This window comes from Anolis sagrei, chromosome 4 (assembly GCF_037176765.1).
Source record: "Anolis sagrei isolate rAnoSag1 chromosome 4, rAnoSag1.mat, whole genome shotgun sequence".
Taxonomy (NCBI): domain Eukaryota; kingdom Metazoa; phylum Chordata; class Lepidosauria; order Squamata; family Dactyloidae; genus Anolis; species Anolis sagrei.
This window is the reverse complement of record NC_090024.1, coordinates 42104028-42176116: the sequence shown is the minus strand read 5'-3', so window position 1 is coordinate 42176116 and position 72089 is coordinate 42104028. Positions and strand designations below refer to the sequence as shown.

The 72089-nt window shown below is 39.1% G+C and overlaps 1 protein-coding gene across 2 annotated transcripts; it reads left to right on the top strand.

The window, feature by feature from the left end:
• The first annotated feature begins 21304 nt into the window (after positions 1-21304).
• PI15 (peptidase inhibitor 15) lies at positions 21305-45113 on the top strand. 2 transcript variants are annotated; one of them, XM_060775500.2, is made up of 6 exons: positions 21305-21555; positions 22074-22354; positions 39256-39374; positions 40180-40312; positions 40430-40545; positions 42793-45113. In XM_060775500.2, exons 2-6 carry the CDS (start codon positions 22082-22084, stop codon positions 42926-42928), a joined length of 777 nt encoding a protein of 258 aa, XP_060631483.1. In that variant the 5' UTR covers positions 21305-21555; positions 22074-22081; the 3' UTR covers positions 42929-45113. The 2 variants fall into 2 exon arrangements, with proteins under 2 accessions (XP_060631483.1, XP_060631482.1); XM_060775499.2 differs by having other exon boundaries at positions 21306-21555; positions 22028-22354.
• The last annotated feature ends 26976 nt before the right edge of the window (positions 45114-72089 follow it).

Below are 72089 nucleotides of genomic sequence, written 5' to 3'. Positions count from 1 at the left end.
AAATAGACAGTCAGGCATCAATTTTTGCTGTCAGTTTCCTCCCTGTTCCTTTGACTACTGGAGAAGTGGGTCCAAGCTCCAAGATTTGGAAATATCTGGAGTCTTCCTGGCACATAGAAATGATGCACTGGGCATGTGTGTGTGAGGAGGATGCCCCCCCCCCTCTGGGTGCATCATTTCTACACACCAGGAGGACTCCAGAAGTACTTTAATGGCAGCTGGGTAAGTCGTTTTAATTTTGAAAGGCATATTTTGGGGGACTGCTGGGTGTCTGGGTGCTCTCCCAGAAGGAACTAGGAGCATCTAAACACCCACCCACCCCCGCCAGAAAAGCATGGGTTTTGTGCCGAGATGAGGGGACTTAAACATGCACCAAAGTGGATTTCTTAAACCTGCTTCGGCGCACGTTTATAAGTGAAATCTGGAAATGTCCTGGGAAGGCTGTGTGAAGTTTATAATATCTATGTGTCATGCAAGTAGGAAACATGGGTTCTCTTAAACAGCTGTTTATAAGATGGAATGGTAAAGATAACTGTCATCCTAGTGAACATTCAGAGTCTACTATCTGGATGTCTTAAAAATGTCTAACATTACTGATGAAACCAGCAAAAACAAGAAATGAGATCTCCTGAAAATTTTACTTGTCTCCATCAACTTTATGAAATATTTATCCATTTGGGGTGAGAGTGACCTGCCTTTGACATGAAAAGGATACTACATGGGTTGAGGAAGAAACAAAATTAATAGAATTAAGAGTATTTCAGAAACCCCCCAAATATCCATTTAGGAAACGTGTAATGCTTAGTTATTGCCACTAACTAAAATGAGAAAGCTACAACTTGGGTAAACAAAACCACATTTTTAGTTCCTTTTTTCCTGTTCTGGCCTCACTGTTTATATGAAGGCTCAGTCAACTTGGCTGACTTTGAAAAAAAGATTTTGTAATTTCTGGGACTCTTTTAAAAAAGTTTCTCTTTGTGTAGTTCCAGGATTTTGATAACAAGGTTGGATACAGTTACAGTGGAAACTGTTAATAGTATAGTATCGTCAGTCTGTGTTGTCTCAGATCCATCTGATGACTTGTTCAGGTTTCTGGATTTATTATGTAGTTAAGAGATTATATTTCACCATTTTGCATGACTGATTCGCAAGACAGTATGAGAATAACTTAGAACATATACATGATAATATGCATGTGATAAAATACATTAATGCTTTTAAACATAGTGAGGAGTTCTGAATGTTTGGAGTGAGAGACTGATAAATTTAGGCCTCCCCCATACTACTTTGTTATAGTGCTATTAGTAAGAGGCAAAGGTTTCCCTTTGACATTAAGTCTAATCGTGTCTGACTCTGCTCATCTCAATTTCTAAGCTGAAGAGCCAGCATTGTCTGTAGATGCCTCCAAGATCATGTGGCTAGCATGACTGCATGGAGTGCCGTTACTTTCTTGCCAAAGGGGTACCTATTGATCTACTCATATTTGCATGTTTTCGAACTGCTGGGTTGGCAGAAGCTGAGACTAACAGTGGGAGCTCACCTCACTCCATGGATTCGAACCACCAAACTTTGGGTCAGCAAGTTCAGCAGCAAGTTTAACCCGCTATGCCACCATGGGCTCCATAGTGCTATTATTCCACTTTAATTGCCATGGCAACATTCTGTGGAATTCAGGGTTGTTGTTGTTCATTCGTTCAGTCGTCTCCGACTCTTCGTGACCTCATGGACCAGCCCACGCCAGAGCTCCCTGTCAGCCGTTACCACCCCCAGCTCCCTCAAGGTCAGTCCAGTCACTTCAAGGATGCCATCCATCCATCTTGCCCTTGGTCGGCCCCTCTTCCTTTTGCCTTCCACTTTCCCCAGCATAATTGTCTTCTCTAGGCTTTCCTGTCTCCTCATGATGTGGCCAAAGTACTTCAACTTTGTCTCTAGTATCTTTCCCTCCAGTGAGCAGTCGGGCTTTATTTCCTGGAGGATGGACTGGTTGGATCTTCTTGCAGTCCAAGGCACTCTCAGCACTTTCCTCCAACACCACAGCTCAAAAGCATCGATCTTCCTTCGCTCAGCCTTCCCTAAGGTCCAGCTCTCACATCCGTAGGTGACTACAGGGAATACCATGGCTTTGACTAGGCGGATCTTTGTTGTCAGTCTGATGTCTCTGCTCTTTACTATTTTATCGAGACTGGACATTGCTCTTCTCCCAAGAAGTAAGTGTCTTCTGATTTCCTGGCTACAGTCTGCATCTGCAGTAATCTTTGCCCCTAGAAATACAAAGTCTGTCACGGCCTCCACGGTTTCTCCCTCTATTTTCCAGTTGTCAATCATTCTTGTTGCCATAATCTTGGTTTTTTTGATGTTTAGCTGCAACCCGGCTTTTGCGCTTTCTTCTTTCACCTTGATTAGAAGGCTCCTCAGCTCCTCCTCGCTTTCGGCCATCAGGGTGGTGTCATCTGCATATCTGAGGTTGTTAATGTTTCTTCCAGCAATTTTCACCCCAGCCTTGCATTCATCAAGCCCTGCACATCGCATGATGTGTTCTGCATACAAGTTAAAAAGGTTGGGTGAGAGTATGCAGCCTTGCCGTACGCCTTTCCCAATCTTGAACCAGTCTGTTGTTCCGTGGTCAGTTCTGACTGTTGCTACTTGGTCCTTGTACAGATTCCTCAGGAGAGAGACAAGGTGGCTTGGGATGCCCATCCCACTAAGAACTTGCCACAATTTATTATGATCCACACAGTCAAAGGCTTTAGAATAGTCAATGAAGCAGAATTCAGGGATTTATGGTTTATTGAGGCTCAGATGCTCATTGCCCCATCCTAAATGGCAAATGTGATTCCATGTGATGTTCCCATGTGGGATAATACAATATAACAGTGTATTGTGATAGGGCCACTAGACACTGTAAGTCAGGGTTCCTCCAACTTTTTAAACTGAGTGCTGTTTTGCACTCCCACAGATTGTTGGGGTGCCGGATTATAGTGTAAAAAAATGAACAAATTCCTATTCACATTGTACATATCTTATTTGTATTGCAAAAAAACATGAAAGAATACAATATTTAAAATGAAGAACAATTTTATCCAACATAAACTTACCAGTATTTCAATGGGAAGTGTGGACCTGCTTTTGGCTGATGAGATAGTACCCTGTGGGGAGATGGTGTTATTATTATTATTATTATTATTATTATTGTCAAGTTAATTTGGATTGTTGTTATTGTGTGCCTTCAAGTCATTTCAGACTACCACAGAGTTTTTTTTTTACAAGATTTATATTTATCTAAGGCTAAAAGAATGTGATGGCTAAAATCACTCCCTCCCTCCCTTCCTTCCTTCCTTCCTTCCTTCCTTCCTTCCTTCCTTCCTTCCTTCCTTCCTTCCTTCCTTCCTTCCATCCTTCCTTCTTTCCTGTACATTAAGATATTTGCATGTGTGCATATGAGGTCCAGCACACTGCGGAGAGAATTCTTTTTTAAAAAAACTTCCACCAGATGCTCCTTGTCCACGCTCCATCTTTATCCACTTCAAAGAAAGATGTGAGGACAGCAGGAGAGCATTTCCTGGAGCTGACAGGTCTGTGTGTAGACCTGCTATCAGGTCCCAGGGTTTTCCTGGTTTGTGTTTCTCTGGGATGTCATCTGGACAGCCCTCTCTTAATTGCCGGAACTCCCGCATTAAAGGGGCTGCCTGGAAGTGCCTGAGAAATCTAAATTGCCTTGCATGAATACTAGTGAATATCTACCATTAAGGAAAATACTGACTTAAGCGAGTTTTTAACTCTTCTCAGGAAGGTCATGCCTTTCCAAAAAGGTTATGATTATTCCAAATAGTGTGAATTAATCTCCAAAAAGTGTCACACTTCCAAATGGATTTGGAGATGCTGGTTGTCCAAAAGGTTATGGTCTCTAAAAGATTATACTTTCCAAAAAGTCCATTTCCTTTTCAACTTGAGGGAGGAAATTTCAAAGGAAAATTTCGGTTTCCAAAATGAGGCTTGACATCTTCCAAAATGACCAAGGAGCCAGGATATCATTCTCTACACTGCCTCTACATTCTCTACACTGCCTCAGACTACTGGCAAGAGCAGTGCTTGCAAATCATATTTATTGAGCATAACTTATACAAAGTTCGATTTGATCTTGAACCCATTTAATTGTCTTTTTGGTAGTCCCTAACATTCATCTCTGGTACTCTTCTCAAGTGCCACATCTGGAATGCATTTATACTCTTCCTATTAGCTTTCTTCACTGTCCAGGTTTCAAAACTATATTTAAAGATCAGTAACACAATGGCATGAATGATTCTGACTTTGGTATTTAATGTCTTTACTTGCGAGGATTTTATCTACATGCCTACTATATTTCCAAGTCTTGGGCCCCTTCTATACTGCCATATAAAATCCAGATTGTCTGCTTTGAACTGGATTATATGGCAGTGTAGACTCAGATAAACTAGTTTAAAGCAGATAATGGGGATTATCTGCTTTGATAATCTGGGTTACATGGCAGTGTAGAAGAGGCCTTATTATTCTGATTTCTTAACTATACTTTCCATTCTGAATTATGATTGAACTAAGGTATGGAAAAATTGTATTCAATGTCTGTTTTAGAATTATATAAATCACTAGTGGTCATTACATTTGATTTTTTTAAAAACCTCCCCTGCATTTTAACCCTGATCCCACTTTTGAACTTTCTATTAGATAGCTGTTCCTACGTGAAGCTGTTCCTATGTAATTGTGAAGCCAACAGGAAATTGAAAATTACAAGGGAAGGCCAAGAGCTTGAACACTGTAACCACTCTAAATATCTCAGTGTCACCTTAGATTGAACACTAGCATTTAGGAAACTGTACGAACACCAAGCATAAAGTCGCTGCACACAATTTTTTTTTATCTGGGTTTGTTCCCAGGTTTTAGATGCTTGTTCCTGATTGGTCACTTCCTAAAAAGAAGGTGACACTTCAGTATAAGGCAAAAATGTTGTGTGCCGGAAGCTTTATGAAATGTGTGTAGGACACATTTTCTCTGGCCAGGACAAAGTTGTGGCTTCCTAGTCAATGTTGTACATCTTTTTACAAGAAGAGCAACCAGGAACAGCCATGTATACACCAGGAACAGCACCCTGTTGTTTGATGCCACAAGTACACAACCAAATCTGTCTGGAACAGATGGCCATGTAGTCAAACTCTTAAAAAAGCAGGTAATGACAAAGTTCTGTTCCTGGCTTAGAAGTGTGTGTTCTTGTTTCATTGTGTAGTACTGACTTGAACAGAAGTAGTCCTATCCTGTAAACTTTGTTTGTGTGCCAGCAACTTTATGAAATGTGTGGAAGGAACAGTTTCCTCTGGTCTGCACATAGTACTGAACTTTTGCAGTGATCCACATAACCAAATCTCAACATATCCACATCTCGTGAGATTTTTTTTAAAAAAACTGCCGGTTTCTGGCAGAAGTCCCACAGCAGCCTCTTAAGGGCCCTTCCACACAACCCTATATCTCAGAATATGAAGGCAGAAAATCCTACAATATCTGCTTTGAACTGGGTTATCTGAGTCCACACTCAGATAATGTGGGATTTCCTGCCTTGATATTCTGGGATATATGGCTTTGTGGAAGGGCCCTAGATTGCCATATAATCCAGTTTAAAGCAGATAATCTCGATTTTATATGGCAGTGTAGAAGCGACCTTAGATTCAAACTTATATAAAAGCAGAGAACTTAATGTTGGGGTTGGTTGAGTATTAGCTGTAGATGCATCTCTATAAATAACTTGGCAAGATGCATTGTGTGGTCTGTCAGAAAAAAATATTATTTAGGCTAGCCTAGAATAGAAAGATATGTGAAGAATTCCTGAGCAACCTAATAATAACTGTTGAATACTGGGTAGGGGAAAATGAAGTGTACTGTGTGGAAACCCGGGGGGACATGAAAACCCTTTAATTGAAGACAAAACTGACTCAAAAATACTGAACATTAAAAGAGATTTTAACATAAACATATTCTAGCAGAAGTAGCTAAACATTAAATATTTCGGGCCAGGTAAGTTTGTAATCTGTTGAAATAGTACATTTTGGACTGGCCATAAGTTTTACAGCTCCAAAAAGCTGCCATGGTGGCCTCTCACTTGGAGGCAACCTTTGTCAGGACCGCAGCATGAGTAAAAGAGATTCATTCCTCTGCATGCTGTGGTCTTTAACCTAATTCTGCCACTGTTATTTAAAAGAATGAAACCAGAAATGCTAAATTTAATTACATGTCTTAAATTGTCTGTTTTGGCCTACTGTTTAAAGGGCAACAGAATGGAACTGATTTTGCTAACAGGGAGAGTAATTATTACATTTGTTCTTAATGGTCAAGGTTATTATGTGTTATATTATAAACTTACTAACAAGAATCTCAAGTTTTGCAAGCTTGGGAAAGGTCTTACTTTGATAAGCTACAAGTAATTTACATGGCTGTTAATAAATTCTATAGTTTCTGTGAGGAGTAGCCATATTAGTCATATATAAAACCTCCAAATCCATAAGCGGTGATACCTTTATTGGGCCAATTCCAAAGCATAAATGCATTATGTAAGTTTCAAGGCTTCACTGCCGTTATAATCAGACAAAGATATAAAAGAACATACAGGAGGGGGGGGGGGAGGTGATATTAGGGTAATAAATCTCAGATGTTACTGTCTTGTGAGTTAAAATGATGTTAAGGGATTTCAGTGTAGGCAGTAGGCTTGGCAAAATTTCAGATCATAATCGTATATCAGATTAAATTCGTAAAATTTGTGCATATGAAGAGATTTCCAAGAAACGCAGGAAAGGTGTGTGTGTATGGGAGGTGGGGGAATTTAGAAATTGAAACACCATTTTTTTTTGTAAATGTTCAGTAATGTTCAGATGTCTCCCAAGGTCAGTTCAATTTTCAGTATAGCCATTAAACAACTTTGGCAAAGTCAAGAGAACATAAAGCGTTTTAAAAACCAATTCTTTTACTTTGGAGTTTTATCCTATCATCACCATAAGGAAAACAGGATGACATTTAATGGGTGGGAAAGGCAAAGCCCCTGGTCACAGAGAATGCAAAGGCCCTGCTGTAAACTACAGGCTGCAGCAGTCGCCATTTAGAATTAGTCTAATCGTAATATATAAAATTACTGAATCTGCAAATAAAGTAAGTAACATTAAGCAACTTTGGCAAAGCCAAGAGAGCATAAAGTGCTTAAAACCCAATTCTTTTACTTTGGCCCATTGCCATAAGAAAGGCACTGTGAGGGGCTGCCAGCTAGCCATCTAGAGTTAGTCTCACAATAAATATAATTATTGAATCTGCAAAGATGACTAAAGGAAGTAAGTAATGGTATAAATCTGTGTTGAGTTGAAGTTGTGTGGTTGTGTGTCATAACGACAGATTCAAGGGGGTTGCTGTTATCACATTTTGGGGGATAAATTGTTTTGGTCTAAATTTTTAAAAATCCTCAAAAATCTGTATATGTGTGATTTTTTCTGAAACTTCTGGAGATTGGTGCCCTGGTTATCTTGTGCATTGTATATAAAATTCAAGTAAAAAATGTTTTATTAAAAAATTCCCCAAAAATCAATGGATAAGTCAAACATTCTGAAATTTGGTGAGCTAACAGTAGTAAATGTGTCCTGTCACTGTAGCAAGTTTCATCATGAGAGCTCAAAAATGAGGGAAAGAGAATCCCCTGAAGTTTCCCCACTGACAATAATGTTTTCCTTAATGCACAAGTGAGGCTGGTGGGGACGAGAAGCAGAGCCTTCTCAGTGGTGGCCCCCCACCTGTGGAATTCACTCCCGGGGGAAATCAGAACAGCACCAACCCTCCTCTCCTTCAGGAGGAGGGTGAAGACATGGCTGTGGAACCAGGCCTTTGGGCAACCAGGCAATTAGACAATGACAACCAAATAAGACAATCAGATGTGTAAGATCGGCAGGATTGTCGAAATGGAACCAAAACAGATCTTTGAGTTAATTGTACACTGATGGATAGGAGGAAGATCCAGGTTTGTATTGTTTTTACTGATTTTATCATTTTACTGATTTTATTGGATAATGTTGAATTGTGGGAATTTGTACTGTTATATTTTTTGTGATGATTGTTTGTGTAGCAGGCGTCTAAGTGCGCCTTGCAGCTGTAAGCCGCCCTGGGTCCCCTTCGGGGTGAGAAGGGCGGGGTACAAGAACCCCAAATAAATAAATAAATAATAAATATGCACAGTCACCATTAATGAAATAGTAACGAAATCTCATTAATCTTGTTAGAGTGCTGAAATTTTCACCACCTAAACTTTAGAAACACTTTAGAAATGAAGCACCAGCACCCCCAGTTTTGTAAGCACTTTAGAACCGTTTTTTAAATGGATCACACGTGCCTAGAAGGCAGAAAACATTTCACTGTCTTGGCTTTGTAAGGACTAGGGGCAAAGAGCAATAGAAGACAGATAAGACAATTTTGATCCCATTTTCTTAATCTACTATTAGTAATTTTTAAAATCTCAATGTGTGCCTCAGTTTGCATCTACAAATAGACACATTTCTTATTTAAAATGGCTCAAAATGTGCAGTTTTCAAAGCCATTCTTCTTAGCACAATACACTTTTGCTTGTTACTTTTACAAATACATGTGTTTGGAGTTAATCAGACTATTAATCCATTATGAAACCATCATACATGCCAGAAATATTTCTGAGAAATCATACTATATACATATAGTTGGCACTCTAAGTAAAAATACACCTACAAGTTCCACTATAATATCAGAAAGATCTAAGATATTTATTCCAAATACCAGCTAATGTTTTTCAGTCAATCTGCTCTATGGTAAAACCCTATATTGTTTTCAGATATATGAGAATAATGGATCATGTGAGAAAAAATGTTTAGCAAAGAAAAATGACTTTAAAGTATGTACATTTTTCAAAGTCACTTGAATGAAAGGAAAAAAAAGTTATAGAACAGATTTAAAGAAAATATACATATTGTACCTCCAAAGAAAATATTGCTAAAGAGGTACTAGGAAAAAGGTCAGTAGTGGTTAGCCTGATTTTTGGAGTCCACTAGAAGGACATTTGACAGAAAATGGGCATGACTTTTAAGAAATTTTTGTTTTGGCAGAAATAGTTGCAGAGAGATGCAAGAAAATCTTTCTGCCCACCTTATGCTGCCATGGATAAAATACTGCAACTAATACATTATGCACAAAATGCAACATTTTGGCCCCAATTTTCTTGTTTTTGCTCAGGAATATTGGGGATGGAGGATTTGGTGGAGGAAAATATATAAAATAGATTACAGTATTTTCTGAATGCATGAAATTTTCACAACAAATCCTGCAATGCAAAAGATTAAATAATTAAAAAACCAGAAATAAACAAAGGTTTACTAGCAACCACAGCAATCTTAACCTTGTTTTTAATTCATAGAATTCCTTACTTTCTGCTTTCTTTTCACTGCATATTCTGCTCTTACTTAATAATACTTAGGCCCCTTCTACACTGCCAGTTATCCAGATTATCAAATCAGCTAATCCACATTATCTGCTTTGAACTGGATTATATGAGGGCCCTTCCAAACAGGCCCCAAAATGTGGGGTCTATCATGCTTTTATCTGGGGCGTCCAAAGCAAATTAATTTGAGACAAAGCAGGTAATCCCTGCTTTCTCCCAAATTAATTAGATACCTCATTAGATCCAAGCCTTCCTGAAAGGACCGTGTCTAATGGGACATTGGGCCTGTGGGTACTCACTACCAGGTATTCCTGGGACTGCCTGGGGATGAGTTCGCACAGCCATCTTGCTCCTTCAGGCTTCCAAAAGCCTGGAGGAGTGAGATGGCACCCACACTCCCAGGCCCCCAAAACAGCCCCCAAAATTGCCCTAAAAACTTATTAAACTTACTGGGTCACTCTTATGGTGGTCCTGGAGTCCTCCTGGCACATAGAAATGATGAGCCAGGAGATGGGGGAAGAGTGATTGTTCTCCTCAAGCCCCCCCCCCCCCCGGTCTCCTAGAGCATCATTTCTATGTGCTAGGAGGACTCCAGAACCACCATAATGGCAGCCCAGTAAGTTTTTACAAGTTTTTAGGGAAGTTTTCGGGGTTTGGGAATGGTTCAGTGTAGTCACGTACCCCCCAGGAAAGCTTGAGTTATTTTTGAATTGGGGGTGGGTGGAGACTTAAACACCCCCCCCCCCCATGTGTTGAAGTGGATTTTTAAAACACACTTCAGCGTTCATTTAACTGCAGTCTGGAAGCACTCTAAATTTACATTGCGAGTTCAAAGCAGATAATCTGGATTTTATATAATATAATATAATAATAAACTTTATTTATACCCCGCCACCATCTCCCCAGTGGGGACTCGGAGCGACTTACAAGAGGCCAAGCCTGAACAACAAATTACAATAAAAATAAAACCAAAACACAACCGAAAACACAAACAGTCAACAGAAACATCATAATAAAATAAAACATGTAAATACATAACAATATAAAGTGACAATAGATGCAATCACAATGACAATGGATGGGCTGCATGTAAAGAGAGACTAATTAAAACTAATTTAAAACTCGGGTGAGATAAAAAGAGACAGATTATTTGTGTAGGAGAGCTCATTATAGCGGGGGTTGTGGAATCAAGTTTTCCCACAGAGGGGGGACGACATATACTCCAATGACAGAACGTTGAGGCTAAGAAGTAGGATGGGATTGTATACCTACTCTTCAAAGGCGCAGCAGAAGAGCCAGGCTTTAAGATCCTTTTTAAAGGTTTCTAGGGTAGGGGATCTGCAATATTTAAAGATTGCTTCAAAACAGAATTATCCAATGAATGATCTCCCCTTTCCCTTCAAAAAGGCTACTTCTGGTCAAATGTTTAAAAGACATATGAGCAGTATTAGAGAATAGCAGACTGCTGGGGTATTCAGAACGTTACTAAATAAACTTATGGAGTCCAATATACACAAAGAAGAGGGGTTTTTTTAAACTGTATGAGTACCAGTTTTAAAATACAAATATATGCTGGGTATGGAGTCTTCCTGAAAAATGCTACTACAGGGTGAGGCAGCATAACTTCCTTTCTAAAATGCGCACCATTCAGTTGGTTGAAGACGTAGCGGAGCGCTAGTGGTCTCGTTTGAGAGGCGGGAGTATAAAGTTTTGTCCTGACACAGTTCAGTCACCATCATGCGTTGGAACAGTGAGGAGTGTGCTTTTGCTGTTGAGGCCTACTTTTTGAGCGGATTTGGAGTGGCCGGCTCGCTCTCCAGGTTTGGCCCCTTGTGATTTTTTTTGGGGAAAATCTGTGTTTATGTGAACCGTCCAAGGACCCTACAAGATTTGAAGACCAACATCCAGGAAGAAATTGCCAACATAACGCCTGCTATGCTGGCAAGAGTCATGACAAATGCCAGAAATTGGTTTACTCGGTGTATGGAGAATGGAGAATGGGGGACGTCACCTACCTAATTTGATCTTCAAAACTATGTAAAACAAAACTTTAGGAATTCTGATTCATACAATAGGTTTTATTAAGTTTTGAAAAAGGAAGTTATGCTGCCTCACTCTGTACAAAGAGCAGATGCTTAGAAAATAAGCTATTCCTTTATAAGAAAGACAATTATTTATCTTTATTAGAGAGAACTGGTTCCAGCCAGTCTTGGTTCTGATAGAGAAAGATATCTTGTACAAAGGACAAAACTGGGTTTAATTTGAAGGTTTCTTTTAGTATAAACAGATTGTGAAGGAAAACATAGCATCTCCAACTGCTTCTAAAGTCAGTTCTATCTTTCAGTGTGACATGTGTTCTTTTTTGGAATTGTATCATCTAAAGTTCCTGGAAACCGATGCCATCCATCTTCTAGCACTAGCTACTAGAACTGAGTGGCCACTGGCTTTGGTCCAGAACTGTTGTTATCGTTTCTACTGTAAAAAAGTTCCCAAGATTTGTGCAGCTTTCAAAAAATCTTCCTCTTCCTGTCCTATATTGCTATATTGATGACTGAGGCAATTGCCTCATAATAAGGACATTCCTAGCTGGAACAAATAGCCAACTCTTATAAGATTTTCAGATGGTAAATCCAAATCACCTGGTGCTGCAACACATGTGAAGATTTTCCCAGAAGTCCTTTCACTATCGGGCAGAAGTTTCAGTACCATGGAAGATGGAACATGGTCCTGCCTGCCTTGATGTAATGAGTTAAGAGGATGGGAACATGGAAAATATAATAATATATGGTACCTTTGAATTATCTGTAACTGTTTCTGCAATGGCCCCAGGCAAATTAAAATTGTAAACTTTTCATTACAGTAGAATCTCGCTTATCCGATAGAAACAGGCCGGCAGAATGTCAGATAAATGAAAATATCGGATAATACGGAGTCTCCTACTGTTGCCCATCTGACATGGCACTAGACACCTAGAATACTAACAACAGGAACTCAAAGGGTTAAGGGAAGGCAACACCTCGGGGCTAGAGTGGGCCAGCAGGAAGTGCCTGGATGCAGAAGAGGAGTGTGAAAATCACAGAGGGAAGGAGGGAAGACACTTCCGCTTCTGGTCCTGCCTCTTTTCCCCTTTCCTTCCTCGTCCTCCTCCTTGTCTTGCCTTTTTCACTTATTGGGAATGGAGAGGGAGTTGGAGAGCACTCAATTAATTGAAGGGGAAATGCTGGAGGAAAAGGGAGGTGCTGGATAAGTGTGCCAGATAAGATGAAATGTTGGATAAGCAAAGGTTGGATAAGCGAGACTCTACTGTACATTAAAGTGCTGATAATATTAAGTCAGTTTCATCCAATTAAAGACCACAGTCAACTTGCTAGTCAGAAAGAGTATGATTTCTTAGGTCATCTGTCTGAGAAGTTTCCTGTAAACAATGAGGTTCTCCATAACAATACTGTAATATTTTCAGTGAAATTCTAAATTTTCTCAATCAGTTCTTCCTTGTATATCCCTGATGTAATTTCCGAATTGCAATTTTACCTATCATAAATTCTTGTAAGAAATGCTTTGCTTTTCATTTCTCTTTATGACTGTTATGTTTCCAATCATTTGTAAGTCTCCATCTGTTTCTGTTAACTACCCTACTTGCTAAGAAATAAATAACAGAGTATTGAGAAATCCTGGAAATTAGATGCTAGTAGCTAGAGGGCTGTCTGTTCAGGAAAAACCCATAAATTCACCACGCTTAGGAATCATAGTCACCAAATGACTCCTTGAATTTGTGCTCTTTTAAAATGCTGCAATATACTATTGTTCAATTTGGATATCTAGCAATCTACATATTAACATACTATCAGCCCTTGCTTCTCCAAATAAAAATTCTGCTTCCACTGTAATTTTCCTTCAAAATTCTAGTTTTGCATAGAGTGACATATCAAAAACCATGCACGCTCAGAATTGTGTTGTGTTGCTGTGTTGATATTTTCATGAAACTTTGCCTTCTCCCTTTCTTAATGCTTAACAGAAGTTCTCAGTGATTGCAATGCAAGAAATTTGGAGACACAAGGTATATTTATTTGGAGGGGCAGATTTCTTTTTGGGAGAAACACTTTCATTTAATTCTACTCCATAACGATACCCCCGAAATCTTTCCATGGTGTGATTTCCATTTTCTGTGATACTCAGCATGGTTGACAATTTTCCGACCCTTCTCCTGTTAATATGAAGATGATAGAATAGATAGTGGTTACATTCAGTGGTATTTGATCCAATACATGTATGATGCATAGGATACTATTAGTCAACACAAGTCCAATATTCATTTACTGTTGATATATATGCATGCTTAGTTACCCGGCAGTGCCCGGGTTAGGTCTTTTGTAAACATAAAAAGTATCCATTGTTGGCTTTTGGATTTTAAAAATAGGCCTATTAGAAAATGCATAAGAATATGGGTAAACTACAACTACCATCATCATTTGTCATTGTTCCACCTGCCGCTCCCCGCCCCTGCCCTGGTATTCAAAGTTGGCTATGTCGGCTCTGTGTGCCAAGTTTGGTCCAGATCCATTGTTGTTTGGGTTCATAGTGCTCTCTGCTTGTGGGTGAGCTATAACTCCCAAAATTCAAGATCACTTCCCTCCAAACTCCACTAGTATTCAAAGTTGGCCGTGTTGGGTCTGCATGCCATGTTTGGTCAAGATTCTTGTCATTATATGACCAGTGAGCAGTGGGGGTGGGGAGGTTAATCCTTTTTCCAGTATTGCTATATGCTTCCATGAGTGAAAGTTTGGAAGATATAATAAAATAAACACATTGTTTTTAGACAGAGATTTTAATGCTCCTCTGCATGGGAACAGCTGATATATTATGGAACAGTCTAAAATCTAGTTCAAAAATAATATTTAAGTTGGAAGAAGTTCTTCAGTGATTTACACCTAACATTGGATTCAGGCTGACAAATGGCCAAATTGTGAAGGGAAAAAAAGAGTAAAATGTCCGAAGCATGTTCTTATTTCTCTGTCGTTTTCAAACCAAAACAATTAAGGCATTAAAAGTAACTCAAATGTTAAAATGGTTTACTGGGGTGCAGGGATATCATATATAATGCCCTTGGGTCTTATTAGCATTGTGTTGTTGAACGCTCTCATAGCCAGAATGACTGGGTTGCTGTGAGTTTTCTGGGATGTATGGCCATGTTCCAGAAGCATCTTTCTTGATGTTTCACCCACATATATGGCAGGCATCCTCAGATGTTGTGTGGTCTGTTGGAAACTAGGCAAGTGAGGTTTATTTATCTGTGGAATGTCCAGGGTGGGAGAAAGAACTCTGTTTGAGGCAAGTATGAATGTTGCAGTTGGCCACCTTGATTAGCATTGAATGGCCTCTGTTTAAAAGTTTCCAAGCAAGGAGCTTCCATCACACTAGGAGACAGAGTTCCACTGTTGAACAACTCGTATGGTCAGGAAGTTCTTCCTGATGATCAGATGGAATCTCCTCTTTTGTAATTTGAACCCATTGCTCCTAGTCCTAGTTTCCTAGTTTCTGCTCCCTCTTCCTTATGACACCCTTTCATGTATTTATACATGACTATCATGGGTCCTCTCAACCTTCTCTTCTGCAGGCTAACCCTACCCAGGTCTTTAAGATACTCCTCATAGGGCATGGTCTCAAGATCTTTGATCATTTTAGTTGCCCTCCTCTGGACACCTTGCAGCTTATCAATATTTCTTTTGAACTGCGATGCCCAGATCTAGACACAGTATTCCAGGTGAGGTCTAACCAAAGCAGAATACAAAGGCACCATGACTTCCCTGTTTGTGATCTATCTGGACTTTATTCAGTCTCTCCCCTGCCCCCCCCCCCCAATCACAGTCTATAGCATATTTTCCCTAGATGAAAAAAGAGTTCCCAGAGGCTGGGGGGAAAGGGGGGGGGGTGGAAGGGGAGTGATTATTAATCAACACAAGTGGTAGATAAAGGTGGAATTGCCAATGTTAAGAATTTTAAGAGAACAACATTCTGTATGTATTTTGAAATGGTGACTGATTTTGATATTATTCTACCTGTGTTTACAATAAAATATTAATTTAAAAAGGAAAAAAAGACAGAGGTCATGGCAGGCATTGTCTACCTTCTTGAAGTTAGTAATACCATCATAATATCATTTTTAAAAATCACACTTTTATCAGCAATTCAGCAAAATGACTCTGTGAAGAGCCAGACTGTGGTCTATCAAGGCCAAACCTTTTAAGAGGGTTTGGGCAGTAGAAATGGCTGGAGACAAAGGCCCGAAAATAGTTACCTATAGCCTTCTGTGGATGCTCCTGTGTTCATGGTGTCTGTACATCACATCTGTATGGGAGGCAAGTGCCACCAGCTGATTTAGGAAGAAAAGTGGTGATCCCTGGATCAGTGTCAGTCGCTGAGCCATTGGCTGCCAATTCCTATCAAGTTTCCAGGAAAAAGGGAAACAATCATACACAATGGGGATATATTTAATGCCAACGTGTGATGCATTGAAGAAAAGAGTATTGTTGATTCTCCACTTCAGACATCTTGAGAAGCACAGGTTTTAGCCAACATTAGTTGTTGGTTTTGGGTGACTTCAGGTTGCCTCTCACTTACAGTGGCCCCATCCCAGGGTTTTAATGGCAAGATTTATTCAGAGGAAAATCATTGACTTCTTATAATGCTGAAAGTATGAGACTTGGCCAAGGTCACTCAGTAAGGATTCGAATGCTTGCCTCCCCAAGAACTCATCCAATACTCAAATTTCTACATCATGTTAGTTCATAGTTTACAAAGCTAGTTTAGTACTCAATCTCTGGTATCTCCAGATAGAACTAGAGGAAATGTATGAAAAACCAGGACAACTGTTGGCTAGATGGACCAACAGTTTGATTAGATGCAATACAGTTTCCCATATGCCTAATAATAGCATCCTCCTACTTGTGGATAGTACCAGCAGCTGCTGGGAGGTGTAATATCTATGATTTGCTGTTGTGTACCTTCAAATCCTTTCAGACTTCTGGCAAACATTTGACTGACTGCATCTCTTTGTACAAACCTGCCCTGAGATTTTAAGAAAAGGCCCACCGCAATCTCAAGCTTGGTTGGTGGAAATGAGAGAGCGGGCCTTCTCAGTGGCTGACTCTGAAACTTCCAGCCCAGGGAAGTCAGAATGGCCCCCTTCCTGCTGTCCTTCTGGCAGCAGGCTAAAACCTTTTTATTTAGACAGGCTTTTAAAGAAGAAGGTTTAAAGCTCAATTCAGGAGGTGTTGTGGTTTTTAACTTTGAATTCGTTTTAATGGTTTATAACTGGGAATTTTAAAATACTGTCTATATTTAATCCTGTTTTAATGTTTGTATATTTGTATATTTTAAATGGTTATGATGATGTTTTTATGTTAAGATGCTTTGAATCATCTTTGGGGGAGATAAAGTGGGGTATAAATAAGTAATAGACAAACCTGTCAAAACCAAGGGAGTTTGACTTATTCAGTATTACACAGTGGGTTTCCATAGTTAAGAATGTATTTGATCCTTGATTTCCAGAGTTATAATTCAATGCTCAAACCACTATACCAGGCATGGGCAAGCTAAGGCCCGGGAGCCAGATGTGGCCACATGGGTGCTTACCTCAGGCCCTCCTCATTTTCCCTGTGCTCTTGACATAAGAATGTGATGGCCTGACACATCTTTATGCAAAAGGGACAGGGCAGGAAGGCACGCAGCAGCTAAGAGCCCTCTCTTAGCTCCTGGAGTGCTCTCAGCCAACATGTGTCTTACCCTCCTCCCAACATAAGGATGGTGCAAACAGCCCTGTCCTTATGCCAGGAGGATGGCTCAAGGAAGGTACGCAGTGGCTGAGAGCCCTCTGAAGCGCTCTCAGATGTCACCTCTCTTGTCCTCCTCCTGGAATTGCACTGAAAGAACAGCCTGAAGATAAAGGGAGGAGGATCAGGGCAGCTGCCATATATCTCTTTCCTCCTGGCATAAGGATGGAGTGAGCAGCCATTTCACACCCAACACTGGAGACGTGATTCTAATGCTTTCATACTGTACCAGAATATTAATATCTAATCCAATGAAGATTCCAGAGTTTACAGATCCAAAATAATTCAACAAACAAACAATCATTCCAGATTCATGCACCTGTATACACATTGGGTAAGTAACTTTTTAAAAAATCTCTCTCTTTGTTTTCCAGAGGCTGGATATTTCCAGAGACTGATTTCATAGGCATCAGAATAATTGACAATATGTAAATAAGAGTAGGAGAAGAACAGGCTTGGAAAATACATCACATTATCTGAATCAAAGATGTTCTCTAGTATTAGATGTTGTCGAGTCATTCACTTTACTGCTAGATTGTCACTAGAATTTCTCTCCATCCACATAGATTATGAGAACTATAGAAGAGCTAAAGTCAACATTTCCACAGCTGGAATTCTGTTTGACATGTGTGACATTTATTTCTCTCTTAGCTTGCTTAGTACCATTGTTATTTTAAAAGACTTGTTTAGAAACATTTCAATGTAATATGACAGAGCGTTTCCAGTCAAAGTCAGTAAATACTGGTGATTTTCTTTCAGCTGCTTATATGCGTCACAGTGTCTTGGGCTGTCCAGGATAAATTATGATCTGTTGAAGAGAATCTCACTTGGCACACTGTACAGATTGGAAGGCTTTCCACAGAGTTACGTATGTTTGTCTGATGAACAAATCAGTCCAGTACTTTGTGTAATACTGTATGCTATATCAAATGAAATAGTTCTGCAGCACAGCTGCTCGTTCATAGAGTATGAATCTCCACAATTTTCATGAAGTAATAGAGTTTTGAATGCATGAAATTTTGGATCACATAAAGATAACAAAGATAAGTATTTTTATATTATTTGTCTAGAAAAATACATATATGTTTGAGAGTGTAATTTCACCTTTTCATTCATAACCAATGTTGGTGTTGTGGGTCTTCAAGTAATTTCTGTTGTATGATAATCCTAAATGAACCTATCATTAGGTTTTCTTGGCAAGATTTGTTCAGAGGGGTTAATTCTTGCCTTCTTCTAAGGCTGAGGGCATGTGACTTGCCCAAGACCCTGCTCAGGGTGTTTTAAGGCTGAGCAGAATTTTGCGCTGTGCTCTCTAAAATGATAGTCCAACACTCAAACCATAGTTTCTTTGTTCCCTATTCAAGTTAAAATGCGATCTCTTGGGCATATGTCATGTGGAGGCTTCCAGATTATGATTTAGGGGTGGCATTTGACTCAGCCTTATACCTACAGACCTACTAGGCCAATCTTAGCCATACAGGATTGCAGCCCATGTGTGTGTACACACAGAAATATAAGTTATATATAACAACATTATGAAAGACTTTGTATGCATCTTAGACATCACGTGCCATGTTTTTCTGGTGACAAATTGTTCTAAATGTTAGAGGATACTTTTGGGTAATGGATATTTAACATCAGTATATTTGATCTACTCTCCACATGTGTTGAGCTGAGTTTTTTTTTAAATAACTGACAGTTTGGAAATTGACAGGTCAGTAACAGAACTTTTAATGAAAGAGTCAGGCACAACTTAAATGCAACAAACACATTGGGGGGGGGGGGTGGCACATCAATGAATGGAGACTATTATGCTTTGAAATGTTGGCACACACATTTTCACAGTTTTGATGAAGAGGTAAAATTGCAAGTCTTCACTTCCAAACCCATGACCCAAAACTTCTGAATAAAAGAATTCATAATTGTTACTTTCATCTGGTTCCTGAAGTGATATCTATTTTGCAAGGGACTTAAAATTACATGAGAAATCTAATAGGATTTTTAATACAGAGTTCTCCCTTGAGTTTCTATGAGGATATAAAAACATCAGGCTCTTAAAAAGAAATCAGATCGATTCGGGATCACATCAGCACAGACTCTCAGCACTGCATGGGTGTATGGGATGAGGGTTATACGAGACTGAAGGAACTTTCTACGGTTTGTTTTCTAGGCCAAAGCTTTTTAAATAGGGTTGCAACTCCATTCAGGGCTCCTAACTGAATCTGGGGATCATGCAAAAAATTGTACAGCTTGTCACCTAGTGGCTGTTTTTATCATTTACATGAATCCAGGAATAAAATGGAGAGCCAAAAGAATATATTATGCCATTTTGTATACTTATTTTATATGGTTATATACCCTGCCTTGTGTAAAAAAATATTGGGCAAAAAGAAGTTTAAGAAGCCCTGTCCTAAACAATACAAATTGTGGGGTTGAAAGTGGCTGGGATTCAGAGGCCCATCAGGGCTAGGATGCCTATTAACCCCAAGATCAATGTAGATTGTTTCCTTACAACACTTGGAGACTTTCATGTCATCCCATCATTGAAAGCTCAACTGCCTGTCTAAAACAGGCGTTCTCCAGCATGCTGAGACCCTACATTTGTACATACAATATCCTTCTGAGACAGGTTGGACAAACAGAGCATGTTTCCTCCTTCTGATCAAGGAACATAGTTTTCACCCTCCCCCTAGTATTTTCTAAAGCCATGTTTCACATCTAATCATGTCATTAAACTTTTTGTAACCAGAAATGTTGAATGTCCTCTTAAAACTTTGTGTGTGTCTCAAAATAAATACTAAACAGCATTTGAATGGCATTGTTTTCAGTCAATCTCACCCTATCATTAACTAGAGCCAGGAGGCAGATTTTGGAGACTCCTGAATGGGCACCAAATTTTTCAGTTATTTGTTGTTATTTTTTTCTGCCCTGGCTTGAAGATGAAGGGTTACATGTAGGGATTTTCTGCCATAAATAAACGGACCAACATTGGATAATAACCACACATTGTGACTTATGTGGGTGATACTATTTGATTTCAGGCAGCAGAATGACTTGGGTCAGACATTACTTTAACCGCGGCACCATCCTTCCATCTTGGCAACTAGTGGAACTTTGTATTAGACCAATGCCCCAGCAAAGAACAGGAGATTTTGTTTGTATGCTAGACTTTCCCCCCTCTTGCTCCAGATGGTTTGTCCTGTGAATAGTCTCATTCCACTGACATCACAAAATATTTTTATTGAATGTTTGAGGGGGCCTGCTTTTGAAGATTTCCTCAGGCCTCCCAGACTTGGCATTGTTTTGGCCTAATATTGACTGCGTTCCAATCTGTAACCCCATAATATGGGATTGCTGGCTCTGGGTCATTGGCGGCCCTTACTGCTGCTGCTGCATTCTTCATAGACCTGGTGTTATGCTCTCAGTTTTTGCTGTATAAGTGCCTGAACTATTCTCTGTTTAAATAATTCCAACTCTATTCAGCTAAATGGGAACCAGATGTATTCCTGACCCCTTTTTTTCACTTTTAAGTTGCTTCTGTAACTTTCTGCAGACAGGCATTCAGGTGATAAACCTTTTGCCCGACTTACCAGTTTATTCATTCCTGTCTCAGAGTTGCATGAATGCAAATAAACTATTTGTGGCAGTGCCTCAAGTGTTGGCTTCAGTCTGTAGTGACTGATATATGAAGTGGTTCTCTTTTACTTTACAAGCTACTGGTGGCATATCCTGCAATCTCACTATGTAAAGATATCTGCCGAATATGTGTGTAATGCATGTGTCTTTCTTATTCTTATGTACATCATTGTTAGCACAGAAGAACCAAACTAAATGTCAACTATTAAAAACAGAAAACTGGGGAAAGGAAGGCTTGTCTTCTTGCATCTTCAGAGTCTGGGAGAAGGGGGTGTGAAAAAATATCTCTAGTATCCTACAGTAAGAAACAGATGGCACCCAATCACTGGGTTTTCTGTGAAAAACCCCACCCCCTTTCATTTAAGCTGTGCAAAGGAGTTTTGGAAAGAGTTACCCTTTGTAGCTTACTGTAACATATAAAAGCTGTTAGCAGCTCCTGTAGCCAGCAACTAGAAAGCCTGCTGAGGTTTTTTTTCTTCTTCCAAATTTCTCTCTCTCTGTCTTTCCCTCCCTTCCTTTAAGGGGTTGTAATAAGACACACTCCTCTTTCCAAGGGTTCGCACTAGCACACAGAAAAGAGCTGTTTAACTTGGAAGAACAATACTCTAGGCTTTTTGATTCTGCAAAGAGGTAAGCCATTGAGCTCAGTTTGCTTTGCATGCATTTTTATTAATACACATCTTGCTAGACTCATTTTAAACTGTACTAGTGAAATAACTCTCTTTCTATATCTTTCCATGTTTCCTGTGTGCTGATATGCTTTTGAATGTATACTAAGTTAGAATTGGGGCAGAAGTTATTCATTAATGACCAGCATAGATGTTATCTTTTTAATATCCAGAATATTAGATGCTCTTTGCAGCCTCTTCAGTTGCATTAAGAGGGTCTGCATGAATAACTTCAGTTGGATGTCACAGGGCAATTGTGTCTGTACTGTTGCTAGGTGATATGAGATACAGTAATGCTTTATTTGATTGTCTGGAAAAATATTTTGAATTTTGTTTCTTGCATGAATCAACTTGAGTGAGCAGTAGAGGTCATGAATAAAAGTAATTCATATTCATCCCACTTATGCTCTTAACTTTTTTTTTCATTTTCACAGATCTTCTAAACTTTCTGGCTTAAAGTAATATTCTGTCTTTCCATAGGCCCCAAAATGACAGTAATCACAACCATTGGCAGTGCCCTTTTAATTTTCATTGTCTGTGATACAAATGCAATAGTTTTACCAAATTCCACTGACGTGTACCTGTCAGTCAATGATTCCACCAATGCTGAAGGGGCTTTGAATACTCAGCTGGATTCAGTGAACCTCCCCAAAACCAGAAGTAAACGATACATTTCACAGAATGACATGATTGCCATTCTGGATTATCACAATCAAGTGCGAGGCAAAGTCTTTCCACCTGCATCTAACATGGAATATATGGTAAGTAGACATTCATTTAGTCCTGCACTTCCTTTTGAACTTTAGGACTTGTGGACTAGAAAAAAAAACCCTCAGGTTTCATATTACCACATGGTGCCATTTTTTTAATTTTTTTTTAAGTCATCTAGGCCAATGGCTTTTGAAACCACTATACTGATTTGCATGTGTGGAGTAACTCCAGTGCTACCAGCATGATATAGACATTTGTGCTCTTGCATAAGCATTCCTGCTTAGTCTGAATAAAAGCTATCTCTTTCACAAATATGGCATAACTAATACTTTCTGTAGAGAGGCAATGTGGTGTAGTGTTTTGCGCACTGGACCAGGATCTGACTCCATGTGACGATGGAAACCCAGTGGATGATCTGGGCAAGTCACACAATCTCAGCCCCAGAAAATCCTCTGATATTATCACCGTCAGGTTGTCGTAAGTTGGAAATGAATTGAAGGCATGCAGCAGAAACAATAACTACTCTAGTGAGTGAAACTAAGAGTGGACTCAAATTATAGTTTTATCTTCTTAGCATCTTGACAAACAAACATTTGGTGCCCAGTTATTCTAGATTATCATTTTTGTTGTTTTTATACAGATGTCTTCATTTGCTTTTTGCAGTTATTGCTTTGCATTTATTACATTTTATATTGTATTTTATCTAGCTTGGCATATTATCCCAAATAACTTGTTTTCTGAGTGGATTAACAGTGAAATAAACAAATATAAAGCCAATGAAAGTCTCAGTGGATTAGTATTAAATCCACTGCACCTCTACACCTAATGGATACCTCCTCTGGATCTAATTAAGTAGGCTGTTATTCACAAAAGCTTCTGCCCTACTATTTTTTATTGCTGATGGGTCCATATTTTGCCTTTCCTCCCAGGTTGTCCTTTCTGTTTTTATCCTTATAACAGCTCTGGGATTGGTTAGGTTATCTGCAATTGGCTGAAGCCCAAATTGGATCTGGCTTTCCTAACCTTAGTCAAGTACAGTCAGTCCCTGAGTTGCAAACATCTGATTAATAAATGAGTCATAGTTAAGAACGGGGGTGAGACAACAGGAAGTGAGAAGAATCTACCCCTGAGAAGGAAAATTCAATCCTGAAAGAGTTATCATGGGGGAAAGGTGTCTCCACTGAACCCAATATAATTGCTTCTTGATATGTGTGTATGGAATTGTTGTTCCAGAATACAATAGTAAAGTCATGGTAATGCTGTTTTATGAGCGCTGTATTTATACACTCTCACAAAAGAAGACAATTTCACAAATTCTCTTTAAACAGAAATGATTTGCTTATATTGACACCCTGCTGTACTTTGAGATGTAAGGGCAATAGCTTTTGAGATATATTTGTGGGTCTATTTTTCCCAAGGAACTCTAATTAAAACTGGTAGAAATAGATTCAAGACAAAAAGGGAGAGAAGGGATTAAGGAAGAACAGTACTTGAACATCTGGCAATCAGAATGAGGCCTCCTTGCAAACACAAATGGGACAATTTTGTTTTCCCTCCCCCTTGAACACAGGGAAGAAATAGCACCTTTGGGGCGATAACTTTCAGCTTACAGAGGAGCTTCTGTATTGATGCTTTTTTTTCCTTTTCCTGCCTCTCCCCTTTTGGTCTATTGCATTGGGGAAGAACCAGCTGCTGTTTCTTTCTGGCTCCATCTCATCACCAAAGCATCAGGATACAAATCTGGGAAACATGAGATGGATGGATCACATGGTATACTCCCATAGCCATGGCACTTGGCCATTCCAATGAAGGTCACAGTAGTAAGCATCATGAACTCTCCTGGTTTAAGTGATATAAGAAGATCAACAGTGGCAAGAATGCTATATTTTTTGATAACAGCTTTCTCCTTTCCTTTGCAACAACGTGGTCTCTATTACCAGCAAATACAAATTCATTTTATGGTACTATCCATGCAGGTCATTGATCTTCAATTATGATTTTCCCCAGAGTAACATGAAAAGAGACATCAGTGTTGCAGATGTTAAAAAACTGGGAAGATGATACAAAGGGGGGGGGGGGGGCAGGAAGGAGGAGGAAAGACTTCCAGATATCTCAGTAGCCCAAGTGTTTAGTCAAGGCTTTCTAAGAATGGAATCCAGATATTTTTTTCAGATGTGTGCAAAATATGTGTTCAAACATTTAGTGCCAGACATTTGAAACCTAATACATAATGCTAGAACTATTCTTTCAGAGGGCTTGTAAATGGAGGTATTCTTGGAATACAACCAAATACTAACTTTGTGGATTTTAAAGGATTGGAAAACCTCATGGTAACTGATCTGCTCGGCTCTTTCAAAACAAAATGAAATGCTAAAATGTGGTGTGGGCTTGAAATAACTTTATGTATAACATTTTCAAACTTTTAAGACCATAGTTTGATTTCAAATTTTGTGATGCAATTCAGATAAACTTAAAACGGAGGTGGTTAGTACTTTTGAAATGATGCAAAATGCATACATTTTGGAATGAACCAAAATGCTTTGTTCACTGGAATGCTATTTGACAATTGTATATTTGATAAATGCATGTGTAAAAACCTTTCTAAACTCATAGAAACAAGACCGAATGAAGATAACACTGTACGATGAAAACATGTGCCAAGTTGAGCTTGATAAAGTTTGCTCATTTCTAGATGTGGGTGAGATGAACCTTTGCTCTCTATCCCACAATCTGAACTAAAATCTACCATAAGGAGAGCATGAAGGGACAAATGTGTATTCAAGAATGTATATTTATACGTCTAGCTTAGATGCAAGTGCGGACCCTTCCACACAACCATATAACCCAGAATACCAAGGTAGATCATCAATAATATCTGTTTTGAACTGGGTTATATGAATTCGTACTGCATATATTCCAGTTCAATGTGGATTTTATACAGCTGTGTGGAAGGGCCCTATGGTAATGATTGCTGTTTTACTCACTGCATGTATCAGTGCAAAGAATCATGTCCATAAACAGATTTTGAGTTTTACTTCCTTGTTGGGCAGTCAAAATAGCATATTTCCTCTTTCCTTAAGGAAGTATATGGTGGTGGGAAGGGGGACTCAGATGGCCCCATAAATATGTGTGCATTCCATTAATGCATGGGAGTGTCACATGTTAATGCATCCCTACAGCCACCATACTTCATAGCACTGTTTCCCACTGGGATGTTTGACAAGATCTTACATCACAATGGATGTTCTTACGTACATGAAACCATGTTCACATGAAGACATGGATCAAGTAGAAGGGTAAGATCATGTGGGGTATGCTTTTCCACATAAGATATTTGGCCTTGTGGAGGCATAATCTGAATGTCAATAAATACACTGTTTTTTGAGATAACTAGTAGTATTACAACCAGACACAGAAAAGCATGGACTATGTGGTGGAAGAACTTGGAAAGTTATTTTTTGTGAATTACAACACCCAAAGGACATACTGATTGGAATAGCCTGGGAGTTGTGTTTTAAAAAATATCTTGACTATATCATTTGGAATTTAACCTTTTTAGTACATAATTAGTACTACGTATCAGTGGAAATTCAAAGAATAGGGCTCCATAAGAAATTATTCTGAGATTGCCACTTTTCCTTCCTTCAAGTAAATGGAAATAGTGGCTAGTGCCTTTCCTCTCAGTGGGGCAATGAGTTTGGGTTTTAATGATCTATCCAAGGTTCTGAACTGTATTGCCAAAATAGGTTTAGCTTAGTTCTTTAAGATTACTTTAGACAAGAATGGATTCAGTGCTCCACTAACATGGAAGCCACCAACTACCAATGGCAGAATGTGTATCAGAAGTATTGAAAGAACTACATCAAATGTAGTTCTTTTAGGGAACTAGGACCTGAAAATATGAGTTTCCTGATACCCCAAAAACCTCTTTGACACCTGGAATACAAATGTTTATGAATGTTTTTTCCGTAAATAGTGTAGAATGAATACATACTCTCTGCATGGATATTCAGAAATACAAAATGAATATGTTCTGAAGTCGCACCCCAATTTAAAAAATGCAATAAATAATGGTTTGCAGACTCTCACTGACTAAGGCTGAACCAAGACATTTTGCTGCCTGGAGTAAATGAAGCAACAAGCACCCCCAGTAAACAAACCAAGTACTGTATCCAAATTAAATAAATATCTGGGCCCTTGAGATGAAAAATGCTCCAAGCACATATCTGTATCTCTTGTAGGTGACGTGAAAAAGGACATATAATTAGCTCCTATTTCATGACACTCCAAATATAATGCCTGAGGCATCCATCTCATTCCACATAATCATAGGGCTAGTCTGTCACTACCAGAATAATTAAGGAATAATGTTCATTGGTTGACTTCAGCCAAAGGCTCACTGGCATTAGCTGCAGTAATCTGCTTGTATAATATCTTATTAGACTCTGGAAACTCTCATTTCAGAGCTAGGCTTCTTTTGTATTACACATGCATGCTAGATGTTGGAGAAAATGTTTTTGCAGAATGCTAGGATAAATTCTTAGTTATGGAGTTAGAAAGAAGGGGTTCTTGGCACATTTGAGCACAAACTAAACATGAAAATCAGTGATGGAGAATGGATGAAAAGTAGCAAGTAGTCAGTAATGCATTCTAATACTGACACTTTTCCATTTTTCTTTTGAATTGTGCAAAACAGTGCTTTCAACTATTTCATTTCTATCATTGCCAGATTATTATATTCAAATAGAAGCAGCAGTTCTTTGAACCACGGCATTTGTTTGAATTAGCATGGTGACATTTAATGGCAGTTGCACTGCCATATTTGTTGCACACCATCAGTATTACCATGACTTTTCAGTTTTTTTGCACTGAGCCAGTGTTAAGATTACAAAACCTGTAATGCAAAGTCTCTGTAAGCACATCGTACCCTGCTGAACAAAAGTTTGGGAACATGAACTGCAGCAACCACATGACAGAACTAAAGGAGTAACAGCAAAAAATGGAGCTGGATGGCATTCAAAAACACAGATGAATTTTCCATGGAAATCAGTTAAATCAAAAACAGAATAGAAAATTGAATTTTAGCTGTGGATTTGCATGCAGGCTGAGCAGATACTATCTTTGCAAGTAATAGACAGACTGAATATTGTTTCCTGATGAAGGAGATGAAGGGAATCATAGCACCTAGATATCTCCCATAACTTGTGCTGCTTGCATATGTGTATATTATATAAAAAAACAATGGCTTCCAGGAGGCCTTCAAAATTAGGCCAAAAACCTCTTTGAAATTATCTGAAGAGATGCCAGAAGCTCTTGGACCACGTGTTGTTCACCTCCATTTTAGGCCATATAAAAAAACTGGAGACTCTTTTGGAAAATTATTCAGTTTATTGATATTAAGAACAAAGAAAACAAATGCAGGAATTGAGAGAAGGTTCATGAAGGGGTGGGGACTTAAAATGATTATTCAGATCCAGTATATTTTGGGACAGATTACTTTTCAGTAGGGATAATGGGACCAATTTAATAATCAAAGTTAAAACATTTCTTTGCACATTCTGCTGATGCAACTACAGTAAAGTCTCACTTATCCAACCTTTGCTCATCCAACGTTCTGTATTATCCAATGCAGTCTGCCTCCCACCCGGATCCACAGATGTTTCAATACACTTTTCATAGTCTGGAAAAGTGTGGGAGGGATGGAAAGTCAGTTCTTGACTTGGTAGAATGAATTCGTGCCTGGAGGAAGAGAAATCTGTCTTGAAACCTCTTGGCCTTTAAATATTTAAAGAGAGTGCTTTTAAGCCCTCCTCTGCAGCTCTGAAATGTATTCCACAAATGTGAGTATCAGCTCATGAAAATGCCTGGAATCCTGTTGTTGATGATTGTTGTGGGAAGTCTCACTAGTGTGAGTCCTTTTTCAACTGTGGTACAGAGATTGGCAGTCAAAGTCTAAAGGGAACACTGTGAATTAGCATGGCATCTTAATTTACTGACAAGGATGGCATTTGCTGTCACCCACCAGTCATCAGAGCACCTGCTGCCCTCTGCTTCCACTTTCCATTGCCATTATTAGAGCAGCAGTTCCCATGCTTTGGTTCTCCAGATATTTGGGACTTCAGCTTCTAACAGATGGTAAGCTGGCTGGGATTTCTGGGAGTTGAAGTCCAAAACACCTGAAGGACCAAAGATTGGGAACCACTGTTCTAGAGCTTGGAAATTTGGATTTTTTGAATGACAGCATCAAGAATTCTCTCATTAGCTTGGCCATTTGATGCATTCAAGAATTTTACTCTGTATATGTTTGTGTATAAGTTAACCCTTATAAGGGAAAGGAGGCAGGGATGGGAGAGGAAAGGAAGGGAAGAGGCAGGGAAGGAACAAAGAAAGAAAGGGGGAAACTGGTGAAGGGAAGAGAAGGATATAGAATCAGAGAGTCCTAGAATTGGGAGACATCTGGTGGGCCATCCAGGCCAACCCCATTCTGTGAAGAAGCAGGAAAATCACCTTCAAAGCACCCCAACAGATGGCCACCCAGCCTCTGTTTCAAAGAGGCTTTTTTGAGTGTTTTGGCCAGCATGAATATAACTGAAAAGCCTTGCAGCTTCAGTGGCTGCTTCTCATTACTTTATTTTCCATACCACCTTGCACCTTAACAGCCTGGCTTCTACTAGCCAGCAGGAAACCTTTGGTGGGTGGAGTTCCCTAGCCCAGATTGCTTCATGTCTGCAAATCCTCTGTTTTCTGAGGGCCACAGCAATGCGTGGCTGGGTACAGCTAGTTTTATAATAAACTGACTCTATTCATACTTCACATGTTATTAACATGGACCAGAACACACTTATTTTGTAATGCAAGCCCCATCTCAAATTTTGTTTATCAAGCAGCATGTTAGAAGCAACTATAAAACAGTGTGTGCATAATTTGAGGAAAACAAGGATTACATTTAGGGCATTTTTCATACTTCACAACCATCAGATAGATCAGACCTAAAATGTGAAATTGATATATTCCTGAAGTAGATTGATTTCTTCATGATGGAGTTAACATCCAAGATATGTAGCACTTAATTTCTTTAGAGTATTATTGGTTCTGACCAGCATCTTAAGTTCTTCCTGGAATGTTGTAAGAAGCCAATGCACACTCTGGAGCACCTGCCAGTAACATGAGCCTTTCACTACTAGCTCTCGGGAGATGAATTACTATGTTCTACAGCAGCACTACAATATAACATTTCATTTCATTTCAGCTTCCACTGAATGCATTTTAATGTTGCAAATAGGCTGGATAAGCAGAAATTCTGTTACCTACTGAGTAAAGAATTCATCTATTTCTGAAAGGGCCATTGTTTTTCTATGAAAGAATGCTGTTTATCCCAAAGTCACATCTTGGATGGCTACATATTACTAAACAGAGCAAAATAAGTTAGTCTAATAGCATGAAAAAAGGGAATTAGGATGATAACCGCTTTCCTTTGTCATGAAATGTGATTTTGTCAGGTTGTGTAGCATTTATATAAAATACAAAATCCACCTCTCCCATTATTTTCTAGGGATTAAGTGGAAAACATTTGCTTCTTTTTCTAAGATTCTTATAAGCAACATTGGGCCATACAGATATATAACTCAGAATATCATAGAATCATAGAATCAAAGAAGTGGAAGAGACCTCATGGGCCACCCAGTCCAACCCCCTGCCAAGAAGCAGGAATATTGCATTCAAATCATCAAGGCAGATAATCCACAATATCTGCTTTGAGTCCACACTGCCATATAATCCAGTTCAATGTGGATTTTATACACCTGTGTGGAAGGCCTTGAAACAGACCACTTGGATGCTGTGTTTCTCTGTGATAAAGATGGCTGATAGTGGAGAATTCACACCCCTTTTGTAGGGATTAATATGGGAAAATTGTACTTTCTCACTTTAATGACCACATCTGTCAATAGAACTAGGAGTAATTTTGATTCCCATTGACTTCAGTGGAACCAATTGTCCAGTCCTAAGTCTTATTATGCTAATAAAACATGTTTTTTCACATTGCATTATTATTCCATTGACATCAGAGGCAGATGCTGTAGTGTTCCATAAGCTTGCTAATCGTTTTAGAGCTAAACAATCCAGCATGAACATTTGTGACTTAATAGTTGGATACAAATCAAGATGCTGTCTTGGAACTAAAGCTGACTTTTTAAACAATCTTAACACTCAGCTCATAATATATTTTTCTCTTCCTGACATGGCTGCTAGAAGAAAATGTAATTTAATCACTTTTGAAGCATTAGAATTTTGGGTTATTTATTATATTTTACTGTGGTTTGGAGCACTCAAAATGGCTCACACTTTTAAGACTAACCTTTTTTTAAGGGTTAAACACTTATAATCAATAAAAGCAACAACAAAAAGCAGCAGAAGTTAAAATGACTACAGATTTTAGTATTTTTAAGTCTTTTTCTCAGCAATATTTGGTAGGGGTTCAGGTGTAGACTTGAAATCATCTCACTGCCTGATAAGAGTTAGATTCTTATCACACTAAACTGTTAACAGCTCTGTCATTCCATTTTAACCACCAGGGCAACATTCTGTGGAATCCTGAGATTTCCAGTTTTGGAGGGGGCACTTAGGATTCTGAGCCAGAAAGTTCTTGGGCCTCATTAACTATAAACCATCAAATTACATGGAATGCCGCCATGGCAATTAAAGTGGAATAAAAGCATAAAAAATGAGCTGACTGAGGGCACTTCCACACTGAGAAACAAGCCATGACAAAGTGGATTTTAGAAACCCACTTCAGCATGGATTTTTCTCCCCACATCCTCTCCCAAAACCTGGGGTTTCCCTTGGGTGTGTGTGTCTAGATGCCCTTCTGATAAGTACTGGGAGGGCACCCAGACCCCCTAGGAAAAACCTTAAAAGTAGAAAAAACTCACTGGGCTGCTGATGCTCTGGCAGGCCTCCTGGCATGTAGAAATGATATGCCAGGTGGTGGTGGTGGTGGTGGGGCAATTTTGCTCCTAGCCCACCTGCCTCCTGGCACATCATTTCTATACACCTGAAGGCCTGCTGTAATGATGTAATGGTGGCCTGGTAAGTTTTTTTTTACTTTTAAGGCTTTTGGGGGAGGGGGATTGGGGAGGGGGTGGGTGCCCTCTTGGTTCTCCAGCCTCATGGAGTCCGAAAAACCAAGAGGGCTGTGGGGATTGATCCCTGGGTAGTCCTGGGACTACCCAGGAGTCAGTTCTCACAGTCCCCATACCTCATTAGACCCAGGCCTTTCAGGGAGGTCTGGGTCTAATGGGGTATTTAACTAATTTGAGACAAAGCAGGGTTTACCTGCTTTTTCCTGAACTAATTCACTTTTACCAGAGTTGTCGGTTGGATGCCTCTGGTAAAAGACCAAAAGGCCCCGCATTTTGGGCCCTGTCTGGATGGGTCCTGAATTAAAGTTGAATTATTCTCTCTCTCTTAATAGCAAGACCTACTAAGAAGAAGATATGGGCTGAAATGTAATATGATAGTCTTTGCCTGTGAGACTATAGTTATGATTTTTTATTTGATTAGCTTGAGTACATTTTCATTTCTGCAAGTATTTTAAGATACTGTTTTGTTAGAGCAATGTGTGATGTTTCTGGTACCCTGTACATCATTAGAATGTAGCCTAGTATAGATCAGGTGAAGGTAAAATACCAGGTAACCATGATGGAAGTTATAGACCAATAACATTTTGATAGACACACATTACCTACAGCCATGAAAATGGACAAAGTTGTTGTGTAGTGCCAGCAGTCTATTTTTTCTATTGATTTAATGGAACAGACTGCACAGGCTCCTCTTTGAACAAAAGGTATCTGTTTATTGTCCAAAAAGTGTCCCTCAATTACAACAACATATATTATAGAACTCAAGTATGCTGATGACATCATCGTCTGTGCACATTCAGAATAAGACCTACAAGCCACTCTCAACACCTTCGCAGAAGCATATGAGAAGCTCGACCTGTCATTAAACATCGAGAAAACCAAAGTGCTCTTCCAATAGTCACCAGCCAATCCCTCTCCAATGCCAGAAATACACTTAATGGTGTAACACTAGAAAATGTTGACCATTTCCGCTACCTTGGCAGCCACCTCTCCACAAAAATCAACATTGACACTGAAATTCAATACCACCTGAGCTCTGCAAGTGCAGAATTTTTCCAAATGAAGCAGAGAGTGTTTGAGGACCGGGACATCCGTAGGGATTCCAAGGTGCTTGTTTATAAAGCTATTGTCCTCCCAACCTTGATATACACCTGCGAGATGTGGACAGTCTACAGATGTCACATGCAACTCCTGGAACGATTCCATCAGCGCTGCCTCCAAAAAATCCTGCAAATCTCTTGGGAAGACAAGTGGATAAATGTCAGCATGCTGGAAGAAGTAAAGACCACCAGCATTGAAGTGATGGTCCTCCACCATCAACTCCGCTGGACTAGCCATGTTGTCCGGATGCCTGACCACCATCTCCCAAAGCAGTTTCTCTATTCCGAACTCAAGAATGGAAAACAGAATGTTGATGGGTAGGAAAAGAGATCTAAAGATGGGCTCAAATCTAACCTTAAAACTCTGGCATAGACACAGAGAACTGGAAAGCCCTGGCCCTTGAGCACTCCAGTTGGAGGATAGCTGTGACCAGCAGTGCTATAGAATTTGAAGAGGCATGAATGGAGGGTAAAAGAGGGAAATATGCCAAGAAGAAGGTTCATCAAGCCAACCCTAACCGGTACCACCTTTCACCTGGAAACTGATGCCCTCACTGTGGGAGAAGATGCAGATCAAGAATAGGGCTCCACAGTCACCTATGGACCCACTGCCAGAACACCGACCTTGGAGGACCATCATCCTCAGACTACAAGGGATCGCCTAAGTAAGTAAGTCTCTCAATTAGATGCTGTATAATGAAGTCAACTGGTCTGGATCCAGTATTATTACATACCATTGAATATACTGTGCCCTCCCCAATTATGGTAGATTCCTGACTCATATTTGGTTAGGAAGCTAGTTTTCAATTAGATGGTTTTCAACAGCCATACAGTTGAAAACCACGTAACTGAAAATGAGCTTCCTAACCAACATGTGGGTAGACAATTAGCTTTCTAACCGACATGTGGGTAAACAGATACTTGTAGACAGATGGTAACATTTTCCATCCTTTTTACTAATCCAAAATATTTAAAGAGTTGAGAAGGTCTTAAGGAGTCAAACCAAATTCGTGTTTCCTGATTCTGGGTGGTATAGTGGCAATTTGCTGCTCTAATAAATAGTGAGAACAGTTTGGTGATGGAACCAGTTGCCTAGAAAGACAATGGGATTTCCTTCTCTGTATGTCTTTTCAAAAAAGGATGGACCTGCAGGTTCTGATAAATATCCTGCATTGAGCAGGCAATTGTACCTAAGAGCCAAGTGGCCCTTTTCAACTCTCAGATTCTATGGCTCTATTGAAATGATTAGAGCAATCAGGAGAAAAAAAGTATGAGTAGGTGGAAAGTGACTTGTCTTTTCATGAAAAGGATGTGCAGTGGTGCACATAAGTAAATCAATCTTTTGATGAGCGCACAGTCTTTCCTGTATATCCATGGCCCTTCTTTGGACCCCAGTCCAGTTCTGGGTGAATTCTCAATATCAGGGTTGCTTTCCATAGTTCTGTTTCTTTTCCCTTTTCCTTTTTTGTCTGTCTTTGCTTTAATCGCAAACACATTTAAGACACTATCCAGGAACTGATTGAAAACATGCAACTTCAAAGTTTTTGAATTATAGGATACAAATGATATACAGACATTTGCTCAAATGTTAGGAAGATCCCCCCTCCCCCAAATTGTATGTACTTTTTATATTCCTTAGACCATTCTAATATTGAAAGTGATGACCAGAATCCTGTGAGGGACTTACAACATTGTAACAGGACAGTCCATAATCAGTAATGGGTTGCATAGATAATATTACTAGGTAGCATAGTCACCAAAGTGCCCAATGCACGTTGGTCTTCTGTTCATTTTTCCTGATGCACATTTATGTAAAGTTATATAACCGAACAGTTCCTATAGGATTCTAGCAGAGTTTTATCATTCAACTTAAAGATGTTGTCAAAGCTTGGATCTGTTAACTTTTTTAAAAAATATATAAAGAGGTCTCCAAGAGCTTTATAGATTAATATGGTTTATTTGGTCCAATTCAGTCCCTTCTCATGTATTTTAGAAATTCAGCCCAGTGGCATTTGATTCAATAGATATATTTGTGGCTACCATGTCTCAAAAAGAATATAGCAGAGTAGAAATAGTGTTATAAAGGACAACTGAAATAAGTGAAGACACTGGAGCATTTGATAATGCATATGCAATCCTATTAGACTCATTGGTTGCCATGGTTTCTTGAGATCTAGGCCCCATTCTACACTGCCACATCAAATCCAGGTTATCAGCTTTGAACTGGATTATATGGCAGTGTAGACTCAGATAATCCAGTTCAAAGTGGATAATGTGGATTATCTGCTGTGATAGTTTTGGTTATATGGCAATGTAGAAGGGCCCAAGTATCATTCAACTGACAAGAGTGCTGAACCTGACTTTGGTAGACCTAATTTTAAAATCTCACAGGTGGCCTTACTTTAGTAGTCATTTTTTCCTCAACCTAACCTATTTCATATTGGGCTAGCTTGAACAATAGAACAACCTGTTCAAGAAACAGATGCTGGATGAAAGCAGTGGCGCCTGCCAGACTACTCCTAGAGAACAGAACTATTTCCTAAATTCACCTGATGCTCATGGGTACTTAGGAAGACATTACTTGATGCCTGTCTTAAAATAGGATTCAATGATGGTCCAATTCACTTCCAAACATAGAGGAAGTTTCATTTTTTTCATCTTGAGAGAAGTCTAGTGTCAAGTACAAAAAACATTATTTTCCTCCAGTGGAATCTAATATGTGGAGGAAAGCCTTGCAGAAGCTTCAAAATAAACGTATTTGCTATATTTTTAATAGAAGTGGGGAAAGTGTAGCACATTTCTTGCATGGATCCCCAATTTTATTTTTGAGCTGCCCTGTGGCAACCATCACCCATCCCCCCCCCCGATGATTCATTTAATCTAAAATGAAAGTCTTGGGACTTAGGGGCTTCAACAAAGTCATAAAGGGCCAAATGTGTCCATTATTTGTCCCACTTTTGAGCTGCTTTTAAAATGTCACAGCCTCTCTTCCATTTTCCCCTTTCTTCTCAACTTATTTCAGTTCATAGTGCAAAAGTTGTTTGCACTCAGTTAACTCAGCAGCAGGGAGAAGAAGAGAATCTTTACTGTTTCCAGTAGGCTCAGGAAAAAGCAAAATGTTGTATCTTCTCCTTCTTGGTATGTTCATTCTCAAATTCTTTTGCTATTTTGACCTTACTGTCATGTTACTTAGCTGCTTAGTTTTCATCTGTGGAAAAAGAGGGCACGCAGTTACATTGCTTATGAAATCAAACTGCTACATTATCATTAACAGAGAGAAAACATTATAGGTTTAGAGAGAGAGATTATAGAGAAACATTGTATAGAGGGAAATATTATAGTTGTTGTAATTTGTTCCTTCCAAGTGTTGGGGCTTCCCAGGATTATCTGGTTGGCCACTGTATCAAAATGCTAATGATAGGCTATTTGATTTAATGGTACAAGGTTTTCTTATGTTTGAGAAGAAAAAATGTAACATGAGAAATTACTCCAACAGAGCAACGCAAGCCAAGAAACATAAGTAGGTCAAACTGACATTCTTTTCTTTATTTCACTTTCATTTTAGTCAAATTTGCCAAAAGAAGTGTCCAATGAACCTTGGATAGAATATGCCTATACATCAAATTTATTTAATGTGCAAGACATACATCTGTTTTTTTTAAAGTTTAGTTATATTTGTGGAAACTCCTCTAGGTCTGTTTAAGAAGTTAAGCTTAGAAACCATAGAACATTTCACTCTATGGCTGGATCTACAGTGCCATATAATACAGATTGGCACAGCATCATATGGCCAGTGTAAACCCATATAATGCAGTTTTAACAGCATTGAACTCCATTATATGGGTCCAAAAGACCATGTAACGCAGTTCCAGACTACGCTATATATCATTGTAGATCCAGTTTATATTTCTAAAGGCCATTTCAAACTATATAGTTATTGTACTATGATTGCTCTGCAACTGTCATGGCAACATCTAGTGGAGTCCTAGTGTTTACAGTTCAGTGAGTTGCCTGCAAAAAAACCTAAATGCCCTATCCTTCACTTCAAATCCTAGGATTCTATAGAACATTTTCCATGGCAGCTACAGCAGAGTGATGGCGCTTTATTTGTACAGTATTAAGAGGCCCTATGTCAGTGGTTTTCAACCTTCCTAATGCCATGACCCCTTAATACAGTTCCTCATGTTGTGGTGACCCCCAACCATAAAATTATTTTAATTGCTCCTTCATAACTGTAATTTTGCTACTGTTATGAATCGTAATGTAAATATCTCATATGCAGAATGTATTTTCATTCACTGGACCAAATTTGGCACAAATACCCAATACACCCAAATTTGAATACTGATGGGGTTGGGGCGGGATTGATTTTGTCATTCAGGAATTGTAGTTGCTGCGATTTATAGTTCACCTACAATCAGAGTATTCTGAACTTCACCAACAATGGAATTGAACCAAACTTGGCATACAAAACTCCCATGACCAACAGAAAATACTGGAAGAGTTTGGTGGGCATTGACCTTGAGTTTTGGAGTTGTAGTTCACCTACATCCAGAAAGCACTGTGAATGTGAACAATGATAGACTTGGACCAAACTTGGCATGAATACTTAATATGCCCAAATGTGAACACTGGTGTAGTTTGGGGGAAAATAGTCATTGATATTTGGGAGTTGTAGTTGCTGGGATTTATCATTCACCTATAATTAAAGAGCATTCTGAACTCCATCAGTGATGGAATTGAACCAATCTTGGCACACAGAATTCCCATGCCCAACAAACTACTGGAAGGATTTGGTGGGCATTTATCTTGAGTTTTGGAGTGTTTCTTCACCTACATACAGAGAGCAAGAGGAGAGTTTTTGGTGGTAGGATTTGCTGTCAGTTTCCAAAAAGTGAAGGACAGGCGGAGAGATCTTCTGCCTTCTCTGCCAAAGGGATACCTAAGACCATATGTGTTTTCTGATGGCCTTTGGTACCCCTATGAAAGCCCCTCACAAGCCTCCTAGAGGTCCCAATCCGCAGGCTGAGAAATGCTGCCCTATGTTCAGTTTTCCCACTTCTCTTTGAGATAATATACATGGTGAGTTTCTCTGTAACAGCTGATGATTAGATGGAGCCAAAATGATTACTGAATATGTTTTAAAACACCAAGCCAAAAAGAACTGGACATCAGAGAAGAGTCTGAATGACAAATAAAGACTGGAAACGATCTCATTTTATTACAAAGGACTTCCTGAAATATTAAAAAGAAGGAGAAGCAAAGGAATGACCTCTTTTGAAGGATTTTGGCACGATCATGTCTTTTCAGTTCTCATACAACTGAATTTAATTGGATGAAGATGTACCACATGCAGATTTAATATTAGTGGAAAACTTTTATTAAAAAATCATTCCCAACATAAATGCAACTAATTCAGGGAAAAAACTCTAGAATAAGGATAGTTTTAAAGAATTGCAAAAGTTATGATTTTTTTCTGTATCTTTCTGGTGGGTCTCTTTGCAGTATGTGACCTGTTCACAAAAACTGGATTCATAGGAAAAAAATGCTTATTTTCTGTTCAAATGTGTTGGCTTTGCAGAAATATATAATCTAATCTGAAATATTTGAAGACCTCAACAAGACAGGGTACAAAAACCCAGCCACTTTCCCATTGAAAATTCAATTCCAGCATTTTCACAAATACTCATAGGATTATACTCTGTCACATCATGATGTATGTATACAAGGGCACAAGGGTTGTTTGTTTCCCTCATCAAAACAGTTAAAAGCTAAATGACTTTAAATGGTAGAAGCCATAAAAAGCACACCTTTTTTTAGAACTATCATTTCAGAATTTCTACACTAGTAAGAATATTTCCCTCATCCCAGAGTATGTACCAAAGTCCTTCATACAGCTGTACACAGTGACATAAATATGATAAATTTTATTTTTATTGGAAGAATGCCCATATTATGATTCAAAAACTTACATAATGCAGTATAGGAAGGTTTTGACATGGGATCACTTTTTGATGTGGGAAACAAGTGAATAAACTTTGATGAGGGAAGAAAATAACCCCTGTTCCTTGTATACATATATCATGATGTCCTTAGCTGTAACTATTTCACAGAGCTCTTGTGATGCCATACCAGCTGTTAGGAATTGTTGAAGTCCAAAACATCTGGAGGGCTCAAGTTTGCCCATGCCTGGGCTATACTACAGTTTGGAGGGTGAGTTAAATGCATATGCAGTAAATACTGTTTGACATCACAATTTGGTTATGTTTCTTCAGAAGGAACTCAACTGAAATTTGTTTTCTAGTCAATTGTTTAGGATTGCAGCCTCAATTAGTTGATTCACCTTAAAGTTTGGTTAATCAGGCTGGGGGTAATAAATATGGAGCAACCAATTGGGTTATACAAGGAGGGAAAGCTTTGCCCCACTAATACTCTTTATTTATTTACTTTGTTTTTTATCCCGCCTTCTCTCCCTGGTTGAGGGACTCAGAGTGGCTCACATACGGCACCCATTTGATGCCATTCAACAAAACCCACATCATATACAACATACGTTATTAATAATACATAGAAAATTTATATAACTTACCTAAAATACTAATACAAGATAAGACAATTGTTTCTTTCTCATGCTTTCTCCAGTATGACTCATATGTTTGAACTCCCCACTTCTTTGAGTCTTATAGAACTAAAGAATTTGTATTTTTCCAGGTGTGGGATGAAAACTTAGCTAAGTCAGCTGAAGCATGGGCTGCTACCTGCATTTGGGACCATGGCCCTTCCTACTTATTGAGATTCCTTGGACAAAATCTGTCTGTTCGCACTGGAAGGTAGGCTATTAACTTCCATTTAATGAATTCTGAGCACTCTCAGATCTATATGAACTTAGAATGGGATTCATATATTTCATTTTCATAGGCACAAAAAATGTTAACACATTTTCTTGCTGTGGGGAAATAAATGAAAACTGCACTATTTTGGAAGATTGCAGTTTGGTTTTTGTGGTATAAACAGAATTTTCTGCACAGAAAACTCAATTTTCTGTTGTATTCTGTACATAAAATTTATTTTATTCACAGAAAACAATGTCTTCTGTGCACAAAGTGCCATTTTCTGCATTGAAAAATATGTTTTTGACATTGAATGAGTTCCAAGTGGTGACCATTTTTGCCCATATATGATTCTTTTAAGTACTTGATAAATTTACTATTTAACAATTAACTGAATATTTTTCAAGCAAATTCTAGTTGTATTTGTACAAAGGAAAAATAATTTCGTTTCAGTTATTGTTAAGTCTATACATGCTTTTATATTTTATTGTATTGCTATTTTGAAATAAGTAGCTAATGGTACTTACACACTCTTTCTCCTCCCCCTCCTTTTAAAAAAATCTCTAATACTGAAGACAGTGAACTCAAAACATTATTAGGGTCAGTTTATGAAGACTGCGCTCTGTTTTTCAAGCCACCACGATCATTGAAATGGTAGTGCCAGTCACTTTTTCAATTAAATGTTCTCTTGTGTGCATAGTTTAATTTATTTTTTACATAGAAAAAATAATGATGGCTTAATCTATATATTATATGTACATCAATAATATTGAAGAATCCCCCACACTTCTGATTATATACCTAGATATCGATCCATTCTCCAGCTCGTGAAGCCATGGTATGATGAAGTGAAAGACTATGCCTTTCCCTATCCCCAGGATTGTAATCCAAGATGTCCTATGAGATGCTATGGGCCAATGTGCACACATTATACCCAGGTAATAAGACTTCGGTTTCTCCTGTATCATGTTTTCACTTAAACCCAGACCTCCTGGGCTAAGAAGTATTGTTTTTACAATATGGTTTTTAATAAAAGAGTATTACTGTTTCTCTAGATGGTTTGGGCTACTTCCAATCGAATTGGCTGTGCAATCCAGACATGCCACAACATGAATGTCTGGGGCGCAGTTTGGCGGCGAGCTGTTTACTTGGTATGCAACTATGCACCAAAGTAAGTAGTTCTGTTTCTGTTCACCTGATTTTACATGTCGAGTCAGCACACATTCCATCTGCTTGTGCTGGGGTTAATAAATTTTAGGTCTTGGGCATGATTCTGTCTTTGTGTTTCTCTTAATTCGTTAGGCTTAGAAGTTTTAACCATGGTGAATGTTTAATGTAATATGGGCAATGGCTTCAACGGAGACTACTCTTTATAATAAGACTCTAGGAATGTCACCAGGGCCTGCCCATCTCCTTTTACACCCCAAGGAGATGTCCCTAGGTTTTGGATTTTGCCCTAAAATCTCAGGGCCTGCAGTAGTCCCTATCTGGCAACTTGTCATCTAAATGCATTTTTGTAAGACTGTGTGCATTTAAAAGTACCAGCAAATATATATGGAAAGATGTTGAGATGTGAGCCCAACAGCATCTGGGGAGCTACATGTTCCCCAGTCCTACAATACCACAAGGCCTGTCATGCTAACAGTTGTGTATTTTCACCAATGTAAGGTGATATTCAATGCTGACTCTGCACAATCACTCATGTAGTGGTCTGTACAGCTGGAATGATAACATTTTACTAAACTAGTTTCACAAATTCTTTGCATAACTGCTTGCCCAAAGTTGTATTGCAGCACAAGTGTGTATTTTCACTCTCCTATGATTGCATTGCATTTAGGTCTTGATGTTTTCATCTTGACTGTTTGCACATATTTACCCTATAAATCTAAATCAATGCATTTGGTAAAACCCAGTAAGAATGTAATGGCTTTTATACCAACTTGAGTCTATAGAATGGAGACAGGGTAAATAATTATCATAAAAGCCAGAATTCTGGTACTTCACATTTTGGAACATGTGCTATTTAATTATGTAATAATCTAATTATATCATTAAATAGCACATGTTGCAAAATTCTAAGTCTCAGATTTCTGGCTTTTATGATAATTATATAATAACCTAAGGAGCCACGGTGGTGCAGTGGCTTAAACCCTTGTGCTGGCTGAACTGCTGACCTGAAGGTTAGCCGTTGAAATCCGTGAGACAGGGTGAGCTCCCATATGTCAGCTCCAGCTTTCCATGTGGGGACATGAGAGAAGCCTCCCACAGGATGGTAACACATCTGGTCATCCCCTGGGCAATATCTCTGCAAACGGTCAATTCTCTCACGCCAGAAGTGACTTACAGTTTCTCAAGTCACTTCTGACACAAGAAAAAACTGTAATAATATTAGTTGTGTAACTAAATGGTATGTTATGGTGAGATCCCATTTTCAAACTTACTTTATTGTGCATCAGCTACACAGAGAGAAAGGAGCCTGTTCAATTGGAAATTGGGCTGATGATGTTTCTACCCCTCTCTCACCAGCCAGCAAAGTTGCAAAAAGCAAATGTGTAGGGATAGGATCCCATTTCTGATTATTAAAGTCTTGCTGGCTGCCAGGGGAAGGGTGGAAATGTTTTCATCCACGTCCTGATTGCAAGCACAATGGGATCCCTTGTTTCCCCACGAGGGAGGCCTGGTAAAGTATGTTGTTGGAGGGGGCACTGTTATAATTGTGGCAATAGTGCCACAACTGTGACTACATAGTAATCATGAATGCATATCTGCTATGGAATTGCAGCCATCAGAATTGTCAGCATGGCTTAAGGATCTAGGATTGACTATTAAAGAATAAATAGCAAAACGTTTTTCAATACCATTTTTTAAAAATACATTTTTTAAAATTTAATTTACTATGAATCTGCCAGGCATAGGAAGAAGCAATAGTTATGAAATGTATGAAAATCACCATAGGAGTTTCTATCACCATTGGACGGTCTCCTCTTCTACCTCCTCCTCCTTCTATCTCAGATTTCTTAAAGATTTGCCTATAAACTTCAACTGTACATTCACAAGCATAGATGCTAAAAACTCCAGTGGCTATAACCCTATATAAAAGCATAGAGCATAATATTGGAGAGGAAACTTATTTCTTTCTTCCTGACTGCAGTGCTGGAATGGATGCTGCCTAGTCAACTCTCCACCACCAGTAAATGGCAATGGATTGTATTTTGGAACATTATGAGGGAGCTAGTAAATATCCAAAAGCCATATATGTCCACCCAAATCCAAGTTGTGTCTTTTTTGTGGCAAATCATAGGAAAATGTCAGGCCTACACGTAGCATATGGAAAAATTAAGGCTTGGTCAGAACAAATTGATAGCACTCAATTTTTCTTCTTCTAAGCACTAACGATATGCGGTTTTTTTCTCTTCAGGGGTAATTGGATTGGAGAAGCACCATATAAAGTAGGAGTACCATGTTCTGCTTGTCCCCCCAGTTATGGAGGTTCTTGCACTAACAATCTATGCTTTCCGGGAGTGACATCAAATCATTTATATTGGTTTAAGTAAAGTTGTGCAACATTTTAATAACTGCTTATATCATTTGATATGAGTATGTAACAGTATTTTGTATATTGAAATTTGCACATATTGTATGTATGTATATATTTATGTATATTGTAATTATTATTTTAGTGTGCTTTGTGTAATTGTTTGAATGGATTGTCTCAGCTTCAAACACTTCAGTTCAACAGGGCAAGGAATTAAATGAATACCATGTAACTATATGCAATTCTTCTGACAAACATGAGAAAAAAGTGCCAGATCTGGCTATGCAGAACAGTATTATCTCTGGGTTATTTTTCTATGCTTATTATTCCACAGAATGAATGCAAAGTATTATATTAAAAGAAATAACATAGAATGCTTCCAGACAGGGCTTAAACCCACGATGAACCCGCTTCATTATGGATTTAAGTCCCCACTCCCAGGTCTAATGGGGTCCCAAATTCTGTTTTACCAGAGGTGTTGTTTGGATGCCTCTGGTGAAAGTTCGACAGGGCCTGCATTTGGGGCCCTGTCTGGAAGGGCCCATAGATGTCTTATCTTCAGAAATGGCCATTGCTCCTCAGATATTTTAGTAAGTAGGAAAAAATTACAATGATGTTTCTTGTTCAAGAATCTATACTGTTAGGGAACCAAAGTCCATGTTTGTATTTTCCCTTACACATATATGTACAGATCTGCAGATTGACTGTAACTCTGATGGTAGATTAAAGCTGCTGCTTCTGCTGCTATTACTAAAATAACATCCTAGATACAAGAGAGAAGCAGAGCTACCTGGCTGCATTCTTTTTGACATACCTTGTCCTCTCTCTTGTTAGTATTGCCTGGGGCTATATAGTCCAGGGTGCTGTGTTGTGGACTATTTGCCCTCTTGAAATGGTGCTCTCTGCTGCTAGAATAAGGCAGATCCCAGGGTTTTCTCAGTAGCATGAAATTGGGCTCTTAAGTTCTTTCAGAGCACATATAAATGATGTGTCACCTATATTGTTTGGATTTGATGTCTCTCGCTTGCTAACAGAGCACTTAACTGCTGATAATAACAATATTGTAATACATGGACAGAGCCCATAGCATACCTAATTCTCAGAATGGGGCTGGGAGCAGGACCCACCTCCCTAGTGTTTTCACTTGGAAGATGATATGCGTATCTCTAGTGTATGGTGTTTGACTGCAGTTTCTTCATCCTCAATGGGGGTGGTTGGATTAAGCTGGCTAAAAATTTATAGGAGTTATACTCCAACAATACTGAGAAAGTCACGTTTTCCCCTTCATGATTTGCCTGATGCAAAAATAATGTAAAGTGGCTTGAGAGTCATTGCCACTTGAAGATTCAGTAATGCAATAATAAAAGGGACACATGCAGTCACTTAAAAGAAAAAAAATTGTGAGTTTTGTGATTGGCCTGCATAACAGTTTGAAACTGGATGGATTTTTTTTAATGTGGTGCATGTTTTGCTGGAGGACCTGCTCCTGTGATGCTAAATGAAAACATTTCACGTGGTTAGTATTGTCCATGAACATCCAAGTACAACCCTCCCTGGAGTCAGACCCTGTGGGAGACTGGGGGCTGCAGTGACACCCAGGAGGCTTTGGAGCGGTGCAACCAAACTGAGGGCAAGGAGGCATTTTGCCATGTTTCTTGCCCTCCCTGGACTGGTTCAGACTCTGGACGGGCCTTTCTTTAACACCACAAAATAACTTATGTTTAAGGTCTCTTTTTCAAAAAAAGGTCTTTCTTTGTTAAATTGGTCCTGTCTCTCACCCTCAACATGGCAAATATACCCCCACACTCCCTAGAGGACACACTTTCCTGTCTTGTGCCTTATTTCTACCCTCATATCTGTGCTTTAGAGTCATCAACTAAATGTATTCCATGACTAGGTAACAACATATTCAGCATGTTGACAGAACTCATATCCAAACCAAAATATAAATTTCCCCTCAGACTGACCTAGTGCTAGAGATGCCAAAATTAAATTTGGAGAGGGCTTTTGTACCTTTAATTGTTTATAGAAATGGGCATTAACACCAGGTATTGCTTGTTAGCTGGTTGCATGACAATCAACAATGGTTGAAATTCTTGCATTTACACAAACATTAAAGGTAAACATCTCTAGTTTTCCATCTGGCAACCCATCTTAAGAGAAAAGTGGGATATAAATAAATAAATACTGACTTGGTGATATAAGCTAGTGGTGAAATAAGCTCATTTTACATGATGTCATGTCTATGGATGCTGGTACGAATGACAAGCAAACAGCAGCTCTTATATATTTTAATATGTTTTTTTAAAAGTCATTACATTAAAAGCATAAAAACTGGCAGAAGGACCAGTTTGCTTTCTAAACAGATCTAGTAATTGTAAATACATGATTCTGTACTGTTGCTTGAAGAATTATGAAAAATAGATATATAATGTATGCATAAACATATATGTTATTGTTTACTCTCCTTCTCTTACATTGCAATGAGTATGTTGCTTTTTTTGGAATATTGTTTTTAACATTACATGCAGTGATTCTTCCATCAGCAAATGGGTACACAGGTGTCATCATAGTATACAACACAATGGCAGCCCATTTTGGGCTGAAGACCCCTCTTCCCTTTGTGCTCTGGCTGTGGCACTAATAAAACACTGGTGTACTTGGAAACTAACAACTTTTAAAATTTCTTTTAATGAATCCTGAGGTTAACTAGTATAAATATACTGTTGATCAGAAGAAGTAAGAAACACATATAACCAGGCCTGTAGCGAGGGGGGGGGGGGGGTTAGGGGTTCTCATTTTTACCCAAACTCCTGTAGTACTTATCAGTCATTGGTAACTGCCACCTTTTGTGTCATAAGAGTTCTGCTGCAAACTTTTGTCTAAACATTTCAAGATTTGGCCATGTTTCTGACCCTATTGATGAACAGAGTACAGATGACAGTAACACCTTTGATAACTCCTGTAGTTCAGAGTAAAATGCAGAGAACATTGTTTTTTATTTGCTTTCAGTTGACCTGGAAATTTCTAGCCATTGCTTCTGTCATATTTTTGTTGGTTTATGTCAATGGTTTTAATGTTCCTTGGGTAGTGTCTTACTGGTTTGACCACTAAACAATGTGAAATTCTTTTCTTAGCATCTCTCCAGAATTGGTGGCCCAAGTGTCCTATCAGATTGCAAGACTTTACTTCCTTTTCTTCCTACATACAAATTTGTGAATATCTTTTCTACATTTTTCTACATTTATTCATTTTATTGACTAAACAGTTTCAATAAAAACATAGGCATCATTAGTCATCAAGCACCTCTGTGGATGTATCATTCAAAAAAGAAAGAGAGAAACCAAATCAAAAACAATTGTCTAAGTGTGGTAATTTTATCCAGATTTCAGGGAACTAAAATATGTTCAAGCAACACATACTCTTTCATTAGTAATTTTATAGCCCATAACTGAATAAATTTAAAATACAATTAATCTATATCTCCCCCCCCCCCCCAATGATGAGCTATTTTCATATCCAGATTGTATTTGGCCTTCAACTCCCAGAAGTCCTAACAGCTGGTAAAATGGCTGAGAGTTCTGGGAGTTGTAGGCTAAAACACTCGGCGACCCACAGGTTGAGAACCACTGCTTTAGCATGTTTGGGTTTAGATGTCTGGGTTCTCTGGGGGAATTAAATGGCAATTCCTAAGTAAACAAATTTATGCAGAACATGTTCCTTAAATGTAGGAAGTTTAAAATTTACCAGTTTACATAGAAGTAAAACTGGGGCCCCTTCTACAATGCCATATAATGCAGATTATCAAAGCAGAAAGTCCACATTATTTGCTTTGAAGTGGATTATATGAGTCTATACTGCCATAATCTAGTTCAAAACAGATAATCTGAATTTTATATGGCTGTGTAGAAGAGGCCTAAGAATATTACCCAAAGATACGTATCAAAGCTACTTGATAGTGCTTATCAGTGATAATTTGAGAATATTGGCTAACCTAAGGAAGATAATTCTAGATCAACCTTTGTCAAATTTATATTATAGTTTTAGATTACTGTTTCAATTGGGCACAACCTCAAATGCATAAAATACAATGTTAGAACAGAACACATCTGGACATAAGAATGTGCAAAGATTCCTAAAATGGGGATATCATAATGTCTGAGAAATCTTATGATGTCCTTAAATCAATTCACTGGAATTGTTCTCCCCCACCCCCATTTCCTTATTTTCATTATTACAGGATTTTTGCACAGGTTGGGTTTAGTGTCAGAACCAGTTGACAACTCTCACAAGCTTCCTGATTAATATAGATATGTCATTGAACTAATTGATCCATTAAAGTTTGGAGGGCAAAAGTTTCTGTAACTCTGAATTAATTTTCTGCCCAAATATGGGTTATATCATTGAAAGAAGGTGATTTTCAAACAGATTGTATGCTTCATTGTATTTCTTCTTTATTTATAGAACAAAAATGTCTTGTTTCATATATCTGTTAACTTTATTCTAACCGTTCCTTCACATCAAGATTATCAGAAAACATTTTTCATTGTTCAATATGGGTGCTGCAAACATTAAACTTACTTTTCCATGTAATTAAAATTGTATTAAATTTGCATAAAACTTATTATGCATATTCTGGTATGTTTTCTATTCTTGAGCTTGTGAAACCATTTCAGTGTAGAGATTATTTTGAGTGTTTCTATAAGACTAAAGCATTTAAATAAAAATTAAAATGATCACTGTTTTATTGGTTTCATTTTTCCTCTCCCCACCCCATAAATTTGGGCAAAACCGTATCTGTTCTGTGATCGAGCTTTTAACTCAAATCGATCTTGTCTCAACGCAGAATTTCGCACTGAAATGCTATTAATCCGTTCTGGCCCCCCAAAAATCACACCAATTTTTGATATGAAAAAATTAAGAAAATGTACTTTATGAATAACTAATAATGTATAAAATGTACTTTTAAGAAAACAAAAATCATTACCCTTCCAAACCAGATAGACAGAAACTGATTCTCTGCTTCTTCCATCAACTCAGCTCTCTTTCTCATCCTGATCTTGGATTCTAAGCTGGGCCAGCCCTGGTTTAGACTTGGGTGACTGCACAAGAGTCCCAGGTGCAGGAGGAGGCAGTATTTCAAAGGAAGGAACTGACAAACACCAGCCCAGTGAAATCTGCTTGAAAGAAATAGTTGAAAGCACATCCAGAAACACTAGGTCCAGTGTTCCCTGCCTTGAATCCTTCTCTGTTCCATCTGGTTTGTGGGTATCTATTCTTTCTTTGGGGAGGAGGAGTCCCTGCTTGGTTACCATTTTGGAGATGAAGAGCCCCCCCCCAGGGGTGAGAAAGGCGGTATATAAATACAGTAAATAAAATAAATAAAATAAAGTTTCAGGGAGACAGTGTGGCACAGTGATTTGAGCACTAGACCATGACTGGAGATCAGGGATTGAAGCCTTTCTCAGCCTTTCTCAGCTATGAAACCTTATTTATTTATTTATTTATTTATTTATTTATTTACCACATTTATCTCCACCCTTCTTAGCCCTGAAGGGGATTCAGGGCAGTTTTACAAAGGCAACATTTAATGCCATATATTAATACATCGGTAAATAAACAAAAACATTAAAACCAAACCCACTTAAAAAATAGCATTAAATCATCAATTAAAACCACATGATCCAAATTGTATTCCAGGGCTGGTCTTGTTCATTAGTTCAGTCGCTTCTAATTCTTCGTGACCTCATGAACCAGCCCACGCCAGAGCTCCCTGTTGGCCGTCATCACCCCCAGCTCTTTCAAGGTAAAGCCAGTCACTTCAAGGATGCCATCCATCCATCCATCTTGCCCTTGGTCGGCCCCTCTTCCCCTTTCCTTCCATTTCCCCCAGCATAATTTCCAGGAAAGCATAATTTCTAAGCTTTCCTGTCTTCTCATTATGGGGCCAAAATACTTGATCTTTGCCTCTAATATCCTTCCCTCCAGTGAGCAGTCGGGCTTTATTTCCTGAAGTATGGACTAGTTGGATCTTCTCACAGTCCAAGGCACTCTCAGAACTTTCCTCCAACACCACAATTCAAAAGCATCTATCTTCCTTCACTCAGCCTTTCCCTATGGTCCAGCTCGCACATCCATAGGTGACTATGGGGAATACCATTTAGCAACACTTTAGAAGCCAAGCACCAGTGCCCCCTAGTTTTGTAAGTACTTTAGAACCATGGATTGCCCATGCCCATGTCTATCTTCCTTTGCTCAGCCTTCCTTATAGTCCAGCGCTCACATCCATAGGTTACTATGGGAAATACCATTGCTGTAAGTATGCAGGCCTTTGTTGCCAGTGTGATGTCTCTACTCTTCACTATTTTATCGAGATTGGTCATTGTTCTCCTCCCAAGAAGTAAGCATCTTCTGATTTCCTGGCTGCAATCTGCATCTGCAGTAAGAGGGCCGGTCTAAGTAGTTATTATATTAAAATGTAATCTCATATTGCACTACTCCCATTACTGGCTGAAAGCTTCATCCCAGAGCCATGTTTTCAGTTTTTTTCCTGAAGGTCAGGAGGGATGGGGCAGATCTAATTTCACTAGGGGGGGAGTTCCATAGGTTAAGGGCCACCACTGAGAAGGCCCTGTCTCTTCTCCCCATTAGTCATGCTTGCAAGGGGGGTGTGACTGAGAGGAGGCCCCCCTGACGATCTTAACCTCCGTGGTGGGTCATAGAGGGAGATATGTTCAGATGGTAAGCTGGGCCTGAACCATTTAGGGCTTTATAGGCTAACACCATTATTTTGAATTATGCTTGGAAGCAGACTGGCAGCCAGTGGAGCTCACATAACAGGGGAGTTGTATGCTCCCTGTACAATCTTGGGCAAGCTTCATTTTCTCAGCCCCAGAGGAAGACAAATCCACTTTGACAAAACTACCAAGAAAACCCTGTGATGAATTCACTTTAGGGTTGCCATAAGTTGGAAACAACTTGCAAACAAACAAAAACAAGAACATTTCAACTCCATAAGTAACAGAAAAGTAACTTCTGCTAGATTCAAGCCATCCTTGTCCTATGTGAAGCTAACTTAGGCAGAAAATGCTGGATTCTCAAAAAAGTATTGTTACAGCTGGAATCTGGATTTTGTTTATTTTGTTGCATGGTCAACATGGCTACCTCTGAATATGTTTCAAAGTCTGGCAAGTCTTAGTATTACTAATCTTAACAGGACTGAATCAATCCATACTTATTTTGTCAGCTTTCTCTCACACATTTCTCAGCCAAGCTGTACTACAAGTGCATTAGGCACCACTGACAAAAGCCAGCTGAGCACTGACGTAGTGGGAATCTGACCTATTCTCCCCTAGAAATAAATCTGTGATGATGATGGTGGAGAGAACTCTTGTTTGTTATCTTGAATTGTTATCAGTAGCCTGACTACATACAACCAGAGCCTGGGACTCTGGTTGGTTATTATGTTTTGCTTTCATATGGATTACATTATTTTGAAAGAAGCCAGAACAATAATCATGTATTCACATTTGTAGTCTGCTCAGAGTATGATAAGCACTTAGCTAATTGAGAAGAGACAGATTTTTGATTATGAAAACCAGATTCCCTTTTTGGGATCCCACAGTAGAGTGATAAATGTTTACATCTCTATCAAGTAAGCTGTATGGATACAGTTGTGTTTCAAAAATGTTCATGTACATAGCATTAGCGTGGCATAGGTGGTCCCTAAAATGGTGCTGCTCCATTGGCTGCTTGTCCCAGTTGCAGTCAATGGATGCAAATATGGTGCTTGTGCTGGCACACTGGAGGGGAAAACCCTGATACTATCCCAACTAGAAGCACTAGTTTAGCAGACTAAAAATGAGAAGGGGTCTCAAATATATTTCTGATTATGATCCACATTCCATACAGAAGATAACTTTATTTATCTATTTATTTACCATATTTATACCCTGCCTTTCTCAATCCCGAAGGGAATACATATAGGCAACTATTCAATGCCTTAAAACAACATACAATTGAAATACATATTTAAATTAAAAATTAAAATCAATATATATTAAACATTTAAAACATTACAAATGCTATTAAAATCATGCCATCCACAATCGTAATCCAGGGCCATTCCAGAAACGTATTTAACAAAGGAGAAGGGTTTTCTTGAATCTTACTTAGCATTTGCAATTTGGACAGATTCATTGCATCAACATATAGGGAAATCCCACTGATTCAATTGGTTCACTGTGAGGCCCCGGTGGTGCAATGGATTAAACTCTTGTGCTAGCAGGACTGTTGACTGACAGAGGAGCAGTTCGAATCTGGGGAGAGCGGGCTGAGCTCCCTCTGTCAGCTCCAGCTCCCTATGTGGGGACATGAGAGAAGTCTCCCAGAAGGATGGTAAGAGATCAAACATCCAAGCGTCCCCTCGGCAACACACTTGCAGATGACCAATTCTCTCACACTAGATGTGACTTACAATTTCTCAAGTTGCTCCTGACACACACAAAAAAATTGGTCCACTGTCCTTGGGAACAACAACAGAGTTCAGCCCAACAATGCAATATTAATTCACAAAGATGGCCAATAACCAGCTACACTATGCAACCACTTCTCAGTATAGGGATACTAGAAATCACTTAGAACTACTATCTTCCCAGCCCGGCTTTGTGACTAGGGACAAATTGATTGCATCATCCACTTAGACCTCTAGAGGACCCAGTGAATCTCAACAGATCCCCTCCCTCTTTCCACCAGGAACAGAATAGTTGTAGGACATTACAAATGCTTAGTGGTGAATCTGGTATGTGTCTCTCTGTGTTGAATGGAGAGCTATATGCAGCAGAACTATTATACTATGTTGTGCCATGTAGTATCTCAGCCTTTGTACACACCCACCCTGGGCCGGAAGAAATTTGGAATTGGTCTTTTTTGTTTTACTCCACCCCTCCCCCCCCCCCCCACACACACACACACAAACATTTTGGTTCTTTTGCCAGAAGATATCAGTCCCAGAGCAGTTGAGGAAACAAACTGCTCTGTAAAAAGACACTTGAGCATGGCTGGTAGAAGGGCATTTCTGTCAGTAGAAGGGATGTGTATATAATCCTAAAGCCTTAATCACAGTATGTCTTTAAGTTAGGATTGTACTGCTACTCAGCTTGGCCTGTACCTGTTTTCCCAATTGGCTACTGTGCTGTCTTTTAGTATTCTAAATTAACCCATCGTAACTTTCTTTCTTTGGCTACCTCTTCATTGGTATAATTCTTCAGCTTGAAAGTTGGAACTGCTCTAAGGATTCTAGGAAGGCAGCATGAATTGGCAAGACTGAACTCTCAACTCAGTGTAAATGCTATAAATTCTCTTATGTTTTTTTGGGGAAGATAGACTTTAAATAAGCTTAAAAGACTCCTGTCCACACCCACACTCCAAAGCTAAGTTTTACTATTTAGTAGGTTCTCTATTTATATTCTGTTTGTGTGAAGGCCTTGCATGGGCTTCAGCTGGGACTAGGGGGGTGATAAGGAAGGGGGAAGGAGAGGGAGAATGTGAAGCCAAACAGAAAGTTACTCTAGGAGGATGGATATCATGTTAGATTGTACTGAGCAGGGCTGGAATAACTATAACTCATAAGCATGTGCTTAGGGTATCAAGAAGGAGCTCCCGGTGGAGCAATGGGTTAAACCGTTGAGCTGGCAGGACTGATGATCCAACAGGTTGCAGGTTCGAATCCGGGGAGAGTGTAGATGAGCTCCCTCTGTCAGCTCCAGCTCCCCGTGTGGGGACATGAGAGAAGTCTCCCACAAGGATGGCAAAACATCAAAACATATGGGCATCCCCTGGGCAATGTCCAATTCTCTCACACCAGAAGTGATTTGCAGTTTCTCAAGTCACTCCTGACATGAGAAAAGAAAAAGGTCATCAAGAGAAGGGGAGCACTATAGAAATTTTCCATTGCTGGATTTAACCATGGACCATATGCTGCAAAACTACTAATGGTGCAGCTTCCACAAAAAAGCATTCCCACAATAAAATATTTTGCAATTAGAAAAAGTAGGAGAAAACTTTTCAAATATAAATAATGTGGAAGTGAACAAAAATAAACATTGCTTTAATAATAATAATAATAATAATAATAATAATAATAATAATAACACTTTATTTGTACCCTGCTACCATCTCCCCAAGGGACTCGGTGCAGCTTACATGAGGCCAAGCCCTTAATACATCAATAAACAAAACATCAATAAAATAAAACATCAATCAACAATCAATACAATATAAATCATAAATCACATAAACAAAATAGACAATAAGCAATCAACAATAACATATAAACATTTAAAACTTTACATCTTACTATAAATTTCATTTCAATTTTTTTACAGTTTGTTATTGTTTCTATTTTGAATTAGATAAATATGGGGCATCAAAATCTTTTAAGTGCTTTTGGCGTCTAAAGTTTTAGGCTGGCCCTGGTACGGAGAGGTAATGAGGCATCAAATAGTATTACATCTCATGGCCACTTTTTCTGTGTGTGCATGTGTCTTGTAACTCTGACTGTAACTAAAGGCCTCACAACCTCTGAGGATGCCTGCCATAGATGCAGGTGAAACTTCAGGAGAGAATGCTTCTGGAACATGGCCATACAACCCGAAAAACTTATAGCAACTCAGTGATTTCTGCCATGAAACTTCAGGAGAGAATGCTTCTGGAACATGGCCATACAGCCCGAAAAACTTACAGCAACTCAGTGATTCTGGCCATGAAAGGCATCAACAATACATTGTAAGTAAAGGATTTTCAAAATAAAATTCCCAACAAACACAAACACAGTTTGGGAGAAAATGTTGAGCTCTGAGGAATTAATTAAAACAACATGCAGGAAATTATTTTCACCACTAGATAGCGCCATGGCATTGCAGAAAATACATTTGTATTCTTAGTGGTGAATGAATGGATATCAAAATTGGGAAACAATTGTACATGTACAACTGTTTGCTAGATCTTGAGGCTATATATTCCATCTGAGAGGAGAAGCAGTTGTGCAATCACAAGCTTGTGTGAGCACATGCATATTTTTTAAGAGCATAAATTAAAGACACTTGTAATTGTTGGTTTCCTAAAGATGTCTGAAAGATGTCACTCAGCAGTTGTTAGTGGACCAGGGGAAAAAAATCCAGCCTAGCTTTCTAATAGTTTAGTATTTGAAATAATCCAACTAATTTTAATATCTGAATCTAAAAATCTACTCCAAATAGTAAATAAGTAGATCCTCTGAAGATGCCAGCCACAGATGCAGGCGAGCTATCAAGAGAAAATGTTGCTAGAACATAGCCTTACAACCTTGAAACCACACAACACTTCAGTAAATAAGTAGACTTCAAAATGTGCTGGCTATATGCTATGGCCTACTAGGATTGCAAGTGTGAAAACTGGGGAGGCTATGTAGAAGAGAGAATCGCAGTAGATGTTGATGTTACCTAGTTGTGCAACAAGCAATCCCTATTGATAACCTCTCTTCTACACAACCACTAAAGGTACAGGAGTCCTGCACACTTTTCAATCTAGCAAACTGATCTGCTTGATATACAGGAAACATTGAGTAAATTATGTATATTTGTATGTATTAGGGATGTGCAATCCATAAAAATGGTTCAAAAGTCATTACAAAGCTGGGGACACTGAGATTTAGTTTCTGCAATGTTGCTAAAGTATAGTTAGTGAAAAAATTGATACCATAATGAGAGTAATGAAATTTTGTTACTATTTTATTATAGTCATTCCACATAATTACTATAATTGAGGAAATGTCAGGGGCTTCTTTCTTACTCATTTTTACAGATATTGGGGTGAAATTCACTACAGTTGTAGAACACAATTACCACTCTTAAACTGCCAAAGTTCAGAATGTTTCAGTTAGCCACGGATTTTTGGGGAATTTTCAAAGTGTTTATAAACATTGTTTTTTAATAATAAAGAAAATATGTTCCTAGTTTGACAGCATTATTTCCTGTTTAATTGTGTAGTCCTTACTTTGAAAGTAGTAGTTCTACTCCAGGAACTTTGTTTTTATGCCAAAAACATTGTTAAAAGGGTGGAAGACAATGTTAAGTTCGTGGATTGGATACTATAGCAAAATATGCTGAACAACTAATAACATTTGTGTTGTTGTTTGCTTCCCTTATGAACCTGCTAGGACTTCAAGATCATCTGTGGAGGCCCTGCTCTCGATCCCGTCTGTGTCACAAACATGTTTGGTGGGGACGAGAGACAGGGCCTTCTCAGTGGTGGCCCCTCAGCTATGGAACACTTCCTGGGGACATTAGGTCGGCCCCCTCCCTCTTAACATTTTAGAAGAGAGCCAAGACTTGGTTGTATGAGCAAGCATTTGAAAATGCAAGGTAAAAGACATAGGAATTGGACGACTGGACGATGAGATGGGACAATGTTTTTATTAGGAGATGCAAATGTTGTATTACTATTCTTGTTATGGTTTTATATTATGTGTTAATGTTTTAAAATGTTTTATGGTGTTTTCGGGCATTGAATTGTTGCCATTGTAAACTGCCCTGAGTTGCCTAAGGACTGAGAAGGGCGGTATACAAATATAGTAAATAAATAAAATAAATAAATAAAAATGAGACATCTTCTTTAGCGTCCTTGGTCATCAATTGCCCTGTTCAGGCCTTGCAAACTCAGGCTTCTTTTATTGTGATCTTGCTCTTTTCCTCTTGCTTTCCACTTTAACTAGCATCATAATCTTTCCCAATGGCCCTTGAGGAGCAGCTTATAGAGCTGGGCATGTTTAGCCTGCAGAAGAGAAGGCTGAGAGAAGACATGATAGCCATGTATAAATTTGTGAGGGGAAGTCATAGGGAGGAGGGAGCAGGCTTGTTTTCTGCTGCCCTGGATACCAGGATGCAATACAATGGCTTCAATCTACAGGAAAGGAGATTCCACCTGAACATTAGGAAGAACTTCTGTACTGCGAGAGCTGTTCAGCAGTGGAACTCTCTGCTCTGGACTGTGGTAGAGGCTCCTTCTTTGGAGGCTTTTAAACGGAGACTGGATGGCTATCTGTCTGGGGTGCTCTGAATGCAATTTTCCAGCAGGGGGTTGGACTGAATGGCCCATGAGATCTCTTCAAACTCTATGATTCTATGAGTCACATTGTTTTTTGATTTTTCCTGAGTACAACAGTCTCAGTTGAGTCATCTTCATTCCAGTTGAAGCTCAGGCTTGGTTTGCTCTAAGATCCATTCATCGATCCTTTTAACAGTCCATGGTATCTTAGAACTTCTCCAACATTACATTTTGAATGAATTGATTTTCTTTCTGTTCTGTTGTTGAAAAAATGCATGCACTCATTATTTGGAGGAGGAAATGCATTTTCAAATTCAGAAAACATATAAAGTATTTTGGAAGAAATAAACTTTTTGTGTGCAAACAACATGATGAAAGGACAACTGGGATTTGGAGAAACAAATACATTGAAACAGAGGAGTTTTCACATTTCTATTTTCAGTTAAGACCATACGGCACTGCTCTTACAGAACTGAACTGTGCCTTATTTGCTAATATTAGATATTTCTAGTTTCTGGGTGTATTTCTTTGCTGGTGCTGTGTGTGCATGCTTGTATGTGCATCCATGTGTATTACTTCTCCATCAGATAAAAAATATGTACACAGTTAGAGGCCTCATTGCTTTCACATCCAAATTAATGCTTTCATGGAAGGTGCTTGCTTTTCCTGGCTCCGAAGCAGCCGTAATTCTGACAGGCTAATAGATGGAGGGAAGCTATGTTGATGTAGTGTAGGGCTGTTTGCGGCCTTCCCATTTGAAAGGATATATTAAGGTTGGATCCAGATTACAAATGTTTAATCTGGCAGAGAGATGTGGTGGCCGCTAAAGCAAATATTGTGTCATTAATATAGCACTATCCACAAATGGGACTGGCGACATATAATGCTGTGTCTGTGGATCTATTCATCAAATTGCATGGTGGGTCCTTAACTAACCCCATTCTGCCTAGGTACACTCATCTGTTGAATGCCTAAATACAACAGAATGAGTTAAGGCTGTATTTTTAGTTTAAATTCACTGGCATTTGTGGTCTCACAAATAAGATTTTTAGTACCATGTGACTAAAAATTTTCTGAGGTTTAGTGGAAAGTGCATGCTTTTAATTTCATTGTGTTGAATTGGGTTTTCTTTCTTTCTTTTTTACAATACTGCCATTAAAAATAGAAGCATGCTTCAAATACATTTGAGTTGACATGATAAACCATAATCACAGTGTTTCACAGAGCCGATTAAATAGATGCATGTGCTACAGAATGAATGTTGACCCCTACATTCTTTTTAGACTGGTACTTATGCTCTTATACTACAAGATAATGTATTATCTCAAAGGAAACCACAAAGCTTCAGCACACAATAGTAACAGTTAGAAAAGAAATTCCATCCAGTAGCCAATCTGTAAATCATAAGTTAGGAATCTGTGGCTCTCCACATGTTGCTGGACCACAATTAAATGTGCCAAACAGTTACTGGGTAGTAGAAGTAGTGGGGGATGGCACTGGTGGAGAAGCTCTCAGAGACAATGGCAGTGGTCTCATGGCTAATACTTGAAAATGCGATGCAGAAGGAAGCATGGTAAATCTCCTTTTGTAGATTGTATATCATGAAAACTCTATAACAAGGTAATCTAAAGCAAAAAAAAAAAAAAGTAGATAGGGCCAGAAGATGAAATTTCCAATTATGATGTTACTCAGTAATCTACTGGGCAACAGCAGAGGACAACTATCGGTCGCCAACTGGACTCAGGCCAAAAGAATATTCTGCTGTTTATTTATTTATTTATTTATTTATTTATTTACTGCATTTGTTGACCGCCGTTCTCAGCCCTAGGGCGACTCACGGCGGTGTACAACATATAAAAACAGTTTACAATAGGCAATATCACAACAAAATCAACATAACTATCAATAATACAATTACACTAAATCATCCGCGCCGTCTCATCGTAGAATCATAAACCAAACTCGTTATCCATATTCCGTTCCGATCATCATTGCCAATTGTTGTAGCACTTAGTCAAACGCCTTCTCAAATAACCATGTCTTTAGGCTCTTGCAGAATGCTATAAGGGAGGGCGCCTGTCTGATATCTACAGGGAGGGCGTTCCACAGCCGGGGGGCCACCACCGAGAAGGCCCTAACTCTCGTCCCCGCCAGACGTGCCTGTGAGGCAGGCGGGATCGAGAGAAGGGCCTCCCCAGACAATCTCAAGGTCCTCGTGGGCTCATAGGCCGAGATGCGGTCAGAAAGGTATTTTGGGCCGGAACCGTTTAGGGCTTTGTAGGCCAGCACCAGCACCTTGAATTGGGCCCGGTAGCAGATCGGCAGCCAGTGGAGCTGGAACAACAAGGGCATTGTATGCTCCCTGCGTCCCGCTCCTGTTAGTAACATGGCTGCCGCGCGCTGGACTAGCTGAAGCTTCCGGGCCGTTTTCAAGGGCAGCCCCACGTAGAGAGCTGTTGATGTGCTCAGTTGTGGAAGAAAAGTCAAAAGCTGCACAACACATATAGGAATGTGGAATGTGAAAAGACTAACTCAGGGGAAACTAGAAACAGTAAAACAAGAAGTGAAATGTAAAAAATATAGAAATTCTTGAAGCAGTTAGTCACTGCTGAGAATCAAAAATAAGAGAGAGAAATAGAGTCAGAATTCTCATGGGTAACTGTTGAGTAACTTGTGTACAGAGAAGTACTATTATGATCAGTGCAAGATATAGAAGATGGCAACGACAACAAAAAGAAGAACAAGAGGTCTCTTTCACAAGATCCAAGAAATCAAAAGAAAATTTACATTAAGAGTGGGAATTCTCTACCACCAGCAGGAGAACACATTACATTACCAAGAAGAAATAAAATAAAAATAAAAACAGTATAAAAGAAATAAAAGAAAACATATCATTAAAGGAAGTACCATATGTAAATAAACATCCAGTTTTAGTTTTTGAAAAGGAAACACCAACAATTTAAGATATGCAAATGACACCATGCTACTAGCAGAAAAGGGCAAAGATTTGGATTGATTGCTAAAGAGGCTCAATGAACGCAGGTTTACAACTGGAACATAAAAAAGAAAGATAATGAAAGGAGTAACTTACACAACTTTAAAGTAGATTATTTATACATTGAAATATTTCAAGATTTCCCATATTTTGGCTCAGTAATGGACTAAAAAATAGAAGACCTACCTGGATGGGAAGCTGTGAAGGAATTAGATAAGATCTTGAAGAGTAAAGTTATATCATTAAATATTAAATTTGTAATTGTCCATGCTATCATATTTCCAATTTCTATGTATGATTGTAAAAGCTAGACAGCAAAGAAAGCTGATATGAAGAAAAGCAGCTCCTTTGAAATTTGTTGCTGGACAAGAGTACTATTAATGCTATGGACTACTACTACTACTACTACTACTAATGATGATGATGATGATGACGATGATAATGATAGTTTTATTTCTTGCCCACCTTTCCTTGTGGCTCATAGTGGGTTACAGAATAATTAAAACACATATACATTGTAAAAATTCCACATATGCACATATTAAAATGTATTTCTATAAATATACATATTAAAATATATTTCTATAAAATACATATTCAAATCCACAAAGCAGAGATTAGACACAGGACATGAGTTTAAAATTCATGCTTAAAACTGGCTGGATAGGCCTGCTGGAAGAGAAAGCTCTTTAGATGGATTTTTAATTCTGATAGTTCATTTAGCTGCTGGAGCTCTTCCAGCAGGTCGTTCCATGGTCTTGGGGCAGTCAATGAAAAAGGTCCTACATAACAGCTCCTTTTGGGGGGAGGAGCTATCCCTAAGCACCATCATCTGTAACCTATCTGAGAGGTATGACCGGAACCATTGCAACACAGTGCCTCTGATTTCCAGTCCTCCAGTGGTCTAGAAGCACCAACAGGGACACACTCTCCCTGTCAATGTTTAAACAAAGATAATCCACTAATGTGACCATCGCAGTCTCAACTCCATATCATGCTCTGAAGGCAGTTTGAAATGGGTCAAGGAAGTGTGTGTCATCCAAGACTGCCTGGAGTTGGAGGGCAACTGCATTCTCAATGACTTTGCCCCAAAAAGGAAGGTTAGACACTGGTCTGTAATTATTAAGGTCCAGGAGATCCAGGAAAGGCTTTTAAAGCAGTGGTCTAACTAACTACTGCTTCTTTTAAACAGAATGGAAAATTTATTTCCCTGAGATATGCATTAATAATTTGCTGTTTTTGAGATTTAATTGTGTCTCCTCCCTGGATGACCAGCCAAGATGGACAGGGATCAAGAAAACAGGTTCTCTTCCTTGTTTGCAGCAGCAGCTTGTCCATATCAACAGTACTACTCACCAATTGAAATTGATCCAGTGTAATCCCACTTACAGAGTTGCTGGGCACCTTGTTGTTGGCCTCTGCTCCAATGACCGTGACTAAGTTTGCTCTTTTGAAAGAAGTTTTATCTGCAAAATGGTGTTGCTTTTAAAAACCATCACAACTATCACAGTGAGCTATAGAAGGTTCTAGCAATGGATCTGGTGGGGAGAGCACCTGGGTTAAGCCTCTCACCACTCTGAAGATCTCAGCTGAATCTGCAGATGCAAGGCATGCAGCGAAAGGAAGTTTTCTTCGCTGCATGCATTGCCAGCTTATAGAATCAAACGTGCCCCCTATACCATGTCTAGTTACATAATAGTAGAGTTTACTGTTATCTGTGCTCAAGTCATCGTCCTTCCCATTTCATTTCTCTAAAGGTCTCTGTGTACCAGGAAGCCTGATTTCTAACAGGTTAGAGAGGATGTTTGGAAGTGATTGTGTCAATAGCCCTGGCTAGATTTTGATTCCATTTATTGAACTGGGATTCATCAGTTGGAGTGACAGCACCCCCATGTGGCTGGATTTGAGCACAACCTCCAAGGTACCAAAAAGCTGGACATCAAGACAACATACCTCCTTTCTGTCTGTTTCTGTGCTGTCTGTCCAAATGGCATTGAATACTTGCCGTGTATGTGTACTGTAATCTGCCCTGAGTTCCCTTGGAGAGATAGGGCAGAATATAAATAAAGTGTTGTTATCATTATTAAAAGTCACTCATAAGCAAAGGTCTAGGTGACTCCAACAACACCTCTGAGACCAGTTCTGTGAGCTCAGCCAGGAAATCTGTTAGACAGCGGGGTGGATGGTACACTAACCGAATCCCTATTGTATTCCTGGTTTTCAGACTCAGGTACACACACTTAATGTGATTCAGCTCCCTAATCAGTAATCTGGTCAGATTAAAATGGTTTTTATAAATCAAAACTCCCCCCCCCCCCCCACTTTCCATCACCTGCTCACTGACAGAGTACTCAGCTGGAAAGTCCTGAGCCTAGGTTGGTCCACTATCATCTCCCAGCCAAGTTTCAGGGCAGCTTGTGAGGTCAATCTCATCATCCTTGAGGAGGTCATAGATGATAAGTGTTTTATTCTTAACTGACCTGGCATTATTAAAAAGCAAGGTGAGGTTTGGTGGGTTGTCTGGCTCAATCTCCAAATTCATCAGGCTAGCAGGGTGACTGGAATGTGAGATGGGTATTAATCACTTTTCTCTCTTTCCTCTATAAGGACCTGTGACTCTGCCATCACCATATCTCCCTCTGTCCTGCACAACTTTTATTGCTGCCCTATTTCAATATACATTCAATTAAAAACATTACAGGGACACACACACAAACAAAAGGAAATAAATAAAAAAGCAAACAAAAGAGAAATTATAAGTCATTAAAACAACACTTAACACACATATAATATGAAAACGTCATCCAAGTGGTGAAAAAACATTTATAAGCATAATCTGAAGGATAACAATAATGGCTTTTCAATATTTCCAATGAAATAGAAGAAATACCTAAGGACAAGCCAGTGAATAGACAGTATTTCAGTGCCATCTGTTGGATTTAAAAAGAAATGTGCAGAAAAGAAAGGAATGAGGAAGAGGAGGGCAGGGGAAGCAGACACAAAGAAATTCTAGGTAATTCCTTGTTTTATTGTTAGTATGTGAGACACATTTCCAGTTTATGGTGACTAAGGGGTTCTGCTACAGGGTTTGCTCAGAATAGGGTTGCTTTTGCCTTCTGATGCTGAATGTGACTTGTACAATGTCACCAAGTGGATTTCCATGGCTGAGCAGGAATTCAAATCCTGGTCTCCAGAGTCATCATCCAGTGCTCAAATTAGTACACTGGGCTGACTCTCAGACTGATCTTACCTAAGATAAAATATTATTTCACTCAAAACACACTGAAAGTATAATGAAAAATTGTAACTCAGGAAGCTAAGCAAGAAAGGTAGGATTTTAATGTGCCAATACGCTATTTGGCTCCAGTTATAATAGATAATGGATGCATGCTAGGTTGAACACCTTTGATATTCATCTCTCTTAAATAGGGCATTTGTGGCTATTCACTATCACATGGTCCTGCAATCATGCTTCATGACCCTTCTTTCCTGCACTACTGTGGGTACTTACTTTTTAAAATATTATTTTTAATTTCAGCACAATTGCACAATCTCAGCAGTAAGAGGCTACAGCATTTTGCTTTTATTTATTATTATTATTATTTATTTAACACATTTTATACTGCTTTTTTCACCTCTGAGGGGATTCAAAGTGGTTTCCAACAAAATAGTGGTAAACTTCAATGCCGTATATAACCAAAACGCCTGATGCCTACTTTTCATTAGTACCAAGTGATAACTTTTAAAAAAATACTCCAAGGTTTTGATGAATCTGTTTTGAACTTTTATTGGATGTTGAAATTGTCTTTAGATCTCTTTGTGTTAAGTAATCCTCTGCTTTTTCATATGGTGCGATTGGATACTTATTGCGTATTTTATTCCATTTTAAATAAATTATATGCACACCACTGAGGAAACCACAGTATGGGCAGCAAAAAAGTGCAGTGTATGTGTGTGTGTGTGTGTGTGTGTGTAGGAGGGGTGCAGCAAAGCAAGCAAACTAACAAAGAAGACAGGAACTCTCTGTGGCAATAGCAGAGCAGTCTCTTATTAGATGTTAGGTACATTTCTGAAACCTGAAACCAAAAGGTGGGGGTGGAATGAGGTAGCACTAGTTCACAATTTGTAAAATGTACTCCAACAAATTTCATACTGCTTTTGAAAAAAATAGGACACAATGGTTTTGTTTTATTTGGTAAGCTCCTCTAAATATCCTTTCTGAGAAAAGCACTAGATGTAGGCACTGGTTGAGAATTAGTGGTGTAGGTGGCTTTTTCCTGTTGAATATTGTGTTTCAAGTGTTTCATTTGGCAATTTGTTGTTGACTTAGCACTGGTACTGCCTGCATTTTAAAAATCTCTATTCAAAAGTTCAGATGAAAATATTCCAGGGTGACCACACTCCACAAGGTACAGTGGTTTGATATCACTTTAACCTGGTAAGGAATCCTGTAATATGTAGGTTTAGTTAAGTTACTCAGAATTCTCTGCTAGAGACTTCTACTGAATTAAACCACTGTAGATTGCAATTGTAGAGTTCATGTATTGCACTAGCTGCAACTTCTATAATACTGTCAAAAGCAACCCATGGCATAGGTCAAGCATGTAGCCGGGCCGGGGGGGGGGGCTTGAGGGGCTTCAGCCCCCCCCCCGAAATTCTCATGTTGGTCTGCGAGAAGGCCTTACTGGTACGTTATTTAAACTGTTATGTTTATTCATATCATGATCTGATCACCATGCTCAATATATCCCATATGCATGGGGGTATTGGGGTAACGATACAAAAGGTTTGCTAGGGTAGACCCTCTTTCACTCAGACTCACCCCCCCCCCCCGAATCAAACTCAGCCCCTCCCGAATCCAAATCCTGGCTACGGGCCTGGCATAGGTGTACTATAAGGTTAAAGAGAAATGTACCAGTGCAAGGACAAGACCATGGACTTGGTGTGCCAAATCTGATTTTGACTCCCCTATTTTTCTATTGTTTGATTCCAACTCTGTCTCCAGCTCTGACTCCTTCATAGATAGAACATATATGTTAATTACTAATAACAAAATTACTATCATAAAATGGTAGTACATTGCTTCCACCTCCAACTCCACAACTCTATGTCCCTGGTAAGAGGACCATCGAAAACATATCTCAGGTACTCTGAGCCACCATGGTCATCTCAGAACACATCTACACAGACACTTAAATCATACCCAATCCAGCATGCCAGATGCCAGGTAGAGCATCCTTCTCTAGTGGCACTTACACAGTTTTATTTTGTACAGTAATTCTGAAATTCCAATAGCAAATCAGTTGAAACTGTTTCCAATATTGATTTGCCACAATAGGAAGAAGCTAACAATAGGCTTCTGCTAGTAGAATAGCAAAATCTGTAAGATCTGGAACATCATGCAGTCTGAAGACAAGGCAATGGAGGGCGCTTCCAGACGTGTGGAAAAACTGAGGAGAATTAGGTTAAAATAGCCTGCTTCTGCTTGGTTTGATGTCCCCACTCCCAACCCAAACCCTGGGCTTTCCCTTAGGGGGTGGCTACATAGCATTCTGGTTCAAATAAAGGTTGACCCAGGATGTCATCCAGCCCCCAATTTCACCAGTAAAACTTTCCAGAGATGGCATGGCAGCCATGGAGTCTCCCTGGAGAGTCCTCCTGAGTTGAGGAAATGGTGCGTCAGGAGATGGGAGGGGTGAGAAGGGAAATCCCTCCTTCTCCCTTCCTTCCTCCTGATGTGCAATTTCCTCAACTCAGGAGGACTCTCCAAGAGGCTCTATGACTGCCAGGCCATCTGTGGTAAGTTTTGGGGCCCAAATGGGGGTTGGTGGTGGTGGTGGGCACCCTCTCATACCTTTGGGCTCCGAGAGCCCAAAAGTCTGAGATGATTGTGTAGATTAACCCTCAAAATCATGCAATGCGGTCCTGGGAGTCAGTCCACACTGGGCCAACAGCTGGTAAGATTTGGAACTTAATTTAAGATCCAGATCTTACCAGGTGTTTACTTAATGTGGAGCAAACTGGTAAAATCCAGTTTACTCCACATTAATTCACTTTTACCGGCGGCATCATTTGTATGCCTTCAGTAAAAATGAGTCAGGTCTCACATTAAAGGCCTGCCTGGAAGGGCCCAAAGAGGAAGGGAGAGGAGAAAAGGTGATAGATTTAGTCCACCACACTTTATGAAAAAATGCAACTAGAGATTAATTATGTTTTAATATAATAGAACAAATATATGAATGCTGAAAAGTATGTGAAGACAGCCAAGTTTTATAACCTCATTCAGCCTAATGATGTTGGACTACTCAGGACTATTCTTTCCCTCACCCAATATTATGCCTGCATGGATATTTTTGGTCATTGCTTGTCCTGCCTTGGGTCTACCACCTTTTTCTGCTAGCAGGACTCACCCAGCAGAGTAGTTTGGCTGGAAGATTGCTCTGAAGGCAGATCTCTGAGCTCAACTGCAGAAGGGGGTTCTGATGGCAGAACGTATTTACACCCACCTAACCTCCTATAACTGGTATATTTTAGAGTTAGAATTGCATGGCAAATCTCTGCCACTCAAATAACAAAAACTTGGAAAAGCATGTGATTCTGGCAGAATCCCGTTATCTGTATTCCAGACTGAATTTCTAGCCTGCCAACCTAACATGCTGTTTACTCTGCAAGAATTGAAAGAAGGGTAGCCTTGGAAAGAACCATGTTGAATGTCTTCCAGGATCCTGACAAGGTAAATAGCATCGTCTTGCTTCTAGAGCAAAAGTAGGTAATACAAACGGTGATGTTTAATCCCCTTTGAATAACCAATTTAACATGAGCCAAGATGTAGTTAGCAGCTGCCTCCTCATTGGCTAGCAAAACTGGTAATTTTAGAGGGCCTGGGAGGAATGGATTTCACATCTCTTATTATCATAGACTGCTTGCTTCTGTTTTGGATTTAAAATGTAAATCATTTAAGGTGCCCTCTTTTCCTAACTCCTTCAGCCACAATGTTGTGTGACCAATATTTTTTGAAAGTATTCCTTGGATATCTAGAACATACTGCAGCCAAGGGTAATATTTATTCACAGGCTACATTTTGTTTAGGTTTGTAGATGTATCTATGTACGCATGATAGATCTGTATTTCTTTTGGCATACCTGTAAACTGCAGTCATGGGGGTAGGAGTCTATTTTCCTAGCAGCACAGAAAGAAAGGAAATTCTTCAGCTACTGTGTGAAAGACAAATAGCTCAATATCTTGAGTTTTTCAAAATCACAAAAGGAACGTTGAAATGCATTTCCTAGGACAGCCAATGTGGTATAGTGGATTGAATGTTACAGTAGGGCTCCAGGAGATTAGGGTTCAAATCCCTACAAGGCTGTTGATTTGGGGCAAGTCACATTCTGTCAGTTTCAGAGGAAGGCAAAGACAAATGCTATTTGAACAAACTGTGCTACGAAAACCCTGAAATCATTTTACTTTAGGGTCTCCAGCAGTTGGAAATAACTTGAAGACACAACAGCAAGAAAATTTATATGTGATTTGAAAAAAATCATTTCAGGGCCATCTTAAAATTCATAAAATTATAGGATTGACTGATAGCTAGTGTCAACTAGGATAGAAGGCAAGAAAGGGGTACAGAAAGATGAAACTGAGGCATAAAACGTTAGCATTATTGACAGAATCCTATTGATGTTGTACACCTGAAAATATAGTTGATAGGAGTTATGCCTGAATGCTCAGTGTTCAGCCAATGGAAAACAGCCACTGGGCAGAGGACTCCCTGTATTCACACCATTTTAATTTCTTCCCACCTTTGTACATTGACAATTTGAAAATATCAGAGGTGCTGAGAGAGTTTGTGTCTTTGCAATTCTGTTTCTAAGTTCATTCCCAAAAGAATGAATTCTGTTTCTAAGTTCATTTCCAAAAGAAGTCTTGCAGTCCAGCTTCTGGTGTTACTTTTTTTTTTTGGCAAAAGTTAAATGGCAAATGGAATTGGGAAGACAAACAGTGAGATGATCATCCCCTGACCCAACTGGAGTCTTGGCCCTGATGCAGGTAAGTTAACCTATGATGCAATATGGGAAGCATAAAGGATACTTTATCACAAGAGTAATAGGAATGTTCAGTGATAGTTCTGGAGCAGGAAGTCATTAAAATTAGAGCTGAATTATATGTTTAAAAAGGCTCAATTAATCTTTAATACTAATGTTTATCAAGGCTTATGGGATGTTGGGAACTTCAGGTATATTTATTTATTTTATTTATTTATTTCGTATACATCTACCCCACCCTTCTCAACCCCCAAGGGGGGACTCAGGGCGGCTTACAAAATGCCACAATTTGATGCCTACACAATAATACAACAAATGTATAAAATAGCAGTTAAACAGTTTTAACAATTAAAACAACAATATATATCACAGTCAAAAGCGAATCTCATGCACAGCATTCGCCAACTCAGAGTCCATGCTTCGTTCCACATTGTCTATTCCTATCCGTCGTCGCAGTCCTTTATTTATCTGCCAGATTGCCCAAACACCTGGTCCCACATCCATGTTTTTAATTTCCTTCTAAAGGAAAGGAGGGATGTTGCTGATCTAATTTCCCCGGGGAGTGAATTCCATAGGTGGGGGGCCACCACTGAGAAGGCCCTGTTCCTCGTCCCCGCCAACTTCACTTGTGACAGAGGTGGGGCCGAGAGCAGGGCCTCCCCAGAGGATCTTAAACTCCGAGGTGGGACATAGAGGGAGATGCTTTCGGACAGATACGCTGGGCCGGAACCGTATAGGGTTTTGTAGGTCAAAACCAACACTTTGAATTGTTCTCGGAACTGGATCGGCAGCCAGTGGAGCTGACACAACAGGGGGGTGGTATGCTCCCTGTATGATGCTCCGGTGAGCAATCTGGCTGCCTCCCGCTGGACTAATTGAAGTTTCCGAACAGTCTATTTATTGTGGTTTCTTAACTTTTCCTTCCATTGTGTATGTTTCAACCTGTGGAATATGTACAATGAAATACAAAGACAATATCTCACATTAAATATATCTGAAATCCCTAACATCCCACAAACTTTCTACCAGGATAACTCAGCAGCTTAAACCAGTGAATCAAAGAGGGTGGTCTGCAACCACTTACATGGTTGAGATCCTCCTCTAGCTGGAAATCCAAAAGAAGACTGTTCTACAGATAAAGAGACAGGTCTTGAAAGGCTTGCCACCTTAAAAGAGCTGTGAACATCAGAAGAAGAGGACAATCCTTTGCCTGTGAATCATAAGTTCCTAAAGGGTACATACCATACTACTCAATTGGCCAGGTACTTTGATCCTTTCAAAAGATTTTGAAACCCAGCATAGGTTAGAACTACAGCTGTTAGTGGTTCGGAGGCACTAAGTGAACTCTGGATAAGAAGACACTCTTCGAAGAAGTGGCTAGGGTACACTTAAGTAGAACATCCCCCAATAATTATTGCGGTTTTTTGAAGTGGTGGGAGAGGCCAAAAGACATGAATACATCTATAAAATAGAATTAATGAAATTTAACAACACTTTAGATGCCAGAACTCGATGCTATGGAATCATGGTAATTGTAGTTTCATGAGTTCTTCTCTGCCAAAGAGTGCTGGTGCCCCACTAAGCTACAACTCTCATAATTCTATAGCTATGGCAGTTAAATCTGTGTTGAACTGCTTTAATTCTACAGTGTAGATACATTATTTGATTTAAGTTTTAGTCTACAACATGCACCACGATTATCTGTTAAGTCTGCTGTTCTCTTTCTCTTTCCATAACCTTTTTTGCTATTATGCAACATCTTATAGTTCAGTCACTGGAAAAAAAGCTTTCAGCTGAAGAGAAGGGGGATAATATTTTATGACCCCTTCTACACTGCCATATAAAATCCATATTATCTGCTTTGAACTGGATCATATGACAGTGTAGAGGCATCTAATCCAATTCAAAGTAGATAATCTGAATTATCAATTTTGATAATCTGGATTATATGGCAGTGTAGAAGGGGCTTCAGATGCCCCTTTTAAGGAATATTCTGGGTTTGAGGGAAACTTTTCTTTTTATATGCACTAAATGAGAAGTCAAAAATCCTATATTTGGAAGCACTGACCCCTCATAAAGACAGAAACATGTGTGTCATATGTGGACAACAGAAAAATCTGACAAATTTAACTTGAGTCAATACTTTCATTTGCTATTTAAGTAGAATACAAACTTGTTAATTGCTGATTGTACACTCTGCATGTTATGAAATTTCACTGTCCGTTATTGCTAATTTAAAAATGTGAAAACACTATCTGCACCTGACACCATCCACTTGCAATTAGGAGGTATTCCTTGGGGCTGTCAGTGGCCCCTCCAGATTTTCAATTTTTCTGAATCTGGGTGGGGGAATACGGTTTGATTTAATATCCTATAGATTGTCTCTCCTAAATCTACTGAGGGCTTACATACTGAGCTATGATTCCATTCAGTATCTGCTGAGATAATCCATTTATTAGAGGGCTTTTATCCAAGCTTTCCATTTTAATAATACACCTAAGACAGCTAACATTTTAAAAAGAAATGGTATTTGAAAAGCAAAACAAGATTACTTTAAACACAGGCAGGGATATCAAACATAAAGTGCAAACAGCAAATAGCCAGTTGTAATCAATGTTTCCTAAAAGCCTGACAGAACAAATATATCTTTCAATGATGCTAAATGCTGTCACATTTATCAAGGAGCACGTTCTGCCATATAACTCTGCTTCTAATTTAAAATACTAAATAGAGGCCTTATTATTTGTCACATGACTCTAGGAGATTGGGTTGGTGAATACTTTGGACAGGATCCTTTTAGTAGCAGCACCTCATTGCGGAACTCCCTCAAGGCAGTTGGTTCCCTCATTGTGGTTTTTGAGAAGAGCAGTTGATATTGCTCTGTTCTATCATCTTTTAATGCTGCATAACATATGTATGATGAATTTTTATTTAAACTCCAACTCTCAGTTTTGATTTTGCTTATGGCTATGTTCTAGTGTTTTAACATGTGGAGTTTTATTGTTTATCACCTTTGGCGCCTGCTAGGCAGAGGGCAAGTTTTATAAATATATTAAGTAAATAAATGGTTGAGGAGCAAGTTACCATGAATATTTCCAAGGATGTTCCCATAAATTGGTAGTGATGCCCCACAAACCATTGCTATTCGTGGATTTTCCAGGAGAGGGAGTGAGGCATCTATAGACATATTTTTTTCTTTAGCAAAGTAGGACTTGGATTGTTCATAATTGAACTTTGTGCTTTTCACTAACAAACACACAAACAAAAACTTCTACTGTTTAAAGAAGCATATTCATCTGAATAATGTATACATTTGCTGTTAAACTGCAATCACACATCATTTACCTTGGAGTAAAAGCCAGTGAACTCATTTCCGAGTAAATAAATATAATATTGCACTGAAAAGAAATTAAACATAATCTTAACATTGAGAAGCTGAGAATGTGCTAAAAGAAAAATATTGTAAGGAGCATTTCAGGTATGCACGCAAAATGATACATTTGGATTAGAATAATTCAGGAGAATGCATCCTTTAAGGCTGCATTTCTGGGGATTGGGACCTCTGGGGAGGATCATGAGGGGTTGTCAAAGGGGTTGTCAAAGTATTTTCTGTTGGTCATGGGGGTTCTGTGTGAAAGGTTTGGTCCAATTCTATTGTTGTGGGGTTCAGAATGCCCTTTGATGGTAGGTTAACTATAAATCCCAGCAACTACAACAATCAAATGTCATGATCTATTTTCCCTTAACTCCACCAGTGTTCACATCTGGGCATTTTGAGTATTTGTGCCACGTTTGGTCCAGATATCATTACTTGAATTCACAGTGGATGTAGGTGAACTACAAATCCAAAACTCAAGGTCAATGCCCACCAAGCCCTTCCAGTATTTTCTGTTGGTCATGGGAATTCTGTGTGTCAAGATTGCTTCAATTCCATTGTTGGTGGAGTTCAGAATGCTCTTTGATTGTAGGTGAACTATAAATCCCAGCAAGTACAACTTCCAAATGAGACAATCAACCCTCACTCCCAGCCCCACCAGTATTCAAATTTGGGCGTATTGGGTATTTGTGCCAAATTTGGTCCGGTGATTGAAAATACATCCTGCATATCAAATATTTACATTATGATTCATAACAGTAGCAAAATTAGTTATGAAGAAGTAACTATGATAATTTTATAGTTGGGGTTACCACAGCATAAGGAACTGTATTAAGACGTCATGGCAGTAGGAAGGTTGAGAATCATTGCTTTAGGGTTAACAGACATGTAGTACAATTTATGCATCTTTACACAGTTGAAAGCCTATATCCAGTGTAGTTCTTGAAATTGTAGTCTCAAGCTTTCCATGAATAACCAGAACCATCTATCAGTATCTAAGAAATGTCCTACTAAGGCAGGTTCAGAGAATATGCTTTCCAGGAGAGATGTTGACAAGCTGGAATGTGTCCAGAGGAGGGCGACTAAAATGATTAAGGGTCTGGAGAACAAGCCCTATGAGGAGCGGCTTAGGGAACTGGGCATGTTTAGCCTGAAGAAGAGAAGGCTGAGAGGAGATATGATAGCCATGTATAAATATGTGAGAGGAAGCCACAGGGAGGAGGGAGCAAGCTTGTTTTCTGCTTCCTTGGAGACTAGGACGCGGAACAATGGCTTCAAACTACAAGAGAGGAGATTCCATCTGAACATTAGGAAGAACTTCCTGACTGTGAGAGCCGTTCAGCAGTGGAACTCTCTGCCCCGGAGTGTGGTGGAGGCTCCTTCTTTGGAAGCTTTTAAGCAGAGGCTGGGTGGCCATCTGTCAGGGGTGATTTGAATGCAATATTCCTGCTTCTTGGCAGGGGGTTGGACTGGATGGCCCATGAGGTCTCTTCCAACTCTTTGATTCTATGATTGTATGATTCTATGTTGTCTGTTCTCAGAATCATACAGTTGGCCTCGCATATCCATGGGCTCCATATCCACAGATTCAATAAGAAACCCTGAATTTAAAATACACAACACTAGTAGTGATAGAATAATACATGAAGCTGGAGAGAGCTGTGATGCTGGGAGAGACTGAGAA

Excerpts from the sequence above, each read along its gene's own strand:
- PI15 (XM_060775500.2), top strand. The coding sequence starts at position 22,082 with ATGACAGTAATCACAACCATTGGCAGTGCCCTTTTAATTTTCATTGTC. Across the intron at positions 22,355-39,255 it reads CATCTAACATGGAATATATG|GTGTGGGATGAAAACTTAGC; the intron begins GTAAGTAGACAT and ends GTATTTTTCCAG. Across the intron at positions 40,313-40,429 it reads TGTGCACACATTATACCCAG|ATGGTTTGGGCTACTTCCAA; the intron begins GTAATAAGACTT and ends CTGTTTCTCTAG.